The sequence below is a fragment of the Panthera onca genome, chromosome B1, assembly GCF_046562875.1.
Source record: "Panthera onca isolate mPanOnc1 chromosome B1, mPanOnc1 haplotype 2, whole genome shotgun sequence".
In the NCBI taxonomy this organism is placed as follows: domain Eukaryota; kingdom Metazoa; phylum Chordata; class Mammalia; order Carnivora; family Felidae; genus Panthera; species Panthera onca.
The window spans coordinates 56783866-56855954 of NC_138342.1; the positions used below are offsets into that span (position 1 = coordinate 56783866).

General features: G+C 37.6%; 2 protein-coding genes across 2 annotated transcripts; both read left to right on the forward strand.

The window, feature by feature from the left end:
- Nucleotides 1–2393: 2393 nt before the first annotated feature.
- On the forward strand, nt 2394–17469 carry AMTN (amelotin). The gene is made up of 9 exons (XM_060655970.3): nt 2394–2476; nt 2581–2649; nt 5750–5833; nt 6956–7021; nt 7945–8034; nt 12357–12392; nt 13512–13538; nt 16232–16496; nt 17200–17469. Exons 2-9 carry the CDS (start codon nt 2596–2598, stop codon nt 17208–17210), a joined length of 633 nt encoding a protein of 210 aa, XP_060511953.1. The 5' UTR covers nt 2394–2476; nt 2581–2595; the 3' UTR covers nt 17211–17469.
- A 28658-nt stretch (nt 17470–46127) lies between these two features.
- On the forward strand, nt 46128–67792 carry AMBN (ameloblastin). The gene is made up of 12 exons (XM_078445158.2): nt 46128–46250; nt 46371–46562; nt 56046–56114; nt 58644–58694; nt 60262–60309; nt 60810–60920; nt 62321–62557; nt 63686–63724; nt 64219–64278; nt 64374–64418; nt 64865–64909; nt 67139–67792. The coding sequence occupies exons 1-12, from the start codon at nt 46128–46130 to the stop codon at nt 67673–67675; spliced, it is 1557 nt and encodes a 518-aa protein (XP_078301284.2). The 3' UTR covers nt 67676–67792.
- Nucleotides 67793–72089: the final 4297 nt, after the last annotated feature.

The following is a 72089-nucleotide window of genomic DNA, read 5'->3' on the forward strand; positions in this document are numbered from 1 at the left end:
CAGGGATTTTTGTCCCTTGCATTCACTTTTATTTATGAAATGATGCTAGCAAAACACAGAGAAAATACAGGCTGAATTATGAGTTGGGAGAATGAGTTGACTGGACAACGGAATGAGTTGACTGTATCTATGAAAGCCTGTGAGAACATAAATAAAGTTGCCTCCCTTTCACATCTGTCAGCACTTATATTCTATTGCTCCTCTCAATCTCACCCCCTTTCCAGACTATTCTCTGTCTCACCAATTATATTTATTCTTCAAATCCATTTAAAACCCCATCTCTTCCCTGAAGTTTTCTTTCACCTCAACTTTGCTTCAAAGCCCTATAGCATATACATCTACCATTTATTCATTGACATATGGTGACCATCTGGTGCTTTGCAATGTCATTAACATAGAAGACACTAAACAAATGTAAGATAAGATCCTAAGACTCTCCATCCAATTCAAGAGAAACATATAATTGGGAAATAATGAAGGAGCCCAATAAGATAATGTCTAACCAAGGGCCAAAATGAGTAATAGAAGCAAACAAAATGCTACAGAAGATTACAATTAGGCGTCTATCCAACCTTGTCTTCCACTGCTACCCTCACTCCATTTTGTTCCAGTGCTAGGAAACAATAACATCATTCCTCCATATCTGGACACTTGGTCTGCCTTAGCTGTTCTGCTTGCGTTCTTAATGAATTTTTTTTTATCCTTCAAAACCCAGCTGAGCTGAGAGTCACCTCCTTATTAAGCTGGTTCTTCTTTTCTGTCCCCGACAAAATTAACCTTTCTGTCCTTCATACATGTGATTGTTCTTATTATTGCACTTACCATACATACAACTGCTAACTTTTGTGCTTCCCTCCCAGATAGTATTCCTATCCCTATCTGACAATAATAAAAATTAGTTGTGTAATGAATTGAATAGCTACAGAAAATCTCTTTGGAATGCCTCAGACAATTTTCCATTAACAGACACTTGGACCCTAAAACAAACCAAATCTAAGATGGCCTCCCATGTGAAATCTTGGCAAACACAGATTCATCACTGATTTGCACCTGGCGCCTGGGTGGCTCAGTCAGTTAAGCATCCAACTTTGACTCAGGACATGATCTCACTGCTCATGAGTTTGAGCCCCACATCAGGCTGACAGCTCAGAGACTGGACCCTGCTTTGGAATCTGTGTCTCCCACTCTCTGTCCCTCCCCCATTCACACTCAGTCTCTCTGTCTCTCAAAAATGAATAAGCTTAAAAAAAAACTTTAAAGAAAAGGCAGTTGTTGAATAGACCCAACCAACTTCCATAAAAATATTGTTAAAGAGGTGGCACATCTCAAAAAACTCCCAGTGTAGCCTGGGACCCTGAAAACCTATGATGAGTAGTTATTTATTTCTTTTTTTGTTAAACAAACCTCAGTGGACACCTGTGTTTTTGCTTAAGTTTCAGTGTCTTTCTCCTCATTTAAAATAAATCAGGCAATTGAACATTTCTGGATGACAATTTGGCCATATCTATTAACATTTAAAACATAGATATCTTTTAATTCAGCACTTCTGAGATTAAAACCTACAGAAATACTCCCACATGTGTGAGACAAGTTTTTTTTTTTTTAATTTTTTTTTTAACGTTTATTTATTTTTGAGACAGAGAGAGGCAGAGCATGAACAGGGGAGGGGCAGAGAGAGAGGGAGACACAGAATCTGAAATAGGCTCCAGGCTCTGAGCTATCAGCACAGAGCCCGATGTGGGGCTTGAATTCACGGACTGTGAGATCATGACCTGAGCCGAAGTCGGACGCTTAACCGACCGAGCCACCCAGGCGCCCCAAGACAAGTTTTATAAAGATATTCATTGTACCACTTTTATAATTACAAAATGCGATGGAAGTAGATTAAATGTCCATCAAAAAGAAATGTTACATAATATAACATAACCATTAAATAAATGAAATAAATCTAAACGTACTGACACCTGAAGTCATCCATTATTTAAGTAATAAAGTTACAAAGCAATATATAATAGGCCTCACTTTCTAACTGTATACAAAGCTGTACATTCTGATGTTTGATTTATATGTTCATATAACATTACAAACATGACAAAACATACATCTGGAAAGTCATTTGGGAGGGAGATGAAAGTGAAAGAGGATTGTAATTTTTTTTATTGTCTGCACTTTTTTTTAATTGCACAAGGTATGTCTTCCTGAAATACCCTCTATTCAAATGGTAGACATTGGGTAATATGATGTCTGCAGCTAATAACTCACTTAATGAAGTGTTGGGAAATGAGAGAAACCAAATGATTTCACGGACAGCTAAGTCCTGATTGGTGTCTCAGTTGCCAGCCTCCTGGAATGAGTTTAAATTCCTTCTACAATTTACAACTCATCCAAGGGTAAAATTATTCAACACAGAAACTGGAGAAATCAACTGGACTTTGGATATTGTTTCACCTGTACATTTTCCTGAGTGGAGAGAAAGGTAACATCAACTGATGATATTTCAAATAGAACTTTTTTTTTTAAATCTTCTCTGAAAAGGGGGAAAAAATAGAGTGAAAGAGTGACATCATTTTGTTATTATAGGCAGCATTTTGAAACATGAAGACTATGATTCTACTGCTTTATCTTCTAGGATCAACTCAGTCATTACCAGTAAGTGCAATATGTTTATTTTATTACCAACCAGCCTCAGCAGCACCCTCTGCTTGTGGACCTTTCTTCCTGCATTCCATCAAAACTGCTCTGTCCTGTAACCCATTCCCTTCGTTTTCTGTTTTTATTTTCCAAAGTGAAAAATGATAAACTAATACGGTTTAGTGCATATTTCAAATTCTTAGATTTTAAAAATGCATCCACTCTAACATAGAACTTTAATTATCTTGGCAGAACAATAGGGTAGAAACCAGGGGGAGAGGGGAGGAATGCTTAAATTATACCTACTCAAAGTAGATAATTATTTTACTTTCCAAAAATAATTTAAGACTTTCTTGGCGATCGATTATTTTCTCATGACTAAAGAGGTAGACTGTACTTTCTGACTTTCTTGATTGGAAGCATGAAGCATGTAGACTATATAAACTCTGTAAAGGCTACCAAATTATGCAAGTATATAAACTCTAAAAAGGTTATCAAATTGCACAATAGCAAGGGAATATTACAAAGTGGCTAACATTTTTTACTTAGAACATTTCACCGAAAAATACGTTCACATTTAACAACTTTTTGAAAGGAAGGAGCACCAGTGTTCTAACACATACTTCAATTGTCCTCCAATATTTTATAGACGTACATGTAGGTGGTTTGGATCTCTCGATGGACTTCCCTTTGACCATTTGAGCTGCTTGAGCATGTACACTGAGAAAAAATTAGAAGGAATTTTCTGTGAAATAGAAGAATCGAAAAAACCCATTTATAGGTGAACTCACTGGACATGTCTATAATCATCTATGCTATCAACAAATACTTAGTGAAAACTCTCTATGTACCCAATCCTGTGCTAGCTGTTGAAGACACAATAATGGAGGGCAGAGGGGAAGACATGACCCTTCATGGTGTTCACAAGGATTGTAGATATTAAATATTTTTTAAAGAAATGTTAAATTATAAATTATAACTATGATTACTTCTATGAAGAAGATGAACAGGGTGAATTTATGGATAGAGGATAGAACCAATCTCCTTATTTCACTCCATATATACCTACATCCCTCTTTAAAGAAGCTGTCCACAAAAAAAATAATTTGAATCAAGGTAAATTAGTAATTCTTTTACAAAACATGGATTTTTCACTTTAAACAAATTTACCAAAAAGTTTTTCTAGATAGGGTGTCTATGGAGTATTTAAATTACCATACTACTTGTAAAAACTCAAGATAAATAAAACTTTCCAGGAGCACAGCTATCATGCAAGGTTGACTCAGGAGTGGCATGCAGGTTAATGCAGATTGCTAACAGCCAATGACATGAGAGCAGGAGCAGTGTGAGTGGTACAGGGGATGTGGGGTGTGACACTGACATGTCTATAAGGTATAGTAGTGATATTTACCAAATGAAAAATCATGACACATAGACAAAGTATTTTTTATTATTTGTAGATGAATTTATTAAATTATCATAAAGCCATAAAAATGAATCAATTTTTAAATGTGGACATTTCAAACAGCCTAGGGATTGTTTTTAGTAGATCCAAAGCTTGGGAATAGGGTACACATTGGTGATGGGACAAGTTGCATATTTAGGAGAAAGGCCAGGGTAAGTGACCCTGACCAATAAAACAGTGCACTCAAGCACTGACTTGAAGCAGGTGAGGGAGTGAGCCAATGTCTAGGGTAAGAACATTGCAGAGAGAAGGAACAGGTAGAGGTGAGGTTTTAGGACAAGAATGAGCCTTATCTGTCCCAAAGACAGCAAACATCTGTCCCAAAGACAGCAGCAGAGTGAGCAAAAGGAAATGGGGTGGGATGGAAAGTTCAGAGAGACACTGGAGGCCCAGGGCATGAGGACTTTCAGATCATTGTAGGGTCTCTGATTTTTACTCTGAGTGAAAATAGAAGTCAATGCAGAGTTTGAGCAGAGAAGTGAAAGAACCAGACTATCGTTTGCAAAGAACCACTCTGGCTGCCATGCTGACAATAGATTGTAGGGGATGAAAAACACACTTACATAATCTTACAGCTTAAGGGGACCTCTAAGGACAATCTTACTTCTTACAACTGAAGGGGTAAGTCCAGAGTGAAACCAGTCAGTAGAAGCTTCAGGATATATCCAAGTTACCCAATGGCTGATGCAGCGCTGGAGGGCCATACCACGCTGCCCTCTGGGATGCAGCGGGGAGCATAGGCAAACTGGAGTCAACCTGGCCAGGGAGCTTCTACCTGAATGCAGAGAAGCTAATGAAAAAGGATTTATTTCTTCAAGGACTAAGAGAACTTGCAGGGATCCTGGTGGATGGCTCTGCCGTTCACTGTATCACCTTGGGCAGGTAACTTTGCTTCTGTGGACCTCAGTTTCCTCGTCTATAGAACAAAACCATACAACCAGATGATGTGGGTGTCAAGGACATTTCACCCCTACACGTTGGCTATTTTGTATGGTTTATTTATTTTTGAGAGAAAGAGAGAACAGAACAGTGGCAGAGAGAGGGAGACAGAGAGAATTCCAAGCAGGTTCGCCACTATCAGCATGAAGCCTGATGAGGAGCTCAAACCCCTGAACCGTGAGATCATGACCTGAGCCAAAACCAAGAGCCGGAAGCCCAACCTACTGAGCCATCCAGGTGCTGCAAAATGGTCATTCTTAATACACTAGGAGGCCAAGAAGGAGATTGAATCTCCATTACATGAAATGATTTGTCAGGCACAAGACAGAAGCAGGAAGCTTCATGAAAACGGAGTAGAAGTTATGGCAGCTTACCTTCAGACATTGGGAAAAAGCAAATGTTACAGAGTTAAGGTGCAGACTATGTATTTCATGTCCTGAAAAAAGGAGGAAGGCAGTTACAGAAAAGGAAGCCTAGGAACTACCATAAGAACTTATGTGCCCGACCCCACAGTAGACCCTTCCCCACCACACCTCTCTGGTCTCACATTTTTCGACTCTACAATTCCATCCCCTGTCACACACCAAACTTTCCAGGGAACTAAAACTTCTCCAGAGACATCTGTGCATTTGGGACAACTTGTAACATCCTGGAAATAAATGGATACAAAATCTCAGACACATTCCTGCCTCATCTAATATTTGTTAATTGCAGACACAGCTCAACCCTGCTTTGGGACTTCCAACAAAACTGGCTCTAGATCAGGCAACTCTTCTAAACCAACATCAGCTAAATCAGGTAAGAGTCCTACAATGCAGAACATTTGCAGCCAACAAAGGAAACATGTTAAGACTGGGGAATTTAAAATCAAGATTTACATAGTCTTATGCCCGAACAAGAGAGAAAGGCTTCCTTTTGGGAAGAAAAAACAAAAAGGACTAAACTTTTTGAAATTTTTGAGCAAGAAAAGCAAAATATCTTCATTCTTTTTCTTTTGTCTTATTGTTTAGCAACCAATAGTAAACTCTGTAAAAGCAATAGCTACACCTATTGACAAAGCGTGGTCATCAATGTCCTTGAAATACTGTGACATAGTTGTATGTGATATCTGCCAGAGCTAGCAGGGATTAAGAGGTCATCTATAAAAATAACTGCATATTTCCTTATAGTTTTCTTAAGTTCCATTGTTACTGATAAGCTTATATCACTGTAAAATCTGTTTCTTTAAAACATATTTAAATATTTTTGAAAACTACATCGTCTCTTGGCTTCCACCTTCTCAATCCAACCCTGGTTCTGCTCTAAAGGATCCCTCCTTACCTACCTCTAAATGTTGTGAAATAGTACTATAACAACAAAGTGCAAAGTCCTCTTTTTAGTCTGTGGACATTAGAGAACACTCAAGTCAGGAGCCCATCTCACTCCCTAAGGAACCTGAAGCTTATACAATTTGGGGATGCTGTTTAAGCAAAAGAAGACAAAATTAGCTATGTGAAATTAAGTACTAAAGTGTATAATTTACTATGAGATAAGAAATGAGAGTAAGTTACATATTTTTTAGTATTTATTTATTTTGAGAAAGAGAGTGCGAGAGCAAAAAGAGGCAGAGAGAGAGAGAATGCCAAGCAGGCTCTACACTGACAGCACAAAGCCTGAGACAGGGCTTTATCCAGAGAATCAAGAGTTGGGTGCTTAACCAACTGTGCCACCCAGGTGCACTGACACATTTTTAAACTCAACACATTGCTAGGGCACCTCTGAGGGCCATGGAAGGAGTCAAGCTTCACCTCCATTTACCTTCATCCTAAATCTACCTAAATCCACCTGTAATGGGAGTATAGGTACTTGAGGATATCCAGCACGGACAGCACGGTGGCAACAGACAAGCTCTGGTCTCACATCAGTTTCCATGCCCTGCAGGTCTTCCCCTCTTTAAGTCTAATACCGCTGACACAGATGATCACACTGGGCGCAGATCTGCAGCTGGTAAGACTCTTTTATATCATTTTAATATCCATTGTTAAATGCAATACGTAATGTTTAATGTCCATGTGTGTGTTCCCACAAATACACGCACACACACATTCATCGTAGATAAGTTGAAAGAGAACAAAAAAAAGTAGGAGCATTGGATGCTCTTCAGTACATCATTCAAAGTTTTACTTAGCAAGAGGGTTTCTAAAAGAATTAATCAAATTTTCGTGTCTTTGCTGCTTTTGTTCTTTTTAGCTCTCCTTCAAGCTCCTCTACACATTCCTCCAACATATTTTCCTCACTTCACCCTACAGTGTTCACACACCCACACAAACGCTATGACCACTAGACAAGAGAAAACTAGAGACAAGAGAAAACTAGAAGGGGTAGAAAGATCCTCACTCTTCTCATGGATTACCTGTATGGTTTACTCTGGGAGAGGAAACATAATAAATTCCTTTTTTGATTGTTAAGATCAGAAACATAGTATTAAACCACATTCAGACTAGATATTTCACTGTGACCTTCACAATTTTTATGGGGATACCTATAAAGGAATTAATGTCTTTATAAGAAAGCTATCAAAAAATCCCAGGAACCATTGTTATGGCCAAAAGGGAAAGTGAGGATAAAATCACGTAAGTAATCCTCAAGAAAATGGGTTAAATGCCAAAGGAAAACTTAATATGGGAAAAGTTAGTCCTGGACCTTATGGCTGTACTAGTACACTAAGTAAGTCTTTGAACTTCATCTCTATACCTAATTCCTAAGGCAATAGTATATTGCATACTAGTTTTCAGGTCTGCATACTAAACACATATATTTGCATAGCAAACCTGTCCTTTAAACATATTTTAACTTTGGTAAATACATTTTGGTTTCTTGAATGGCCAACCTGAAACAACACAATAACAATCTTTTTCATTGCCCTACAGCTAAATCCTCCTGCAGGGCTGGCGCCTGGTACCCAGACCCTCCCACTGACCCTGGGGGGATTGAATACACAACAGCCACTGCAAGCCCAAGTAAGTTCAAAACAGGAGTTCAGTTCAACAAGGGGGAGCATTTTCTATCAGGTGGAACCCTAAAGGGGAGGAAAGAATTTTTTTTAAGGTTCTCGAAAATTTCACCCAGAAATTTACAGAGGAATGTCCAATTGAACATAGAACATCTTTGGCAATTTGGTTCTTGATGAAAACACACAAGGAAAGCCAAGCACGCAACCCCATACCCTCTCTAGAATACATTTGTAGCGGGTAACAGGGAAATATGAAGAGCTGTAGAAGACTGAAAAGTCAAGAATATAAGGGGAGAAACTGAGAGGTAGCAGGATTCTTTTCTTGCTTGCTGTTTTCCATAGAGGACTTCCTGGGTGACCACAATCATCCCAAAGAGAAATCAAGAGATGGATAAAGTTTATTCCCAGCAAATCCAGTCTCCTGTTTATGCCCTTTTTTTCATGCCTCCTCTCAAGTGCTCAATGACTCTCTAGTTCCTTTTCCCCTCCCATCATTACTTGCTTTCAGGAAAAACCCTGAAAAACCCTCCCCCACTAAGATATAAATGACATACATGGGGCATCACTCCTGTCAAAAGTGTTGCATTTTACCTACAGACAAAGTCCAAGTTTTACCTTCTTAAAACTTCTCTAAAAAAGCTTGGTGACTCTGGAGAAAAACACAATGATCCCTCTACAGCTAGACTAAGTTGTTCATAGATAAACACATGAACTCAGCCCTTATCATTCCCACATAATGGTCTCATTTTTGTAGAAGATTTTTACGTATTACATATATAGTTGATGTAAGTTATATAGAATTATGAAAATATAGAAAGCAAAAAGAAAAAGAACATTCACTCATAATCCTATCAGCCAGAACTAAACACTGTCGGCATTCTATGGTATGACCTTCCAGTCCTTTTTCTACACATGTAAGTAGATTTTTTTAAGAAAATATGAGCATTGTACATTTTTCAAAGAAAATGCATATATATATATATATATATACACATATATATACATATATATACATATATATATACACATATATACATATATATATACATATATATATGCATATATGATAGAATTCTTTTTTTTAAGTTTATTCATCCATTCTGAGAGGGGGTGGCAGAGAGGGACAGAGAGAATCTTAAGCAGGCTCCATGCCCAGTGCAGAGCCCAACAGGGGGCTCGATCCCACAAACCCATGAGATCATGGAGCCAAAATCAAGTCAGACACTTAACCAATTAGCCACCTAGGCCCCCTTCACTTAATATATTTTTAATAGTCTTTGTATTTTGAAATATTCACTAATAAAATGGTTTTTAATGATTGCGTAGCATTCCATCATATTGTAAAAATTGTGGAGTTTTTTTCACCCAAATGTGTGCTTCTATAAACAATATTACAGTGAATATCCTTTAACTAAGTCTTTGATCATGTCAATGATTATTTTCTTATGACCAGTTCTTAGGAACAGAATTTTGGGATCGAAAGACATACAAATATGTAAGACTTTTAATACACATTCCCAAATTATGAAACATGAATACAACAATGGACCAATATATTCTAAAATCTTCCTATCACACACCTCCAGGTCTTAATAAGAGCGAGCTTAAATTAATGAGTAATTATAATCAAAGCTGAGTTTAACTGACAAAATAATTTTAAGCTGCTCAACTTAAGTTTTATGTCATATGCAACTAAGTACTTTCTCTGTACTTTCATTTACCCAAAATAACACAGGAAACTCTATACTGCTTCATTTATTCATATTTGTGAAATTCTGTGACATAACTAATTTTTACATTTCTTTTTTAATATTGAGATGTATCTTGTCTATCAGTCAGTGCTTATTTCTTACATACATATTAGAGAAAGACTAAAAAGACTAGAGACAGGCAAATAAAATGAGAATCTCCTTAACACATGCCCCTGATATAATCCATATGCTAACTCCCCAGCTTCAGTTTCAATTGTCACCCTGATTCAACCTTGAAGTCAAATTTAGTACATCTTCAAATTCACCAACAAACATCCACTGGAGTCAAAAGCATTAGTAGGCACCACAGAAGTTACTAAAGATTCAGTAGACTGGGTTTGACACTGCATGCTCCCAACATGCAATAATATAAATCAATCCCCATTCTCAGTAGGGATTCTTCAGTGTCTCCAGGATATGCCACCACCAAGGGTCCCCATACCTGACTTCCTGTGCTGCCCCAGCTCCTTGGAGCCTGCCTCTCCCTATGCAGAGTAACTTATATCCTCTGCCAGAAACCTGGGCACATGTCCACAGCTCTCATTTATCAACCCAAAGCCAACATGGTTAAGAATGCCAGGGGTGCCTGGGTGGCTTAGTCAGTTAAACATCTGACTCTTGATTTCGGCTCAGGTCATAATCTCAGGGTTCATGGGTTCTAACCTGATATCAGGCTTCATGCTGGCAGCACAGAACTTACTTGCGATTCTCTCTTTCCCTCCCCTGCTTGCATGCACACTCTTTCTTTCAAAATAAATAAGTAAACATTAAAAAAAAAAAAAAAAAAGAGTGAACTCCTGAACCATAAAACTTTGGTCAAATCCCAGCTCCCTAGTCACTACATGTATGGTCAAGTTACTTCACCACTCTGTGGCTCACTTTCCTCATGATTTAAAATAGGAATTAAAGTTGAACCTACCCCTAGGGCTATTATAAGAATTAAATGAGCAAATAAACATAAAACACTTAGAACAGTGTCTACCACACAGTAAACACTCAGAAGTGTTAGCTATTTTTATTTCAAACAATTTCTCTACCAAAAAACTTATAAAAATGTTTTCTCCTTATTGTTACACTGGTTAATAACTAAGTTATTTTTTATTAAACTTTTTATTTACACATCTGTGGTTTCCTGTTTGTATTTTTTCGTTCCTTCAAATTGGCCTTTAAAGAAGAAATTGTAATTATGCTTTTTTTCCAAATCCTGAGCACCCTTTCCCCTCAACCCACTTTCCCATTGCCATTCTGAAGATTACTCGGTTGTTTTGTCAGTAATCAAGAATCTGATTGACAGTAAAACTTTTTCTTAAATGTATATACTTAAATGCATGTACCTTTTGGCATTATGGATATTACTGTGCAAACTATCTTGGGAAATAACAAAGTTAAGAGTCCATTTCATAAGACTTTTGCATCTTTGGTGTGGTTAGTATTAAAATCCCCATTTTGATAACTTTCATGACACTATGTGAATTTCTATAGACATTAAAATAAACTTTAAAAGCCTAGTTCTCTTGGACAAACTCTAGGTTAACTCTTAGAGTACTAGAGAATGCCAACCCCCTCACCAAAATCTTTTCAACTAAAACTTCATAATGATGTGATTTGAAGTGGGGGTCTGAGAGTGAATGGCCAACAAAGAATTCTTGAGACATTTTTGGTGCAAAAAAGTGGTTATATTTAAAGCACCACACCGGGACACAGGACTGAGGGCAGAAAGGGCTGTCCTGGGGATTGTAAGAAGCTGTTGGTTTATATACTTTTAAGTTGGGAGGGGCAGAGAAAAAGAAAAGTTTGCAAGAGGTTTTCATATGTTAAAGAAGACTTATAGGATCCTGGAGGCCTAGCTATTGTCATGCTAAGGTTGTTTTTTCCTCTAGCAAAGCATTAACATTAAGATTGGGAGTTCCTATAGGAATGTCATACTCTGCCAGCCTCATGTATTTGTCAGTGGGCTGCAGGTTACGTGGAAATTTAATTTTATCTACATTTCTTTTGCCTTTGTTCTCCATATCAATAACATTCGTGTGATTATCAGTGACCAGTAAAGTATTTCTCACTCAGTTCTAAGAACTGCCAGTATCAAGATTATAGAACAACATCATCCATCATTTTCTACCAGTGCTCTATTTTAACAGCAAAATATCCAGGTAACCATTATGAGACTAAATATATTTGCTTCAATAAATCTTTGTATTTTAGAAATCTGTTTTTTAGTGTCTCTTCTGAGGTGCCATATAAAAGAAATACATGCATTTTATCCTCATGATTACTTGTAATAACTTTCAGTTTGGAGATAGCTTGAGACCAAAATTAGTTTTTCTCGTCCAATTTAGTAACTTCTACCTCCTTAATGTGCTGCCTTGGACTAGTTTCCAAATCCCTCTGGGTTGAATCTGCTTTTTACACATCAGATGAGTTCCAGTTCCCATCCAACTCTATGGGCCTCTATGATTGTAGCTGATACATTGGTAACAAATATTTGTTCAAGGCATATTGTATACTTTTAAGAAAGTCCCTATATTTATATCATCTGCTTTGAACATATTTTTTTATTGAATTTTTCACTCTTTTTCAGATGTTGCCAGTTATTGTAGCACACCTTGGAGCCCAGGTAAGATTGTTTTGCAATGTGATTTTTACTTTAAATCAGTTTAGTGTGAAATATGTCATTCTGCCTCAATTCACCAGATAGTTGCCAAGTTTCCTGTTTACTTTGCACTGTATGAACACTGATAATAATGAGCTAACACTTATTGAGCATTTACTACACACCAGGCACTGTTCTAGGCATCTGGTTATTTGTTATATACTATCTCAGTATTCAAAACAACCTTTTAACGACAATATTTTTTTTTGAGAGAGAGAGAGACAGGCAGAGCAGGAGCAGGGGAGGGGCAGGGAGAGAGAGGGAGACACAGAACCCAAAGCAGGCTCCAGGCTCTGAGCTGTCAGCACAGAACCCAATGCAGGGCTTGAACCTGTGAACCATGAGATCATGACATGAGATGATAGATGCTTAACCAAGCCCCTGGTTCATATCAATTCTTAATTCCACATCTAGGAACACATTCAAATGAAATAATCTGAAATACAGCAGAAGTTTATTTACAAACATATCCATCAAAATAATAATATTTGTAGTGGAGAAAAACATTGGATGCAATTTAAATTTAAACAAAAAGGAAATGTTTGAGTAAATGGTACAACATAGAGCAAATACTTTGTGACCATCCAAAAAGGATATTTATTTATTTGATTTTGTCACTAGTAAGGTTAAATGATTATTGATGTAGTATTAAAAGAAAAAGTAAGACCCAAATTATATAAATGACATAACTTCTATTATGGAAAAAAGACATGTGTGAAAAACATCTGGAAGAAAATCCATCCAACTCTGTACAATGGCATTATACTTTTTTTCTTTGTTGCTTTCTACATTTTCCAAGTTTCCTCCAATGTTCATGTATTACTTAATAATAGAAACATTTATAATTTTTTAAATGCAGAAGACTTCACATCATTCAGATAATAAGTGTTAGCAGTCCAATATCATGTGCCAGCTTGAATTATATGACACAAGTCACAGAGGCAATTAAAATATTGTTGAAATTTTTTAAATATCTCTTTACAAATTTTATAAGTATCTTAAGTTTTTAAGTTATGTTATACATATCTTGCTTCAAATATATTAAAATTTGTCTAATAACTTGTGTTATTATTGTCCTTTTAGGGTACCATCCTAAGCTCAGAAGAATTGGTAAAATATATACATATATACATATATATATATATACACACACACACACATATATAATTATATAAAATGTATATAAAAATATATATATATATATAAAATTACTAGCATTTCAAATTCTTTTCCCTGCTATCACAATCCTTCTTTCTGTCCCCACACAATCTCTTTTGACCACACCTGCTAACCCTTGTGCATGCTTCTATAAACCGAACATTTTTATAGGTCCTTGCATTAAGTTATCCTTTGTCTAGCTGAAGATTTCACTATCCTTCTCCAGATACTTTTCCATTCATTTGACTTAGCTTTTGTTTTCTCTATATTGATATCAAATTCAATTCTATCCAGAAATCCAATGCATATTTTTAAAATGCATAGATTAAAATCTAGGATTCTAAATTATCAAAAGTCATACAATGTATAATAATGTACATATTGATATTTATTGAAAGAAAGATTCATTTTCTTGGCTTAAATTTTTAATTTTATGAAAATATGTTTTTTTTCTAGCATCTTATAGTGATGGATGAACTCTTCCCTATCCACAGAAATAACTAGAGGGCTGAACCTAAATGAAACTCATCTTGCCATTATTAGACACTTCTATACATTTCCCCTTAAGTCATGTCAGAAAAAAAATGACTTGAATTAATGCGGTATCTAAACATGACACTGAAGTTAAGAGTTGAGGCAGTATCTTGGAAGACAGGTTTCTTTGAAATCTTTCTTTTATGAAAAAGGTAGAGATTTGCTAGATTGTTCACAAATAAAATAAAGTAATGGGGCTTTTCTGCAACAATAGAACATCCACATCTACCAGTCATTAAGCCAATTCTGTGTAACAGGTACCTTGGTAGATCTTTTACATACATTGCCTTTAATTCACACCAAGTGACAAAGTACAGATTTTTAAGTAAACTATGCCCAAAGTGGGGCTTGAACTCACAACCCCAAGATCAAGAGTTGCATGCTCTACGGACTGAGCCAGCCAGTCCACAAGAACACAAAGAACAGAGTTGTAACACAACTTTATAGGTAACAAGACTGAGGCTCAAAGAACCCAAGCACCTTAGGTCCCAAGGTCAAGAAACAGTATATTCGGATCAAAAGCCATTTTTCGATCCGTTATACCAGTGGTTTTCAAACTTTTTTTCAGTAAAACTCATGGTAACAGCTATATTTTTCATGCAGCTAACACAACACACATACACACATGCACACACACAGACACACTTCATGAAATAGTATTTACCCTTACTGTAGAGAATGCACTTGGTAATTTATAGTCTATTCTTTTTATCTTATTTTTTAATGATGGGCATTACTGCCTTCTTTATTTCAAATCTATGGAGGCCATGACCCCCAGCTTGAAAACATCTGTGTTCTATTTCTGTCTCTCATCTGCCATAAGTCTAATTCTGGTTTCAGTACCTGGTAAATCTAAGACAGTGTTTTCAAAAACTTTAGTGTTGGCTCGCAAATCAAACAACTCAGGGTGTTGATAAAAAAAAAATGCAGATTTCTGGATTCTTCCCTAAAATAGCTCAATCAGAATCTCTCTAACAATAAAGCCTAGGAACTACCTTTTAAATAAACTTCTCAGGCCATTCTTTTTTTTTTTTTTTTTTTAATGTTTGTTTATTTTTGAGAGGGAGAGAGACATAGTGTGAGTGGGGGAGGGGCAGAGATAGAGGGAGACAGAAAATCCAAAGCAGGCTCCAGGCTCTGAGCTGTCAGCCCATAGCCTGACGCAGGGCTCAAACTCATGAATTGTGAGATCATGACCTGAGCCGAAGTCAAATGCTTAACTGACTGAGCCACCCAGGCGCCCCCCTCAGGCCATTCTTATACAAACTTACAATTAAGAACTATGCTCAAAGAAAATGACCTGTATCTTAATTATGAGCCCTCAACCCTTCTTACTCAATGTCAACATTATCAGAGCTAAGGGGTTTCAGAGAACAAGTCCCGCCTGAATTCTCTCCAAATCCAGTTTATACTAAATTATTTTTTCTTAGGAGGAAATTCTTACAGTAATTTTTTCCAGGGGAAAAAAAATAAATGCAGGCAGCAACATTTATTTCCAGTGTGCAAATCATTGACAGACCTATCCATAGGAATTCTGTTGAGTAGCCTCAAGGAATAAAGAAGTGGTTGAAATGACAAGAGAAATATTTCTAACTGAATATTCCAATGCCTTTGAAAAATAAATCAAAAGAAACCTGAAGAGATGCCAACCATGAGATGAGGATTGATTGACTACTTGGATTAATTTTTCCATTAATGTTTAGTATCTTAAATTACTTTAAAAACTTTTGGGCAAAAGAAAGACTATAATTTAGGTTAATAGCAGAGAGAAAGCCCAGCATAATAGTATGGATTTTCTGCCTTAGTTCTATCTCCATGTACACCTGAGATGAACAAATTTTTCATTATTCCTTTTCCCATGACTGGCTTGATTCTGACGTGTCCTTTCAGATACAACATGGAATTGTAGTCACAAAACCAGCATCAGCCTTGCTCAAAAGAAGGAGGCATTTCCTCTAAGGAATGCCAAATCTTGATTATCTTGTCTGACTCTACCCTTCTGGTCCTGCATTTCCTACCTCAACTTGCTACCCTCAAAGGAGAAAAGACTGGTTGACCAGCATTAAAATGTGTCTTTTGACTTTGTTTGCATTTTCCCTTCCTCATTCCAGCCAATGGCCCCACAAATCTTCACAGGCCTCATTTTCCAGCCCCTGTTCCCAGGATCCATCCTGCCCAACAGTCAAGCTAATCCAGATGCCCAGAATGGAATCCTTCCTGCAGGGCAAGCAGGAATGAATCCTGCCATCCAGGGAACCTCAGAAGGCTTCTCTCCAACTCCTAGTGACACAGATGATGACTTTGAAGTGACGGCCCCTGCAGGCATCCGAAGGGGCATGCACACTACCCAGGAAACCACCACAGGGCCGCCAAATGGTAAATACTCTGAGCCAGGAAAATGCTTTGTGAAAGTCATCTGCAGGGTGGGAGCAGAGTTGTCTTGCCTCGACAAATACAGATCCTAATAAAACCAGGGATCCCCTGTACCTAACACTCACAGTTGGTTCCAGTACTGTGAGGGAGTATTTTTATTGGGCCACCAATTCTATTGTATCAACCCAGAAAGGAGACATTTAGTTGCTGGCATAACATACTTTCTATCTTAGGTCTGATCTGGGAGTATTTGGAAACAGACTGTCCTTTCCCTTTCTCACCTCCCTCTGACTCCCAAACACACTGCAGGCCTGCAGCAGTCACAGTTAATCAATCATGATACTTTTGTCCACTCACCCATCATAGATGAGACACAGAACCTTCTTAACCTAGTGTTGGAAGCAGTAATACTTCCTGTCTATAGTAATAGTCATAGTAATAGATAGGATTTAGCACAGTAGGTGAACATATGTGCCATTATCTTGAGATGGGACTTAAGAAATGTTGCAAAACTAAGCTCTTTAAGTACCAACAAGCAGAAATAATCATTTAACATGTACAGATCTCTGGAACCAAATGTCCTTGGAAAGAGCAAAACAATGATTTGAGATGGATACTCCTAGAAAAGAAATTTTGATCTCAAGTAAAAATGTTTCAATCCAATATGCTTTTACCTACATTTAAAAAGTGTTTTGTTTTCTTCCAGGAAATCAGTAAGCTGTTTCAATTTTTTTTCAACTAAGCCGCCTCAAATGCAAATCTTTTTCACTGATCATATCATGGAATAGATGGAGACACACTAGAGAGTATCAGAAGAAACTCTTAGTTTACCTAACTTTCTTGAAGTTTCAGAAAATATATTCTTCCTGGAGAATAATGACTTCTGAAAACAAATGGATAAATTTGTCTTTGAAATGTAACGTTATGCCACCTTGGACTTGGAAAGTATACGTATTAAATATATTTTGAAACTGAATTTTTTTCTTCTTTGGGGAGAGAAGAAAGTGGGACCCTTTCAGAAACTGCATTACATCAGGACTTAGATGATGTTCCAGATGGAGGGCTTTCTTTGGAGTAGGAGGCACTGCAGTCACGGAGTGGATATTGAGCAATGTAAAGATAATTTCTGATTTCCTCACAACCAACTTGTTACCCACTCTCTCCCATAAGAGCCACAGCTTTAATTTTCTACAAGCACTCCCAAAATATGAAGTGGAAACAAAGAATTGTAAATCACACTGCCTGTCCTCAAGTTGCTTAAATACAGAGTTAGGGATTTTGGCATTTAGTGCTTTATTTTGGTATATCTAAAAGTGAGAAATGACATGAAGTAATCACTAAAAGTGATTCTCTTGCTCCACACATCTAAAAGGTAGAAGTTAGTCTGAATGAGTTTATAACTCAGACCACCACAGTTCATTCAGAGTGGGAAGGAATGGAAAGGATTCACAGAAACCACAATAGAGCCCCACAAAGGGAAAACATGGATAGGTTTCATAGCATCTCTCACTATGCTTGACTCAGCCCCATCAGTGTGGAACAAATCCAAATATATATGCCATGATAAGCTTTTCAGGTGGTTAAAGATTTACTAATGGCTGACCATTTATTAGCCACAATGTTTCAGATTTGCAGAGTATGAATAATATACTTACAAACTGTCAAAGTGTTCATGGCCAAATTGAGTAAATCAAGACTGAATTTTCCAAAACTATTTTTCCATTAGTGCCATGTGATACTAATTAAAAGAGCTATCAAATGGTTTCCTGGATGACCCATTATCAAAAAAAAAAAAAAAAAAAAAAAAAAAAAGAACACATTCTCTCTTAGCCTCATTTTTCTCATCTGTAAAATGGGAGCAAAAAACCCTGCTATAAATGTCCCACAAGGTTTACACAAGTAGATAGTGCATAAAAGTGCTCTGCGAACTCTACACCACTATAAACTTTTAGTAGCCTTGTAACCAATTGAAATTATCTGTCCTTTGAGATCCACCCTTTGTCCCTATCCTTCCTCTCTGTGCTTTAATTATCAGTTTAGTTGTATGATTACCAGTTAGACAATCTAGACCGGGTGTCTTCCTGGAGCATGCTACTCCTGCAGGAACATGAAGACTTTCCAAGGGCTACAAACAGATGGTTTTGAGGGTGACATCTCCATTCTTAACCCCCACATGTGTGTTTTGCAAAGACTGACCTTGATCGAGAACATGTCTCCTCTTCCTTCTCTCCTTCTCTCCTTACATAGTCTCTTTCCCAACATTACCCAAAAAAGGACTGTCTCACCTACCACCAATCTCACTGTGGGAAATTGCTCTGTCATAGAACACCTCCAAGATACATAACAAAGAATTTCAAATATTGGTGCTGATGTTGAGAATGAAAATAACCTTTTGCAACTCAGTAGTTTCTTGTTCTTAGCTTTCAACAAAATTAAATGAGGACCTAATGGAATTATCATGTAATTGATCATTGAAAACTTTTTTTTTAAGTTTATTTATTTTGAGAGAGAGAGACAGAGACAGAGAGTGCACAAGCAGGGGAGAGGCAGAGAAAGAGGGAGAGAGAAAGAATCCCAAGCAGGCTCCACCCTGTCCCCACAGAGCCCAACGTGGGGCTCAAACTCACAAACTGAGTTTGTGACCTGAGCCGAAATTAAGAATCAGATGCTTAGTCAACTGAGCCACCCAGGCATCCCAGAGCCAGAATTTCTAGAGGATGGATTCCTGAAAGTGAATTACTGGATAAAAGGATATGCTTTTTAATATTTAAAATTTTGATATATATTGGCAAATTATTATCTAAAATGGCCATGTGGATGTACTTCTACCAATATTTCTCTACATCTTTTCTTTTTTTTCTATTTTTTTAAATATAATTTATTGTCAAGTTGGCTAACATACAGTGTATACAGTGTGCTCCTGACAATAGAGATTAAGAATATATGAAATTAAAAATGTTTAGTTATCCATTCACTTAAAGACATCAATAATAAATAAATTACATGTTGGTACAAATAACATATTTTTACATGAAAAATACTGTTTTTGGGGTGCCCAAAGCATCTGACTTTGGTTCAAGTCATGATCTCACAGTTCGTGAGTCTGAGCCCCACATCAGGCCCTGCACTGACAGTGAGGATGGGATTCTCTCTCTCCCCCCATCTCTCTGCCTCTCCCTCTCTCTTTCTCTCTCTCTCTCTCTCTCTCTCTCAAAATAAATAAACTTAAAAAAATAAAAATAATGAAAATACTGTTTTATTAATGAGAAAGCCTTATTTAATTAAGAAAATGTAGTGAGAAGAGTGGATTTATCTTTGAAATTTCTCTCATGTCTGACTTAACAAAAGATACAATTCTCGGAGCATCCGGCTGGCCCAGTCGGTAAAGCATCCGACTCTTGATTCCAGGGGTTGTGAGCTCAAGTCCCATGCTGGGTGTGGAGCCTACTTAAAAAAAAAAAAAAAAAAAAAAAGATAGGATTCTCATACCTACTTATGCATTCAATCTGTATGTATCTGTCGTAATATCACATACATAACTGCTCAAAATTCCACTGAATACTTTGAGAAAATGAGAATGGAAAGGCAAAATATAATCTGTGTATCACTACAAAAGTATTTTAACTCACTGATGTACCAAAAGGATACCAGGGACCCCCAAGGATCATCACCAAACTTTGAGAACAACTTTGAGCATTGTAGCATCCATTCTTTTTTAATCTTCTCCCTGGAATTATATTGAAAATATATGGTGACCTATCACAGGTGTGTGACTTCACACACAGGTCTTCTCATTCTTATTCTACAAACACAGTAGTTTTGATACAATCAGTTTCGTTCAATTCCCACCAAAAAAGAAAAAAAAAAAAACTATAGTAAATATGTAATTGTATGTGCTGCAGTATTAAATCTATTCTTGGCAATTGAGATCTTCCCATTCAACAAAGCACCAGTGAAAGCTGAAACCTGCTGTCAACTTTACAGTCTGATCGGTAAAATTTTCCGCAGACCAGTCTCTGTCTTTAAACATCATACAGAACTTTTTTTTTCTTCCCTTACCACATACTTCTGCTTCCAAGCACCACAAGACAAGTTCATACTGCCTTCACTTTGGTGTCCCAAAATTTGGTGGGTTGAGTCTCTGGGGCAGGGGTGGGGAGGACAGTTAGGAGTATTCCCAAGAGCCATGTGCGAAATGAAACAACCAGAGCAACTTAATTATTCACAACCCATATAAATATACCCCACTAAACCCAAATTCAATATGACCCTAAATCAACCTTCCTTAGGCCCGTCCCCAAAATCCCTGTGATCACCCCAATGCTATTTGACACAAGATAGAGTAAGATGAAAGGAAAGTCAAGGTGAGAGAGTCAAATGTTTTTCACTGGTTGTGGTTAAAATATCTATTTCAAGAGCTGCAAAACATAAGACTCTGTGAGCACATTATTAACCTCCTCTCCTCTCAGGGGCTGGGAAGGAACCCATACAAGTGAAGAGCACTGCAGCGTGAACTTGAATTTCATTAGCTTTATTATAAACCCACCTCTGTCTCCTAGATCTAGACATGTGCTTTGCCCTCCTTTCCTTGTGCTTTGTGTTATGTTTACATTAATCCTTTTTATGTCCTCATTAAAAGGCAAAATGTAATAATATCTACTTCATTCTAGATGACAAGGGGTGCCTGGGTGGCTCAGTTGTTAAGCGTCCGACTTCGGCTCAGGTCATGATCTCGCGGTTTGTGGGTTGGAGCCACGCATCGGGCTCTGTGCTGACAGCTGAGAGCCTGGATCCTGTTTCAGATTCTGTGTCTCCCTCTCTCTCTCTCTCTCTCTCTCTCTCTCTCTCTCTCTCTGACCTTCCCCTGTTCATGCTCTGTCTCTCTCTGTCTCAAAAATCAATAAACGTCAAAAAAATTTTTTTTTAGATGACAAATTCTTCTTGGAGCCCAAAGAAGAGGGAAATAATATATACTTAGGGCATTCTATTTAGGAAGTACAAAACAGAATATTTTTAGAAAACTGAATTCTAATTTACTCTTGACATGATAATGGATACCAAAGTCTAAAGAAATGCCATCCAGCAAAAATATTAAATGAGCCATATAGGTCACTTTGAATTTTCTAGTAACCACATAAAAGAGGTAAAAAGAAGTAGGTAAAATTAATTTTGATAATGCATTTTGGGGCACCTGGATGGCTCAGTCGGTTAAGCACCTGACTTCAGCTCAGGTCATGATTTCAGGGTTTGTGAGTTTGAGCCCCCTGTTGGGCTCTGCGCCGACAGCTCAGAGCCTGGAGTCTGCTTCTGATTCGGTGTCTCCCTGTCTCTCGCCCCTCCCCTGCTCATGCTTTGTCTCTCTGTCTCTCTCTCTCTCAAAAATAAATAAAACATTAAAAAAAATAAAATTTAAAAATTTTAAAAATTTTTGATAATGCATTTTATTTAACACAACATATATATGTAATAGCATATTTTGACATATATGCAACATAAAAAATTAATAGTCTATCTTAGACTCAAACAAAAATCTCTTCGGTTTTGTTTTTGTTTTTGCTTTTGGTTTGCTTTGGTTTGCTTTGGTTTGGTTTTGGTTTTGGTTTTGGTTTTTTGGGTTTTTTTTTTTTTTTTGGTTTCTAAATCTTTGGAATCAAATGAGAATTTACATTTACATCTCAATTTAAACTAGTTACACTTCAAGGGCTCAATAGCCTCAGGTGATGAGTAGCTACCACATTGGACAGTGCAAGTCTAGATTTAAGAAGAGCCACCCGTTTTAAAGTAAAATTCCTTTTAACCTATGGGAAATCTAAAGCTTAGTATAAGTCACATGTCCAAGGTCACAGAGAACCTAGATTTGAACTTGGGTTTGCATAAGTTATAAAGTTGGAAGAAACTTTTTTAAATTTCCAAAGATAAAATTTTCTCAATAATGCTACAGGAAAGACCAAATCATCTTTCTATTCTTTTCTATCTTTTTATTCTCTATACATTAAAAAAAAGATACTATAAAATCATTGTCATATAAGATACAAAAAATGTCAGAAATAAGGAAGGATGATCCTCTCAACAAATGGTGCTGGAAAAACTAGACATTCATATGCAAAAAATAAATAAATAAAACAAAATAGAAAAGAAAAGGAAAACAAATCTAGACCCTGATCTTACAACTTTCACAAAAGTTAACTCAAAATGACTTATATACCTAAATTTACCCAGAATATAACAGAGCATAAAATCTAGGTGACCTTGGGTATAGGGATGATTTTTTAGATACAACACCAAACAAACAAAAAAAAAAAAAAAAAAAAAAAAAAAGAAGAAGAAGAAAACCCAAAGTCCATTAAATTTAAAATTAAAATTAAAATTAAAATTAAAGGGGTCCCTGGGTGGTTCAGTTGGTTAAGCATCTTACTTCAACTCAGGACATGATCTCATGGTTCATGGGTTCAAGCCCTGCATCAGGCTCTATGCTGACAGCTCAGAGCCTGAAATCTGCTTCAAATTCTACGTCTCACTCTCTCTCTGCCCGCTCCCTGTTCCCTCTCTCCCTCTCAAAAATAAATAAACATTAACAATTTTTTAATTAAAATTAAAATTAAAAATTTCTGCTCTGCAAAGATAATGTTAGAAAAATGAAAAAAAAAAGCCACAGACTGGGAGAAAATAGTAGCAAAATTGATAAAGCATTATTATCCAAAATATACAAACTACTTATATAATTCAACAATAAGACAACAATACAATTTTTTTTCATGGACAAAAATATGAACAGACATCTCACCAAAGAAGATATATAGATGGCAAATAAATATATTAAAAAGATAAAAAGTTCAACATCATATGCATGAAATTACAAATTTAAGAAAAAACTAAATACCTCTACATGCCTATTAGAAAGGCTAAAATCCACAACACTGATAACACCAAATGCTGGGGAGTATGTGAAGCAACAGGAACTCTTATTTGTTGCTGGTGGGAGTGCAAAATGGTATCGCCAACTTTGGAAGACAGGTTTGTGGTTTCTTCCAAAACTTAACATACTCTTAAATAAATGATCCAGCAATTGTACTTCTTGGTATTTACCTAAATGAGTTGAAAACTGAAGAATCGTCATACAAATGTTTATAGCAGCTTTATTCATTATTGCTAAATTTGGAAGCATCCAAGATGTCCTTCAGTAGAAGACTGATTAACAAACTATGGGACATCCAAACAGTGAAGTATTATTCAGCTATCAAGCCATGAAAAATCCACCTTTTGAAGGAAACTTAAGTGCGTATTGCAAAGTGAAAGAAGCCTATCTGTGCATAATACATACTATATGATTCCTGCCAGATGACATTTTGAAATAGGCAAAACCATGAGATAGTAAAAAGATCAGGGTGGCCAGACGTTCGGAGGGAGGGAGGGATTACTAGGTGGAGCACAGAGGGTCAATGAAACTATCCTGTATCATACTGAGATGATAGATAACATGTCATTAGACATTTGTTCATCAAAACTCATGGAATCTACAACATAAAAAGTGAACCCTAATGTAAACTATGGAAAACTGTTAATAAAAATATATCAGTATTGGATCAATTGTAACAAATGCACCACAGCAATGTAAGATATTAGTAATGAGATCAATGGTTGGGGTGGGAAAGAGGACAAAGGGGAAATTTCCTTACTTTCTGTTCAATTTTTCTTTAAACCTAAGACCTTTTTTTTAAGGGTCTATCAATTTTTTTTAAAGATTCCTAAACATTTGTTGGTATTTTAAAATATTAGCCCAGGGCTACCTGGGTAGTTCACTAAGTTAAGCTTCTGACTCTTGATTTCTCCTTAGGTCATGATCCCAGGGTCATGAAATCAAGCCCCATGTAAGGCTTTGCACTGGGCGTGGAGTCTGCTTAAGATTCTCTCCCTCTGCCTCTCTGCCCCACTCTCACTCTTTCCATCTCTCTCAAAAAAATAAAAAATAAAAAATTATTAGCCCACAATATTTGCAATTGATATGATTTGCTAGAAATTATCAGGCCAAAGGATAGAAAATACCTCCCCCTGGTGGTCCAGAGACCGAAAAACCAGAAGTGTAGTGAACCAACTCAAGCCAAGGAAAAGAGAGCAATAGCTGTTTCAGGGGAACAGGGCACTTTTAGAAACAAATTTAGTCTCAAATCTGATAGCTATTCATAAAATCCAAGTTAGAACCCATGAACTCAGGAAGAAGGTTGAGGAAGGACAACACTTAAGGAAAATCAGAGAACGTATGAGCGAAATAAATAAGTGATTGATACCTTCTACAATGGGAGTGATTTGGAAAGGAGGAAACAATATTCCATAACTCCTCCAACTAAGTATCCCTTGGGTAGGAAGACCTCTGCAGGTCAGGAAAAGAAATCATCCTAAAAGAGCTGTAAAAATGCAGACTCATTCTCCCAGTGAGATATTGACAGACCTCACCAGTAAACATCTAACCTAAGACATTAGGAGCCACATTCAAGAAACTCAATGGAACTAAGGAAACAGAAGTTGAAATTTTATTATTATTAACATAATTAAAACTTTAAATTTGTAAAACTAAAATCACATACCTAGCATGAAACGACTGTGTGACAGATGTTAGACCAACACATAGGACAAATAATTGCAAGAAGTATTCATTTCAGAGTAAAACTTGAGAGAAGCAAACCAAGAAACAGACCCTTAACTATAGAGAACAAACTAATGGTTACCAGAGGGGAGGTAGGTGGGGGCACCGGTTAAACAGGCGATAAGGATGAAGGAGTGCACTTGTAATGAGCACTGGGTGTTATATGGAAGGGTTGATCACTATTTTGTACACTAATTATTATTACCTGCATGGTAACTAACTGGAATTTAAATAAAAACTTTAAAAAAAAATTTTTTAACTTTAAAAAGAAAGAAAAGAACAACTAGTTTGAATTAAACTTCCCTTAAATTTATAACCACAAGAAAACATCACATATAAGAACATCTCAACAAGTAGTATACTTATGTCCTTTCCAGAATCTATTAAACATTTTTAGAACCCAAAGAGCCTACCAGTCTATTGTAGTGTCCTTGTGCATCTGAGAATAGAACAATGTGAAAAGTCATAGAAGGCAATCATGGAAAGAATGGAAGTTAGCACACTTTCTGTGTGCTAACACACATCACCTTCTGCACAGATAATCCTGCTCCTTCCCCACTACCATTCAAGGTGGATAGCCATCACTGGTTTGGGTGGACACATTCATGTTACAAATTGTATCCTCAATACCCTGGGGGTAACCTCTGAATGTCAATATGTATTTCTTTAATTTTTTTAAATTTTTTTTGAAATTTATTTATTTTTTACAGACACACACACACACACACACACACACACACAAGTGTGAGTGGGAGAGGGGCAGAAAGAGAGGGAGACACAGAATCCGAAGCAGGCTCCAGGCTCTGAGCTGTTAGCACAGAGCCTGACACAGGGCTTGAACTCACAAGGCATGAGATCATGACCTGAGCTGAAGTCAGACACTTCAGCCAACCAACTGAGCTGGCTCAACCAACTGAGCCACCCAGGTGCCCCTGTCAATATGTATTTCTAAAAACCTTCATTGTCACCCTACATTCTAACCTTCTGACCTATGTTTCACTTATTAGGTTGCTGTGGGTTTTTTTACAGCTGTAGCTAATCTGCAGTTAAACCCATCTATTGTTTTATAATTTTGTTGACTGACATTTTCAATTCCAAATTTCTGTTTGGCTCTTTTTGAAATCTGCTATACCATACTTATAGTTTCTTGTTTCCTGATAAGTTTTTTGAGCTTTGGTTTTTTCAAAGCAAAGTATAATCCTAGTAATCTTGTTTCAACTTTGATCTCTCCTATTTGGTTTTTCTTCTCTTTCTTACTCATGAGGTCTTGCCCCCTATTGAATCAAGTTATCTTGGATAGCACATCAGATGTTGTTTCTAAAAATTTGTGCAGAAACAATTAAGGTCAGAGAGCATTTTTGTTTGCCTCTGCCAGGAGCCCAGGGGAACGTCAATTTGGATCATCTTAACCCAATTTTAGAGTTTGAGATTTTTCTGGTCTACTCAGATAATGGAAAGTTGGGCTTCAATTTCTCCAGAACTGACTTCCTTCTGGCTCACCCTTACTGGGCCCTAACAATAGCAGATGGTAGCTCTCTAGGGCTCCCACTTTTGGTGGGCCCTAGACTCTGACTGTTGCCCCTCAAACCTAGCAGCCCTATTGAACGTGCAGGTTGGTCACTTCCAGATTAGCCACCAGCTCCAGCGCAAAAATGATTCCAAATGTTGGACTCTCCTCTCTAGATTTCCAATCCCCTTCTGGATCTTGGCCTAGTAATTCCTCACTAGGACATTAACTCTTTGATGGTTTAAACTTTTTTCAATGTATCATTCACATGTTCTGTTTTCTCCAGCAGACAGAATCTGTCCAAACGACTTAATCTATCATTATGGAAACCAGAAATCCATTTCTGGTGTTTATTCCTAACCCACTCCACAGTATCTTTGGCAGGGAGGGCAGGGAGGGAGATCTACTAACAATCAAAAGGTGTAGAGTGCTCAAGGAAGCAGCTAGTCCTGGTACCTGATGGTTCCTGGAAACGAAGAATGTGAATGCTCAGCCCCTGTTCTTCTAATCTGAGGCTCAGTTGCTAATTCTGATCAAGTGGGAACAATTCCACACGGTACCTCATCCAATATCAAATGAGAAGTGATTATTCATTAGAAATATGACACATCTGGTATCTCAAATATTAAGCATTAATGGTCCCTTCTGGTCCTCAATCAGAAAAAAACTAACAAGACTTTGATAAGGAGGGTGTGTGAATTTGTATATGTACAAAATGAACTCTAAATATTACAGTAGTTATTCTGTGTACTTTGAATGTGTACATTAGTTTTCATTTTAAAAGTAAACAAAATCATGCCAGGACTGACTGTCAAAATATCCACTGTAATTTGGAGCTTGTGCACTTTCCAATAAAGAGATTTTCAGCCAGTCACCAGCTGATTCTTGTGACTTTATCTTAGAGAAGAAGCAAACAGAAAATTTTCTAAACGCAGAAAATTCTAGGAAAATCAGTCACCCAAATTTTACCATTTATGTAATACTACCATTAACACTTTCATGAATATTTTCTAGTCGCTTTTTTCTGTACATATTTTGTGTATTTTTTTCACAAAGCTGAATTATCTCCACAGTAACATATTGTATGATATAACATGCTTTTTCCCCTTAACTATATATCATAAATATTTCCCTGTCATTATTTTGCCAAAAACTCCATATTTTTAATGTCTAAATTGTATTCCACCTTACCAATTAACCATAACTTATGTAATCAATCCTTTAACATTCTTAAAGGGATTTTGCACCTTAACAAAATCTTTAATTATCTCTGTTACCACTATAAAAAGTGAAAATAGAATTCCCTATCACTGTGACCTTCTTTTCCTCCTTCTCCCCACCTGAAAACTGGTATCAGTGGGATGATATTTGGCCTTTTTTTCCTTCCTTCCTCCCCATGTCTGTGACATGATATATACCAAGGGTAACAGAAGAGGGATTTGGTAAGAGAAGGAAGGAAACAGAGGAGAGAGTTTTTAGGAATAATGTCAACTGAAAGACTAAGGTGTGGTCCTTTTTGACAGTGTGAAAGGTCTAGCTGGCTCATAGACCCTCACCATGAGATGAAACCCTCCTCAGTTAGCCCCATCCAGTGGGGAATCAGGTGGAACTAACAACTGGCTCTGGAAACTTAGAACAAAAAAAAAAAAGTGGAACCCTAGACTAAAGGAACCTGAAGGCCATAGAATATATTTAAGTCCAAGTAGGTTTTTCTCCTAGTATAAAGCAATATGGAATCATAAACGGTTATTTCCATGAGAGATGGAGGGACTCTTATCTGTGAGTAACAGACAGGGTTGACTGTACCCATGGCCCTTGTTGTAGGACTTGACTCTGACCTGAAGGACTGTTCTGTACATTCTTGTGGGTATTGTGTATGTGCTTCATCAGCTAACGTAAGATTGCTCAGTAACATACTATCTCTCCCCACCCTCTCCCACTCTGAGGGATGTAGTTGTGGGGTTACAGAGAGAGAAAACTCATATTCTGTAATAACTATAGGCATGTTTCTTTATCATTGTTCAAATCAGACTTTGTGTCAGCAAGCTTCTCCTAGTTAATTATCAATCATTTACCCCCTCCACGCCCCGTCTGCCCCACACACTGTAATTGCAGTCTGATTTGCTTTTCAAAGGAATGTCTCCCCACGCTAATTGAAGCTAGTTGCACCAATGCAATCCTCAGAAACATGCTTAGGGAAGATTTCACACCATGCCAGGCAAGTGGCTATTAGATGGATCTGCTGAAAGTTATGAGTTTACATTCTCTTGTCTAATCAAATCTCAGTCTCTGTTCCATTACAATAGCATGCACATGTAAATTTTTTAAATCATAACAAATTATTCTAAGTACTTTAAAGAAGTCAAGTAAGGGGCACACTGTAAGTTCAGAGTATACACGTGGCATATACAAAAAAAAGAAGTCATCTTACTTCATATTCTTCTTTCTGCACCCTGTTTTTGTTAATGGTACCACCATATTCCATATTGCCAAAGCTTATAACCATCATGACCCTTTATGTTTCCCTCTTCTCCTGCTAATCATATCCAATCAGATGCCAATCACCTCCACATCTGCTTCCACCTGCTTGTAAAATCATAAAGAAAATTGCATGAGATTATCTATTTAAAAACATTCGGCAAACCCTCTAGCATATTGTAAGAATGCAATAAAGGCTGGATATTATTATTAACTATTAATTATTAATTATTATTATTACATAAGGATTACCCTGTTTTCTGACCTGCAAGGGAAAGAGAATTTGACTGTCCACTTTCACTTTCAGAGAGAATAGGAAAGTTTCAGGAAGGTGGAAAAGAGTGCCAGCCAATAATTAACTGTGGCCTTAGAATTTGGTGAACATCCTACAGCCTGTATTTTGAAATCTATAAAACAGGGATGCCAGTTATGATTGCCCTATCACTTACAGCTGGTGTGCATTAAGTGAGATATAAATATAAAACTGCTTTTAAAAGTATAAAGTAACATATAAACATGTAGTATTATTTCCATCCTAACTATGAAATGAAAATAAGCAGGCTGGACTAGCTGATATCCAAGATGAAACTCTATTGATTGTGAAAAGATGTTCCAGAAATGCTTATGCCAAGAGAGATTCAGTATATTGCACAATTTTCATTTCACAGGAACAATGCTTTGCAGACCTGACAATGAAGGAGTGACTATAAACAGCCAAGAACTCTGTTCCATAGTAGAAATGATCACTCTTTACAAAAGGAAAACCTAATCACATTTATTTTTTTCATTTCCTCTTTTTTGTAAAGAAGGTTTTGGTTGCAGCCATATGTTGAGAACTGAATCAAGATGAAGAGGGAGAATTAAACTTTTTCTTTTTCAGTATAAACAGGTTTTTTTATGTTTTAAAATTTTTTGGAAAAAATTTTAGACTTAGAGAAGAATCACAGAGTGAGTTTCCATATATTCTTCAACCAGGTTCATATAACATCTTACACACCTATGGTATGATTTTAAAACTAAGAAATTAACATTACTACAATATTATTAACTGAACTACAGACTTTATTTGGATTTTATCAGTTTTTCCACTACTGTTCTTCTTCTGTTCCAAGATCTAATTCAAATCCCACATTTCATTTTGTTGTCATGTTTCCTTAGCTTCTTCCTATAGGGGCAATTCCTTAGGCTCTCCTTGTCTTTAATAACCCTTTGAAGTGTATTGGTAGGTATTTTGTAGACTATCCCTCAACTGGGTTTTTTCTGACGTTTTCTTGTGATTAGATTGAGGTTATAATTTTTTTAATTTATTTTTTAATTCCAGTATAATTAACGTACAGCTTTATATTAGTTTTAGGTATTCAATACAGTGATTCAACAATTTCTATACAATCAGTGCTCATCACTGTAAATGTACTCTTAGTCCCCTTCACCTATTTTACCCATCCCCCAACCCACTTTGCCTCTGGTAGGTGCCAGTTTGTCCTCTATATTTAAGAGTCTGTTGTTCTGTTTGCCCCCTTTTTTTCTTTGTTCATTTATTTTGTTTCTTAAACTCCACACATGAGTGAAATCATATGGCATTTGTCTTTCTCTGAATCACTTATTTCACTTGGCATTACACCTTCTAGCTTCATCCATATTGCTGCAATTGGTAAGATTTCATTCTTTTTATGGCTGAATAATATCCCATTATATATATCATATATATATATATATATATATGATATATATATCGCATCTTTTTTATCCATTCATCTATTGATGGACACCTGGTTTGCTTCCATAATTTGGCTATTGCAAATAATGCTGCAATAAACATAGGGGTGCATGTATCTTTTCAAATTAGTGTTTTTGTATTCTTTGGGTAAATACACAGTAGTGAAATCACTGGATCATATGGTAATTCTATTTTTTAATTTTTAAGGAATCAGATTGAGGTTATAATTTTGAGGAAGAATACCACAGAAGTGATATGCCCTTCTCAGTGCATCTTTCAGGGGATAAATGGAATTAGTATGTCTTATGTAATGTTGAACTGGTGTCTGTTAGGTTTCTCCACCATAAATATACTACTTTTCCCTTACTAAATATTTGGGGGAGATGATTTTAGGCTATCCAAATATCATCTTTTTCTGTAAAAGTTTGACCCACTAATTTTAACATTTATCTGTGGATCTCTCCTACAGTAACAATTACTGTGGGATTCTAATGGAGAATTTCTATTTCCCTCATTTCTTCTCCATTTTTTAATTGGAATTCTTACATAATTCTTTTCTCCCCCAAATAAACTTTATTTGCTATGTCACCAATAGCAATCATTCTTCAACTTTTCACATGGTTTATGATCCAAATATCCTGACCATGTTATGGAGTTATCATGAGAATTGAGTAAGATAGAACATATACAGGATAAGACTCAATGGATATGAGTTCCTTCTCTTCCACTACCCATTGCTTAATTCCTAGATGACTCCAATATCTTAGCCATCCAGTTAACACTCAGTCAGCCATAATAAACTAAACTTTTTATTATTAATTAACTTTGCATACATGTAACCAGACCAAATAGACTATAAGGCCCCAAGATGAGCAAATAGATTTCCACATGGTCACACAGACTCACAGCACTAGTACCGTATACCGTATAAAGACAATCTAAAAATGTATTAAATGAATGGATGATTGGGTATTTGATGAATGCTAAGAGGAGAGATACAAATGTTAAGGGCCTTAAATGAGAATCAGTTTAAATATTCTTCCCTAGTTCAGGACATTCTTCCCTATCTCTCTCTTGTGTCTTTTGCTTCTAGATAGATTTAAATTTCAATGCCAATAGATTTCTACTTCATAATTCATTCATGTCCCTTGTTAAGCCATCAGAGCTTCTTCATATATCCAAACATCTGAGAAAATCACCCTAATTTTAAAACAGGTGAAGGATGAAAATGGGCAATTTAAAAAGATAAGCCAGAAACAGACAATAAATGCATGAAAGAGAAAGTTTAACCTCAAAAATTGAACTTCAGCAGGTTCAAATAAAAACAAGCTACTGTTTTTGCCTTATCAGATTAAGAAAAGACATTATATCAGTGCATCTCAAGCTTTAATGTGTGTTCAAATGACCAGAAGATCTTGTTAAAGCTTAGATCCTGATTCACTAGGGCACAAAAAGAGTCAGAGAGGCTACATTTCTTATTATCTCCAAGTGATGCCAGTGTTGCTGAAGCTGGGGACCACACAATCTCCAACCATAATGATAAGTATTGGTGAAAATATCTGGTGCTACGTGTAACATTCTGCTGTAAATCAGTGCAACCTTTTTGGAAAGTAGTCTGGCTATGTAACTTGCATCTATGCTGGCCCTGGCTGTATATTAAAATTTCCTAGTGAACTTTACAAGCTATCTATGCCCAGATCCCATTCCAGCCTAATTAAATCAACATCTCTGGGAGTGGGGCCTAGTAGTATTTTCACTCAAAGGAAAATGAATATTTTACTGAATAGATAAAATTGTGATTATGTGGATATTTAATGAAATAATGAAATATAAAAGGAAATGTTAAAAATACAATGTAAGAAAATGCTTACAATATAATACTGAATTTTTTTTCATCTTTATGGAGGTTAATTAACCTATAGAATTGTAAGATATTTAGAGTATACACTGGTAATTTAGTAGACATATACATTTTAAAAGAATTCCCCCCATCTAGTTAATTACATCCTTTACCTCACATATGTATCTTTTTCTTTCTTTCTTTCTTTCCTGCCTTCTTTCTTTCTTTCTTGAGAATGGTTAAGTTTTACTCTCTTAGCAAATTTCAACTATATAATATAGTGTTGTTAACTACAATCACCATGTTTTACATTAGTTGATCAGACCTTATCCATTTTTATAGCTGAAAATTAGAACACTTTTACTAAACTATCTTATTTTCCCCAACCCCCAGGCCCTGGCAACTACTTTTCTACTCTCTATGAGTTTGACTTTTTTTTAAACTCCACATGTAAGTGATACCATGCAGGATTTGTCTTTCTCTGTCTGACTTATTTCACTTAGCATAATGCCATCCTGTTCATCCATGTTGCCAGTGGAAGGAGAGAAGGATTTCTTTATTTCTCATGGCTGAATAATAGTCGTGTGTGTGTGTGTGTGTGTATGTGTGTGTAGCTCACATATTCTTTATTCATCCATCCATTGATAGACAATATAATGCTAAATGACACAAACTGTATGGTAGTATAATTTTAATTATTGATTAACTAATTCAACAGCTTCATTATTTAATGCCTATATGTGCCAGGTGCTATTCTTTTTTTTTAATTAAGGGCTTTTTTTAATGTTTGTTTATTTATTTTGAGAGAGAGAGGGAATGGAAAAGTGAGGGCAGAAGAGACAGAGAAAGAGGAAGAGAGAGAATCCCAAGCAGACTCAGCACTGTCAGCACAGAGCCCTGATGGGGGGCTCAGTCCCACGGACTGTGAGATCATGACCTGAGCCAAAATCAAGAGCCGGATGCTTAACTGACTGAGCCACCCAGGTGCCCCATAGCAGGTACTTGGAATAATCTGGTAAATAATACAAAAATCCTTTTCCTTAAGAATCCTACATTCTATGTATTATGTATACAAAGATAAAAGTAGAGACAGTGAAATGTGAGTAAAAATTAGTTGTAAACAATCTTTTTCTCCTTTAAACATTCTGGAAGCTTCATGTTTCAAATCAGATAAAAATAGACATTTCCCTCTAATATATTATCCACATGAGATCAAGATTATTTAGCATTCTAAGAGTAACAGTTTATTGAAAGAGTTAAATTAAACCTTCTTGACGATTTCAAACTCATGCTTCCTTTTTTTGATGATTGCTTTTCTATGTCTAGAAATTTTCTCATTTCCCTAGTTTATTCTGATACTGACATGGATCTTGGACTCCCTCTGCTGACCAAATGGTATTAGAGAAGAAGACTGAATGGAGAACAATCCTGGAAAATCACAAAGGGCAGTAACCTCTGTATGCACTTCTCCCTCATTCACTCAATCCAAGCACACTTACTGAATGCCTATTATGTACTGGCTAGGTACTGGAAAAAACAAAAGAAATAAGATACTATACCTGTCCTTGAAATTCTCCTATACTTTTCTTCAGGAAATTACCAATCCCAGATTTCTTGGACAAGGCTCAAGAAAAAGCATCCACTCTCTGCCTAGAAAGATGATTGGTATGTATTCATGCTGGGCTATGACAATAACTTACATCTTTGTGAAAATCAGAAAATCCTTCCACAATACCCTCTAGAAGATACTGAAATATTTATGCTTCAATTTCCCTAAATAATGGCAGTCAGCATGAAGTAAGAGACCTAGACACTAGAGGAGAAAAGTCAAACAAAGCCATGAGAAGTTTGGGGTAAAAATGTGGTCGGTTGTCCCAAGAAAAACTTGGGTACATTCTTTTTTTCTTAACTTAGACACAAAGATTTGCATCGTTGCAAGACTAAAAAATTTCACAAAATGAAAATTCCTACCCCCTTCATTACATGACCACTAGTTACTGATTTGAAGTTTGGGGTGCGCAGACATGATATTCCAGGAATGACATTCCTGAAATGAACATTCCTTACAATTGACATTTTAGCCACAAATGCCCACAGCAAACTCTGCTTAAACACCTACTAGTGAGTGAATACAAGTTGCAAACTCACTGTTTTTTATCCAAGGAGTTTGACCCTTTAGAGCTGTGATAGTATAACAATTACAAAAACATGAAAAACTACAGATGAATGAATTTTAAACTAAAGGTATTAAAACATTTCAATAACAATGAGTACTTGGTGTTATATGTGATGACTCAATAAATTCTACTCCTGGAACAATGATTACACTATATGTAACTAACTTGGATTTAAATAAAATAAATTAAAAATAAAAAAAATAAAAGAGATGAGTGCTCTTATGAATGGGATGAGTGCTCTTATAAAAGAGGTCCCAGAGAGTTCCCTACCCCTCCCACCTGTGAGCACACAATGAGAAGATGCCAGCTGTGAACCAGGAAGAGGGCCCTTATCAGAAAAGGCAGCCATGCTGGCCCCATGATCTCAGATTTCCCAGCCTCCAGAACTGTGAGAACTAAATTTCTGGTGTTTTTATTTAAAAAAAAAAAACTCCAACTGGGGCACCTGGGTGGCTCAGTAGGTTAAGCCTCTGACTTCGGCTCAGGTCATGATCTCACACCTCGTGAGTTCGAGCCCCGCATCAGGCTCTGTGCTGACAGCTCAGGGCCTGGAGCCTGCTTTGGATTCTGTGTCTCCCTCTCTCTCTGCCCTTGCGCCACTCACACTCTGTCTCTCTCTGTCTCTGAAAAATACATAAACATTACAAAAAAAAAAAAGTTTAAAAAAACTCCAGTAACTTGTCACAACTTTTTTTTTTAACGTTTATTTATTTTTGAGACAGGGAGAGACAGCATGAACAGGGGAGGGTCAGAGAGAGAGGGAGACACAGAATCTGAAACAGGCTCCAGGCTCTGAGCCATCAGCACAGAGCCTGACGCCAGGCTCGAACTCACGGACTGCGAGATCATGACCTGAGCCGAAGTCGGATGCTTAACTGACTGAGCCACCCAGGCGCCCTGTCACGACTTTTTGAATAAAATCTTTGGCCTTGGATTTAAAAGTCTCTACTAGGCCACCTGGGTGGCTCAGTTAGCTGAGCATCTGACTTCAGCTCAGGTCATGATCTCATGGTTCATGAACTCGAGCCCCACATCAGGCTCGCTGCTGTTAGTGTGTCAGTACAGAGCCTGCTTAGAATCCTCTGTCCTCCTCTCTCTGCCCACCCCCAGTTTGCTCTCTCCCAGAAACAATTTTTTTTTAAAGTCTCTGCTAATTGGTTCTGCCCAAAAGAAGGCCTCATTCTCCTTCAAACCCACTGTACTGCATTAGTTTTAAGTATAACTTTACTTGGCCTAAGCCTTTTTGTTCTTGTTGCATGGTAACAGCATCTTGTAATGGAGATGGGAAAACCCTATGGGGGTATTTTGGCAATTTTTTTCAGGCATTTTTAACTGTCATATGATTGAAACTGCTATTGATGTGTAGTGTCAAGGGACAGTCCTGCTAAATGTTGTGCAACACATGAGCATGTGCCAAACAAGGAAGATTGGGCTCACATCCTACATGACTTCCAAACATCCCACCAGATTTTCACGGAAGTAAATAAAATAATTTGTATATCTGAGCCTAGGATTCAACTCTTTTTGATATATAACACAACGTGGTTTTTGCACAATGTTAATATACACAGAATATTTTAGGCCAGCACCTTCCTCTTAATCATGAAAATATCATGCTTTAAAGAAAATAGTATGCTTTGGTTTTGTTCAAATTTTTTCAAAAGTTGCTAACCATTGTAGAAAATCTTGTCTCGAAATGCAAGCATGCAAACCCATGTTCCACACTTGTACCATCTGCATTTGTAGCTGCAAATATTTGGTGCTTACAAATATTTTACAGTGAAGATTTGAGACAAATATTAATATTAATTGATATACATGAAATGTAAACATCTCATCACATTGTATTAATAATCATATTACTTTAATTTTGTGGTGTAATGGTTTCTTGTTATGTATGTTATGAAAATTAAACTTGAAACTTTTTCTTGAAACTGCTTGCTATTCTTCAATCTCACTTTCTTTCCAACCCTTCATCCCCCAGAGATTTGCCACAAAACTTCTGTATTGTCCCTTGAATTGCTATTTCTTTTTTTCAATAGATCTCTAATTTCCTGTTGATTATCAAAGCAGATGGTCTCTGTAGTCCCTGGGGATATTCAAGACACAATGTACACCTCAACTTGTGGTTTCAAGATAGAATTTATTTACTGCAATATTCTGTCTCGTCCATCCCAGGCAACACAGGGAATTACCTTGACACACACTGATAGATAAGATCCAGCTCATTTGCAAGAATACCATACTTCCTCATTTTCTCACATCAACAATCTATAATTTGTCTGCCATGTTATCTGTGCTGCAATTAAGGTGATTTCCCTCCTTCTCTCATCACATATAGACAGGTCTAGTCTGCCATTACTCACCCTAGCACTAGTTTTTATTCTATGTTCACTGTACCTCTGCTCTTTCATTTTCCTCTACTTCTTGTTCAACGTGGCTTCTAATCTTACTTCCTTGAACTTCTGTCTTAGTTATTACAAGTGGTTAAACATCTGACTACTTCATTTTGGCTACTTGTGTAGTCGTGCTGAAGGATTATGTATTGAAATGCACTGTTTATTATATCTTTCTTTCTCCTTTAAATTATGGTAAGCACGTTATATTTATATTTAAAGTAATTTCATTTTTAAATTGCTTGTGCATGTACATTATGGAATGAATTTAATTTCAGAAAAGGAAATATTTGTTATAAGAAGAGGGCTTCAGGTCTGAAAAGAACAACAGGTTTACACTGGTCGCCACTGCCGACCCTTATTAGACACCTATCCCTCCTCTCTGTCCTGTGGTCCCATCTGCCCTTCAGAGCTCATTCAAGGGGATTTGAAATTCGGTTTTTGAAACTTCTCTTGCCTGTGAAGATCTCTTCTCTGAAATACTATGGCTCTATTTACTATAAATAGTTGGATTTTAATCTCATACTGTCTTGAACCACCACTGCTGATCGTTGGTGTGTGTACATGTGTGCATTATTCTCTCCAACTAGACTCTTAGCTTCTAGAAGGCAAAATTATTTGTCATGCCCTACACCCCCCTAGCACTATATTTAGCACAGAGTTGGAACTCAATAAATTCTGGTATAATAAATAAATCAACTTCTAAACTGTACATGGTAGCATAGCTCTTGGCATATCCCTCTGCTATAACACTTATAAAACCAAATTAGTTCTTGATGTTTGACTCTCTCACAAACCGTTAGCTCCTTGCAGAAAGGGACTGTGATTAGCCAGCTTCATAATCTCAGCATCAGAACACACTGACTAGTTCACAGAAACCATCCAGTGAGCGTTTGTGAATGACCAGATGATGCTTTAATTGAATCCATGAAACGGATTCTGGTGTAACTAACTGTAGATTATGTGGAAACAACTGAATGATAATGAATGCAATTAAGGTGACTGCCATAAAGGAAATCCTAGAATGGAGCTTCCCAGAATTTTATCTTCAGATTCACAGTACCATTTTGTCAAGATATCATGTCTAGTTTTCAATCCTTTCCTCAGCAGGAGTTTTCTCTACAAGGGAATTCTTTGAAAGAAATCCAAAAGAAAAGAGAGGTAAAGAAAAGGATAAAGCCCATCCCCAGGTTGGAAAGCTTTTCTCCTCATTTGAATATGAGAGGAATTGTATTTTGTAGAGTTTTGGTGGGACTAAATTTTGTAGTGTTAAAAATAATCCTAAATGTCTGAACAAGTTTATTCTGACAGTCATAACCCCTTCTGGGAGCTTCAAAATGCCTGCCAGGCCTATATCCCCTTCCAAAGTCTTCTTTAATCATGCTTTACTCCTTTCACCTTGCTTCCTTCCCTGGACACCACTTATTGGACTAGGGGTGGGTTCTTTTTCTGGCCAGAGTCTGTGAAAGTGACTTGAGTCAAAAGCTCTGCCCAATGAAGACCTCCTATATGCAGAGATGACTAGTTGAATCAGGTCCTCCCAGGAAATCTACCCTGGACACTTAGGAGACGCAGTTAGTAACAGCTGAATCATTCAGCGCAGCACAGGCAATAGCTGTGTCTCCCTACAGGTGACTGCCACTAAAAGAGAGAGCTAGAGTGCCCTAAAAGTCTTGAAACTGCCAGCAGATGCCAGAGCAATTACAAGGTACAGGATGACATCCCATCTCCATGAGCCCTGAAAATGCATCTGTTCCTCTTTTGCTTTCATTGATTAAAAAGCATATTTCATTCTTATGGTTTATAACAGTGAGAGCCACAGACTTTACACTGTAGTAAGCTCTGGGACAGAGCAGAAAGACAATTCAGCCACTTATCCAACACACTACAGTAAAACGCTCTTAAGAGTTAGAGCAGGCATCAAAGGCCACAAGGCCTACCCAAGCAAGGCAGATAACATACACTAGGGAAGACAGCCAGGTATAGACGATAAGGAGATGCTTGCTCTGTTGCACCCCAGTTTTGGTCATTGTTATCATTTGGAAGGATAGATGCTATTTGCTAGAACTTCCAACAATGCATGTCCACCTAGCACATCTCAAGAGCCCATTAATATTCATTATTATTGGTTTATATCATTTATAATCATTATCAACAGTCAACTTCCACAGACATCATCTGGAGAAATGAAACCACGTGGCAACTTTACATTTTCTAATTCCTTAATATATATTTATCTAACAAATATTTTTTAGGTCATGCTCTTTAAAACTCAATGCCAGTTTTAATTAAATCACAAGAACCCTAAAATTTAAGGTACGCTGACTCTACTGGTTTACTTTCTGTTAATGCTCATTTCTTTGGTTTTTGGGGAAAGATGGCCTACCCATTTCTTGGTTTTTCTAGCCTATATTTTCCCTGGGTAATTACCCCCAGAGACATCTTCAGAAATTGCCTATCAGACACAAATGTGGATTGAACATAATGTGATTTTCTCTGAGTCTTTAATCAGAGACTGCCAGTCTAACCAGCCCTTCCAAAACAAATCAGTAAGTTTTGTTGCCTTGAAGGATTGGAAAAATAATGTAGTTCAGCTAAGAAATGAGTGAGAAGACCATACTGAAAAAAGCAGTTTGGCAACACAACACACACATGTGCAGAACACTTACACCAATACTTACAACTCCACACTTTAGTGCAGTAGAAACTGTCTTGTTTTGTTCTGTTTTCTCAAAAAATTGTAGAGGAACCCATTACCAAAATCAAAGTAATTAAGGCAAGGGTCTAGGCTTCCTTATGTTTTAACAACTACTATGAATTAATACTGTGAATTAATATTATGAATCAACATCCAAAGCACATTAAAATGTCAAAGTAACTAATGCTGTATTAATATAACCCATTCAGGCCCAATTTCCTGTGGAGAAGCAGTGTGATAATAGCATGTATGAATTTGGGAATCAGACTGACCTGGATTCAAATTCTGACATGCTTTTCAGATACGTATCTTTGGAAAGTTCCTTAGCCTTTCCGAGCCTGTGTTATCATTTCTAAAGATGGTGACAATAACGCTTACTTTATAAAGCTGATATGAGTATTACATGAAATAACATAGAAAAGTGTCTGTCCATTGTCTATCGTTTAGCAGACATTTAATAAAAGGTTACTTTCTTGTTTCCACCCCATCTTCTCCTAGGGGGATGGAAGGATCAATCTGGTTTCACATAGATATGAGAAGATACAAGGAGAGGTGACTCGAATGTACTTAGACACAATACTGAGGACGAAGGATCTTTGCCCTATGCCTTGAGTAAATGCAGGTCTATCCTTTCCCTTCATCTCAGACAGATCTGTCTGCAGTGGCCAGAGTGGCTAGATATTAGTTCATTTATTCAAAAAGTGATTTTTTTAACAAATATTGAGGCAAACCCTATTAAGTCAAGCTACAGTGGGAGAGCTGTGGGCTTTGGACCCAGACTAAACTGGAAATTTGATTCTACAATTTACCTGCATGGCCATGAGCTCCTTGATGCTTATTTCTATATCCAAACAACAGGGATCATAACAATACCTGCTTTCTCGGGTTCTTGCGAAGAATAAATATAGTAATATGGAAAAGTACAAGGCATAGAGTAAAAGTAGAATCTAATAGATAGTTGTCCCCTGCCCCCCTCATTCTGTGCTAGATTTTATTACGTCCTGGAAAGCACAGCACAACCAGTCAAGGATAAATACATCCTGCTGGTTTGAGGAGCAAATAACCTGTGATTCATCATGTGTACTTCCTCTATTATTTTTGCATGCAGTTATGTATCTCTTTGCACTTCTGTGTTTCAGCCAGAAATGCTGAGACAACAGAAGGAGAGCAACAGGATCTTTGTCTTGTCTGAATAAGGAATCCTGGCTGCTTTCTGGAAAAAGTCATTCTTACACTTGCAGATCAGTCGGTTTAGAGGCCAACATCAACCAAACATTACCTTGATCCATATAAAACTCAGTAAAATTCTCCAAACTCTTCATCCCTATGAAGACTCCTATGGTCAGGAAACTTTTGAAAAAATTTTAATTATGTGACCCAACATTTTCATACACCCTGTGAAACACAGTGTCTCAGTGTCACAGTAAGATTCCTTAATTCCTGCTGTAATCCACATCTGCCTAGAAACAGTTGAAATCACTTCTCAGAAATTTACTTCTCTGTAACCCAAATTAAAATTAAAACTGAAATAAGTAGTTGTGTGCGCCATAAGTCTTCATATCCATTATATAACCCATAATGCTCCATTCCTTGGGCTTATGAGAGAATGAGCTCCTCCACATAAGTGAATTTTCAGGTGGATCCACTTCCTGCTCTACTCACCTCAACTAATTGAGAAATGAGTTTTGGAAAATGGAGAAATGTGAAGAAGGGGCAAAGTTCCACCTTTCAAATTCAAAGCAGTGTGGATAGGCTTTTGAGCTAGAAATTTTTGTGGCTTATATTAGTCTATAGTTATTGACCTAAAACTGAAAGATTTGAAAGAATTTGGTCTTAGGAGTCTCCGGGGCATGTGTGAGCCTTTAGAATGAGCTAATAAGATAGTACACCTGGGTGACTCAGTTGAGCACCCAGGTCTTGATTTTGGCTCAGGTCATGATCCCAGAGTCATGGGATCAAGCCCAATGTCGGGCTCTGAGCTGAGCATGGAGCCTGCTTCAGGTTCTCTCTCTCCCTCTCTCTCCTTCTGCCCTCTCCTCTGCTTGTGTTCACTCTCCTCTCTAAAACAAATTAAAAAAATAAAAAAATAAAATATAAAATAAAATAAAATAAATAAAATAAAATAAAATAAAAAATAGAATGCATCAGTAAGGGACTCAGAACAAAGAAAGCAGGGAATTTGCTGACATACTTGCTCTAGGTTCCAATTTTAAAGGAAGGGGAAGTAAAAAAAGGCCTCATCATTTTCTTCTGGTTTGTTAAGCCAGCTCTGCAGGGAAGGAAAGGAGATCATAATTCAAGCCCAGAGCTCTTTTTATCTACCAGAATATTGCTGTGCGTGCCCTCGAAAGTGATAAGGATAAAGAACCCCAACACATTCCATTATTTTAGAGGCAAAACATCTGTAATTTGACCTCTCTAGATGAAAAGATAAAAACATTACCTGACCTAATTATAACGGTACAATGACCATTACAAATGTGCATTCCTATTTTAACAGCAGCTTCTCAAGCATTATGAAATATTAGGTTCTGTGTCCTCAGGCTATGTTTTTTATGTTTTGGCTTTGTTTGTATTTTATCTTTGTTCTTGGTCTCAGCTATTATTTCTGGTCACTATAAGGGTTTCTAAAACTGGAAATAATCTCTCCATTCCTTCTGAATTTCTTATGATCTAAAAATGATAAAATGATGATGTTTATTTGAACTGTAACTCAAATTAGAATAAAAAGGAACTAAAAATATCTCTTGGAAGGACATGGGCTTTAGCACTATGTGCTGTCTGTTTGGGTGGCTTTGAAGAATTTTTTGCTTATTTCTGAGTTCTTGAATATGCTATAAATAGCTGCATTTAAAGATAATGACACTTAGGGTGCCTGGGTGGCTAAGTCAGTTAAGCAATTAAGCGTCTGACTTCAGCTCGGGTCATGATATCACGGCTTATGAGTTGGAGCCCCACATCGGGCCCTGCACTGACTGCTCAGAGCCTGGAGCCTGCTTCAGATTCTGTGTCTCCCTCTCTCTCTGCCCCTCCCCTGCTCACACTCTCTCAAAATTAAATAAACGCTAAAAAAGTTTTTAATAAATAAATAAAGATAAATGACACTTGAACTAGTAAGGTATAAATCCACTGGATAAATATTATGCTACCCTTTGCTTGATCCCTTTAATTCTCTCACATCCTACATCTACTCTGTAAATTCTATAAGGTTTACCTCGAAAAATATCCAGAGTCTAGCCATGTTTCACCGCTTTCACTGCTACTATTATGATCCAAGACACCACCATCTCTTGCCTGGATTACTGCAGTCTCTCCTAACTTGTCTCTGTACTCCTGCCTTTGGCCCCTTTCAGTCTCTTGAACCTGGCCAGAATTGTCCCATTACAAGATCAGATCACGCCCCTCCTCTGCTCAAAACCTCTCCCTGGTTTCCTACTTCACTTGGAGTAAAAGCCAAAGCCCTGACCGTGACCTATGAGATCCTACCTGATTTCATCTCTCACAACTCTGTCATTCAGCCCTCACTGGGCTCATTCACCAATCTTTACACACATCTGGAACATTCTGTCTGTGCACAGGCTGTTCCTCTGCCTAGAATGGACTTCTCCCTCATTTCTTTCTCATGTGGTCTCTTCACAATGAGTCCTTCCATGGCCACCCTACCTAAAGTTTCAACACACACTCCTAACAATTTCTATGCCCCTTTCCTGCTTAATTCTTTCTCCTTGGCACTTACCAGACTACACATGCTATCTATCCACCTTGTTTACTGACTCTCTCCCCCACTAGTAGGTGAGCTCCATGAGGGGGTTTTGTCAGATTTGGTCACTTTGGTACCTCAGTGCCTAGAACAGTGCCTGGTACACATTAGATGCTCAACTGTTGAATGCATGAGCAATTTCAACCTCTCATTTAGGCTGCAATGAAATTCAAACATCCAGTTAATAATAATTCATTTTTTATGTTCGGCTCCTTTTCATTGAGAAATGTTAAATGTTTGGTATAATTTGGCTCCAGCTTCAGACAGATCAGCATTAAATCCAGATTTCCACTTACTAGCTGTGTGACTTTGGGCAAATTACTCAATCCCACTGAACTTAGTTTCTTCATCTATAAAATGTTGACAATAATAGTATCTGCCTTATGGAGTTGTTATAAGTAAAAATGAAATAAACGTCCAGGGCCTTGAACATAGAAAAGACTTAATAAATATAATCTATTCTTCTCATATACATTACTTTTTTAATGTATGTATCCAAGTATCAGATTTTTACACCTTCGAGAACAAAAAAGATTCAAAAGCTAGGATAAAAGTTTTCATTTTCATGGTATCAGCCTTTGGCTATAAGTAACTTATATGCAAACAAAAAAAAAAAGAAAGAAAGAAAAAAGAAAAAGAAAGGGAGCTAATTTGCCTCACTGTTCTCCTAGGCAGTTATTACCTTATTCATTTTCTTAAAGGAAAAACCAAGATTCAGTATGTTTGGCATCATGATCATATCACATCCTATCAACTGGATACATTTTTCACTAGATTCCCGAGTATCACTTAACTTCTGCCAATCTGCTTGTCTCTCACCTTCAATGCAACCAGTTCATTTCTTTTCATTGGTCATTCCTTCAATATGGAAAGGTCTTTCACCTTATTAATGTCAGTCTGTATTCTTTATCGGCAATCTTAGAGGTTTTTTAATGTTTATTTATTTTTGAGGGGGGGAGGGGCAGAGAGAGAAGAAGACAGAGAAGCCCAAGCAGGCTCCCCACCATCAGTGCAGAGCCCCCAACACATGAACTGTGAGATCATGACCTGAGCTGAAACCCAGAGTCAGATGCTTAACAGACTGAGCCACCCAGGTACCCCTGCAATCCTAGTTTTAAAACTCACTTTCTGCAAGACTGCTTCTATAATTCTCTCCCATTCTAATAACCTCCTTATATGACATCCCTTTAACATTTATGCTACATCAATAATTTGCATTATTTGCATGCTTGCAATGTACCAGACACTGTTCATTTACTCCTATGTAGATTCCTTTATTGGAATTGCCCAAGACACACAGCTACAGAATTATGAATCTCTATCCCAGCCTGACCACGCTGACCCCAGAGCCCATGTTGTTAGCAATTAAGCACTCTGTACCTTATCTTCTTTCACATGATAAGCCTTTTCATAATAAGGCTAATTCATGTATCAGTGTCAAGTATGGTGTCTTTAACTAGACTATGACATTTTTGAGGAACAAGAGCTTGGGTATCTCTTTATTGTCATTAAATTTAATATGATATTCTGTTTGTAGTAAGCCTTTAATAAATCTTCTTCAACAAACTGAGCAAATGACTAGCACAGGATATGTTTCCTGACTTGCTTTCTAATTATATACACCAAAGACTTCTTCTGAGCAGGGGGAAAAATTGCCATTTCTACAGTAAAACTGACTCTGATGTCATCACATAAGGTCAATGTGTGAAGACCTGAAGTCATTCTGTATTGACTTGTGGTCAACTCTCCCATTCTTCCAAAAGTCCCTGTGAAGTGGGTTTATAATGGCTATCACCTGGCAGGTAATAATCCAGAAGAGAAACAAATGAATCATCATTTTCATATATAAAGCAAGCAGGTGTTACTTGGCAAGCTGCCAAGAACTGCTGTATCTGTTGCACATACTTCTGCTATAAACTCCCTTGTTTGCAAAGGATCAATGCAAATTGATTCACAGTCAGTCCAGGTATGTGACTTTGGAGTCCACCATGCAGAGAAGGCAAAAGGGATAGAAAATGAGCTCAGCGTGATTCTACGTGTATACAAAGTATAACAGCAAGAAATCACTGTGAAATATAAAGCCTTTATATGAAAGACATATTAACTTACATATGTTTTAATGTCTATCAAAAAAATTTACATCAAACATGGCAAGAAGTTAATCTGTATGCTATATAAAGTGTTGTATAATAAATGCTCCTTGCACTGGGTGTTGTATGGAAGCCAATTTGACGATAAATTATGTTACAAAATTAAAAAAATAATTAAAGAAATAAATGTTTCTTGATCTATAGAAACACAAGTTAATAAGAACATCAATTTCCTGTGGCTAATAAGCAAAAACATGAATACAAAAAGTGGAAATACGGTGGTAAATAAATAGGTGAGGAAAATATTTAAACTTGATAGTGATCAAAGAAATGCAAATTAAAACACCCCTGCGAACAGGGGGAGCGGTGCTGGGCATGCAAGCCCAAGCCTGCCTCCCGGGCGCAGCATCCGCACCACCACACCCCTTCTTGCCCTGGCCCTGGGGGCTGAGGGTCAGGGCTTCCTGAGGACGCTGCAAGCTCTGCTCTCCCCGCGTAAATTGACAGACAGACATGAATGGATAACAACAGAAAAATGGTATCAGAACAGTGGGAATCAGCAATTTTGCACAGGAAGCTTTGGGAGATGTTGTTTACTGTAGCCTGCCTGAAGCTGGGACCACACTGAACGAACAAGATGAGTGTGGTGCATTGGAATGTGTGAAAGCTGCTAGTGAACTCTATTCTCCTCCATCAGAAGTAACTGAAATTAATGAAGCTCTTGAGGAAAATCCAGCACTTGTCAACAAATTTTGCTATCAAGATGTCTGACTGATCAAGATAACACTCAGTAATCCTTCAGAACTGGTGAGACACATGTAAAATCTATTGAGTAGTGAAAATGGAACCCCTAAATAAACTAGTATCAAACAACTTAATCTAGCATAGTTGTTTTAAATTAGTGGTGCATAGAGGATTTAAAATAGCAATTTTTAGCAGTACCAGTGGAAAAAGAAACTACTTGCAACAACTTATGATTGCAGATAAACATAATATGCATCTTTTTTGCAACACCCTATGATTTTTAGGCTAGGCTCCAGTTACAATATTCAGAATCCTGAAATTGCCTGTGGTCAAAAACTAGTTATAAAAATTATGTAATTCAAAAAATAAAAAGAATAAAAATTTTGTAATTCAAGGATGACTTTTAAGCCTTAGGGAATATTGTAACTTGCTTACATCTAACCTTGGATTAGGGTCAAAATGCTTAAATGACCAGTCCATTGGAAGTAACTGGCAGTGGAGAAAGGTTTGTTAGTTGTATAGTATCAGATAAAGAATGATACTATCTTAACTGTGCAATATACTGTCCTTGCTGGTGCTATTTTTTTTTAATTTTTTTTTAACGTTTATTTATTTTTGAGACAGAGAGAGACAGAGCATGAATGGGGGAGGGTCAGAGAGAGGGAGACACAGAATCCGAAACAGGCTCCAGGCTCTGAGCCATCAGCACAGAGCCCGACGCGGGGCTCGAACCCAAGGACCGCGAGATCATGACCTGAGCGAAGTCGGCCGCTTAACCGACTGAGCCACCCAGGCGCCCCGGTGTTATTTTTATATGGTGAAGCAACAGTCTTGCAGGAAGATAAATAGTTTAATAATAAAACATTCAACTTCTTTGTTAAAAAAAGAAAGCACCAAGTTATCATCACAAGAAAAAAATGTAACTATGGTGACAGGTATTAACTAAATTTCTCATGGTGATCATTTGCAATATATGCAAATGTCAAATCATTACATTGTATACCTGAAACTAATATAATGTCTCATGTCAATTATACTTCAATCAATAAAAATATAAAGCAAAAACAACAACAAAACCCACCACAAAACACTGTATTACACCCATTAAATGATGGGAAAATATTAATTAGGTGAACAAATTCTGACAAGTGAGTTGCTATACATACGTTGCTGGTAGCATATCAACTTAGATAATTCAGCAATACTTATCAAGAGTCAAGGGGTGCCTGGGTGGCTCAGTCAGTTAAGCGGCAGACTTCGGCTCAGGTCATGATCTCACATCTCTGTGGGTTCAAGCCCGGCATCAGGCTCTGTGTTGACAGCTCAGAGCCTGGAGCCTGCTTCGGATTCTGTGTCTCCCTCTCTCTGTGCCTCCCCTACTCATGCTGGCTGTCTCTCGCTCTCTCTCTCTCTCTCTCTCTCTCTCAAAAATAAACATTAAAAATAAAATTTTAAAAAAGTCATACAATTACGCATGCTTTGAACAAGGAATCATATTCATGGTAAATTATACTAAGAAAATAATTCAAAATATAATTTTTTAAAATATTTACTAACCAAAATATCTATGGTGAAAAATTAGAAACAATCAAAGATCAAAAAATTAGAGTCTTGGAGCACCTGGGTGGCTCAGTCAGTTAAGCGTGCAACTTCAGCTCAGGTCATGATCTTGTGGTTCATGAGTTCAAGCCCCACATGGGGCTCTGTGCTGACAGCTCAGAACCTGGAGCCTGCTTCAGATTCTGTGTCTCCCTCTCTCTGCCCCTCCCCTGCTCATACTTACTCACTCACTCTCTCTCTCTCTCTCAAAAATAAACATTTTTTAAAAATCTTAAAAAAAAAATAAGAATCTTGAGACACCTGGGTGGCTTAGTAGGTTAAGCATCTGACTCTTGATCTCAGCTCAGGTATTGATCTCAGGGTTATGAATTCAAGTTTGGGTTCTGTGCTAGGCATGAAGTTTACATGGAAAAAAATTAAAAAAATAAAAAGGAGTCTTGAGCATCAGTCTGAGGAGCTGTTACTCACATAATTTAAAATATAAGATTTATCCCTGTAGCTAATTAATACTTATAGAGCCTAAAGCCTAATATAAAATTATACCTACACTATCATCATAACTATGCTGAATATGAATCCAACGTATGTAAGTACTGTCAGAGAAAAAAATGAAATCATTTGATAAGGTAGTAAAATCCTATCTAATATGTCTTTCTTTTATATTCATATAATTATTACCATCACCATGTTATTTTTCTGGTTATTGCTCTTGATTATGAAACAAATAGAAGCCAATAAAAATACTAATTTCTGATACTGTCTGCAGTTTTCAAAATAACTTTGACTATATTATTAGAGGGAAATAATTCAAATTTGATTCTAATGCTATAAGACTATATGGTAACAAGTATTAATAGATTTCACAAAAATTTATTTTCCATATTTTGTAACATTAAAAATCAGACCTGGGAATGCAAGCTGGTGCAGCCACTCTGGAAAACAGTATGGAGGTTCCTCAAAAAACTAAAAATAGAACTACCCTACGACCCAGCAATTGCACTACTAGGCATTTATCCAAGGGATACAGGTATGCTCTTTTGAAGGGACACATGCACCCCAATGTTTATAGCAGCACCATCAACAATAGCCAAAGTATGGAAAGAGCCCAAATGTCCATCGATGGATGAATGGATAAAGAAGATGTGGCATATATATATACAATGGAGTATTACATGGCAATCAAAAAGAATGAAATCTTGCCATTTGCAATTACATGGATGGAACTGGAGGATATTATGCTAAGTGAAATTAGTCAGTCAGAGAAAGACAAAAATCATATGACTTCACTTATATGAGTATTTTAAGAGACAAAACAGATGAACATAAGGGAAGGGAAACAAAAATCATATAAACACAAGGAGGGGGACAAAACAGAAGAGACTCATAAATATGGAGAGCAAACTGAGAGTTATGGGAGGGGTTGTGGGAGGGGATATGGACTAAATGGGTCATGGGCACTAAGCAATCTACTCCTGAAATCATTGTTGCACTATATGCTAACTAATTTGTATGTAAATTTTAAAAAATAAAAAATTAAATTAAAAAAATCAGATATAAACATTATCCCAAACCAACATGATAATGGGCTCTATAAAACCCTAAATAATAACAGTCAATGTGGTGGCCTAGCAGTCAAGAATATGGTCTTTGGAGATTGACTCCTGAAGGACATTCTATCCTTTCTAAATCCCAGTCATCACAGTATTTATCTCATGATAAAATGAAGTGCATCATGAAGATGAACTAAGAAAAAATGTAAAGCACAGCATGTGGTACATGTTAAGTGGTCAATAAAATAACCTATTAATATTATATACAGTAGACATTAGTGTAAGATCCATGAAAATTTTATTATTCCTTTTATTATGCCAACATACAAAATCAACTTTAAAACTTGGCCTTCCTTGACATGACCATACTCTCCACTCTTCTTCCATTCCAGCTTAATGTATGACACTCCATCAGATTCTTTCCCTGGAAAACTTAATACTTATCAATTGATTCAGACATCAGCTACTGATTGGGTATTTTGACAAATAGCCTTCAAGGCTCAGCATGAACCTATCCTCCTCATACCTGACCCCAAAGCCTCAAAGGATTTCTCCAACCTCAAAAAGTTTAGAGCATTCTTCTATTAGCAGTTTCCCAACCTCACAACTATTGACATCTCAAGCTGGATACTTGTTTTTGTGAGGGGCTTTCCTGTACATTTTAGGATGTTTAGCAGCATCTCTGGTCTCTACTCACTAGATGCCACTAACAAATTCCACCCCCCCTTCCCTGCCAGCAAACTGTAACCACCAGAAGTAGCCTCTTGTCCCCCAGACATGTTCTGTGTTGGGGCAAAATCATCCCTAATTGAGAATCACTGTTCTATAGCATTATTATTTTAGCAGTTAATCCATGTGGGACCATCCTTTTTGATATTATATAGGCTTTTTAATTAAATTATTGTTGGTTTGCTATATGTCTCATTAACTATTTTTGTGTATTTCTCTTCTTTTAGTTATTTGCTGATAAATTTCTGACAAGTAGGTGTACTGTATTATACTCCTTTGTATCTAGCAATGATTGATTGATCAATGTCATCTACTATTGAATGACTCATTCATTCTGGCATGGTTCATAAGAGCAAGATGCCTGTGTCTAAATTCTGGTCCCACCGCTCACTGTCATTTTGGGTAATTTAGTTCACCTCTCTGTAGATCAGTTTTCTCTTTGTATAAAAAGGGGAGAATAGTATCTTCTTCAAAAAGTCATTTGGAGGATTAAATAAATTAATATATGTAGAACACTAAAATAATGCCTGCCCATAGTAAATACTATCCAAATATTACCAATTATAATGTGAATATAATGTCAAAGGATACAACTTAGTGGAATGAGTGATTTCTGTTCCCACAGGAATATTTTATGTGTTTGAAAAAATATGATAATCTATCCAAAAAATTAGAAGATCATGTAAAAAGTAAAACGTGAAGATCTATAACAAGCAATTTGTCACAATGTAGTGTATGAATGGTTGTCGAATGACTGACAAATATTTGGAGTCAGAGAAGAGAACATCACAGTGGAGTAGAAAGTGGGGGAAAGAGTCACCAAAGAGGTAAAAATGGACTGGAACTTTGAAAACAAGCTGTGAAGAGATAAGAAAAGAGGTTAGGCAGAGAGAAAGGTTCAATAAAAGCCTCAAGAAGAGACAAACCATGGCACATTCTGGAGAGACTGAGTAAACAAGTCTGGCTGGAGTAGAAGGTTGAAAGGGACCATGTGTGAGAACAAAGCAAAAATCAAAGTCCATGTTTTGTCCCATGCAATCAACATGCTCATTAGCAATTAAAATCATAAGAATGATACATTTTAGTTCATTGTTATAACTAACATAACTGCCTTTGGTGGCTAGAATAGTCACAGCCAAGGCCCATAGTCCAATATGAAGTAGATATGCACCATAGATTTCTTTATTTCAACAAGAACAATAACTCATGATCACTGAATATTTTCTGCATACCAAATAGTGTGCTGAGCACGTAATATTCATTAATATGCTTAACGTAAATAAATTAAATTAAATTAATGCCATCCTATGGTAGACCACATTTCACAGATTAAATAATTATACAAAAATACTGTATATATTCAAGTTGAGTGGCTCACCCAGTATCACATGGTTAATGTCATGGAAGGGTTTTCAAAAGCTGTGCTCCAGCTACTGTACTGACATTTTCCACAGGATCTTCTTTATCTAGCTTTTTCTTTATAAGTTTTTCTGTACATGTCCCCTCATGTATCTCAGATCTTCTGCCATTCTGAGCTTTTTTATTTTTGCTATACTCCGGACACAGCATTTTTTTTAATTTGTTACTCTCATTTTTTTGAAGTAAAGGTATGGTCTTGATCAACATGACATAGTAGCCATCAGCTGTAGTACTTCCTTAATGTCTATCATCACTGCTACACATTGATATCCTCATGCTAATTTACAGATTTCTTTGTAATTAAATTCCTTTTAATTAGGATGTATTAGGATTATGTTTGCTAACTTTCCCAGTAACATAAATCAAAAATAAAAAGCTGTTGACTTGGGGCGCCTGGGTGACTCTGTCAGTTAAGGGTCCGACTTTGGCTCAGGTCATGATCTCGCCATCCATGAGTTTGAGCCCTGCATGTCAGCTGTGCTGACAGCTCAGAGCCTGGAGCCTGCTTCTGATTCTCTCTCTCTCTCTGCCCGCCCCCCTCCGCTCTCATTCTGTCTCTCTCTTCTCTCTCAAAAATAAGCATTAAAAGATTTTTTTAAAAAGCTGTTGACCAGATGCAAAATGTTTACTTCAACTGATTACAACAATCATGATTACTATCCCAATGTACAGTCTTGCATAAAATGGGAGATGAAATTGGAAAGGTGAATGGACATGTTAATTTGACTGTCTAGTTATAGAGGGTGAAATTTACATTATAGCTTTAGGGGTCCTTAAAAAGTTTTTGAGTGGAGCTGTGAAATGCTGAAACCAATATTTTAGGAAGATAAATTGATGTGGGTATGCAGGAAAGTGGAGGAGAAAGAAACTAACGCAAACATCTGGAAAACAGTAATCCAGGATTGAGTGTGAAGGTCATTTTTAAAGGGTAGAAGCAACATCATTTATAGTATATTAAGTATTTAGCTTAAGAGAAAGGCAGAATATATGAATTCTATGAAAACATCATCATTAGCCTATCATGATCATGCTCATAAACTGTAAAAGACATATTCACACACATCCCATTTTCCTGGTTAACAGTCAACTAGGAAGCTTAATCCCATGGATTCAGCATCAGTTTCTATGCAGACGAAATGCCTTCCATCAAGTCCCTTCTCTACCCTCTTTGGAACTCATACACCTAACTGCCACTGCTCCTCTTTTTTAACACACACACACACACACAGACACACACACACACACACACACACACACACACAGACACACACACACACACGCACACAGTGTCTCTGTGGTGTTTCATGTAGCTTCTCCCAGTCAAAGAACAAATCACCCACTTACTGAACACCCACTATATGGCAGCCCCTGTATCTTTATCATCTCACCAAATCTTCAAAACAAACCTATGGTCGTAAATGATCATCCTTATATAACAAAGGAAGGAACTAGGGCTCAGAGAGATTAGAGGACTTGATCAAGCACCAGAACTAGAATAGAGACAAATGGGAAAGGTGGGGTCAAAAATAATACTTTTTTTGCAAAAACATTTTACTATTTACAAAACATATTTACATTTCTTATTTCTTTACATCCTAAAAATAATTCTGTTATCAATAGGAAATGGGTTTTATCAGGAACAATTTCTTGGATATCATTATTTGAAGATGTTAAGCCTACACTTAGGTATGAAGACATCTTTTCTCCAAAATACCAGCTTCCTCGGTGTTCCCTGTAATTGGTAAGATCCCTATTCCCCTAAAAAGTATACTGACTCATCCCTTCTTAGGAAACCAATCTTAAATTCTTACCCCTACCACATCTGAAATCACACCTTTGGAAAGATAAGGAGGGGCAGAGAAATAACAAAAGCAGTTAAAGTCCAATCCACATCCAAGACATCTTTACCTGTTCCTGGAGAAAAACCCATCCATGTTGACATTAGCCTTTTAAGTGACACAGATATGACTAACCTGGCTTGGTACTAAATGCCTGAAAATAAGTCTATCTAAAGATTGAGATAAGGGTGCCTGAGTGGCTCAATCTGTTAAGCATCTGACTTCAGCTCAGGTCATGATCTCACAGTTCATGAGTTTGACCCCTGCATCAGGCTCTCTGCTGTCAGTACAGAGTCCACTTTAGATCCTGTGCTCCTCTCTCTCAATCTCTCTCTCTCTCTCTCTGCCCTTCCTCCTCTCTCTCTCTCTCAAAAATAAATAAGCATCTTTTTAATCTTAAAAAAAAATAAAATAAAGAGTGAAATGAAACTAGTGCCCATTGACCTGATTGGTTCACGGAGAATGTTTTGACTTATGTCCCTCTTTCCCCAAAGAACATGCACCAAAGATTTACCTGAAGTTATTCTCTCAGAGGGTCCAATTAAAGTTTCTTAACAAAAGCTTGCCTAACTCTAGTCTATTATCTTCAGATAAAAAACTATCTAGGAAATTCTGAGGAAAACATTATAATGTACTCATTATCCATCTAATATTTCCATTTTCTCTTTCAATCTCAGAACATTATGTTATGCTTCCTTCTAGAGTGTTGGGGTAAGGGAGGGAAGATACATTTACTATAACAAGTATGAGGGTGAAAATCTTGAGAATGTTGGCACTGGGTCACTAGCTTTATCTGCAGATAAAAACCTGAACAAAATAGATAATGGTTAATTTTGCACCTATTTTACATATATTTCCTTCAGCTCACCAAAATGATTGTCTTCAGAGCTTATGTCCATTATTCCTTTACTGTCCTCCCTGCAATTGAGTTCTCTGAATAAATACAAGGGTTGGTTTACAATTAAAAATAATGAGACTCTACTGGGCCAATGTCCTTGCATGCAATAAAAGGGTGTGGGCTAAATTACAGGAGCGGAGTTTGGTTTTTTTCCCCGTTTTGCTTCACTTTGATTGGTGGATTGGCGCTTTAAATAAAGGTTTCTGGTCTTCCCTGAATGAGAGATACAGAGCGAGTCCTAGGCACAGACCAGAAAAAATTTTAATCTTCTTTTCTTAGAACTGTCTTGGTTGGCATCACCAGGCCCTGAGAACACAGTGCATGTCAACATTGAAGGTAAAATGTGATTTTATGATTTCCATGTGATTCCTGTAAGTTCTTTTTTCCTATCTCCAAGTAGCTTTTATACAGAGGATTTTTGTTTGTCACCAGAAGCTGAATAATAGCTTATTGTAAACCATTAGCATGTTCCAGAGAAGACATGCCTAATATCTTACCAGCTAAGAAAAAAGACTAATCTATAGACTTTTTTTTCTTTTTCTTTTTTTTTCTTTTCTTTTTTTTTCTTTTTTACTATTTGTGATTATTAGTGACAGCGCCTAATTTAGAAAGGCATTAGAAGACAAGCAAATTTCTTGGGTAGGTAGATTTCTGTTCATATAAGAGTAAAGAGGCTTTTCAACTTCTAGAATAAACTTAAAGAGATAATTCATTTTAGAAAAAGGAAAACTCAGTTTTGAGACATATTTCCCACTAATATCAAAGGCATTTAAAATATTCAGTTCATTCTTACTTTTTTAATATTTATTTATTTGGGGGGAGAGCACAAGTGGGGGAGGAGCAGAGAAAAGGGGGACAGAGGATCTGAAGCAGACTCTTCACTGACAGCAGTGAGCCTGATGTGGGGCTTCACCTGGAAGATCATGACCTGAGCCGAAGTCAGACACTCAACCAACTAAGCCACCCAGGCATCCCTCATTCTTGTTTTTTAAAAGATAAGTTTTGTTATGTTTATCTGGATAACTGAAACATAGAGTGATACATTCTAATATATCTGCAAATAAAGGTTTGCTATAAAATAATCATTGTATTATATTTCAAATGCATTTCAAAATGTACTCTGGAGAGAAAGTATAACATCCTGTGAATGATACTTAATAGACCAAAATTTCACATAATGGGACGGATTTTCAAATTCATAATTCATTTTATGAAATGAAACACAGCATTTAAAGAACACAGCACAAAGGTTGTTCCTATATGTTCATTTAGGTTGTAACTCCATAAAAAAAATCACTTAGATATTTTTTAATTGATTGTCAATTCATTCCAAAAACTAGTAAGCATAAATAAGCTTAGAAACATTTAATTGTGTTTTATTTTTATTTTTGTTTTCTTGAAACTGATTGTTTTGGAAGAACAGAGATGTGGCTCATTTGAAATATTGCCTTTTAACCATTCTGAAATAAAAATTCATCTGATTTAATTCTCCAACCCAATTCTGTTTCAGATCCCACTTTCCAAAATGAAGGACCTAATACTGATCTTTTGCCTCCTGGAAATGAGTTCCGCAGTGCCGGTAAGTCATAGGTTTCTAGATTTTCTAGATTCTTGGATGCTAAACAGTACTGAAGGACATGGTCTGAAGTTCGTGCATGGACTCATTTGAATTAATCCAGTGGTAGAATTCCTACTGAGTCAAAGGTCATAGGTGTCCAGACATCAGCTTACCATCTGAAAGCAGTAGGTCAATGTAATATTTTTATTCAAAAAGATATTAAAATATTCTGAAGAAAATTTTGAAGTCTTATTCCATTCATTCAAATATAAAAGACTTATGTAGCCTCTGCAATGCCATGGCACAATTTTATTATAACCACTTGCTGCCGTTGTGCAATTGAAATGGAGAAGAAATTTCTCCAAAAAAGTAAAGTCCATTTTCTTCATTTTTAAAAGAATAATATTAGCCAAATTATGATGGTTACAAAACAGAGCTAAGTAATTCCATTTGAAGCTAGTAATTAAGTAATTAACCAACAGATTTGCCTCATGGGGGAGATATTATATGACTGAGAGTTGAAGTTTCTTAAATCAAAACATGCTATGGCAATGGGGCTAATTGTATGTTATAGTCCTATACCTGGCTCATTCTAACATATGTTGATATGATCTCATGAATACAATCCTCTGGGTACTGAACTCTACCAGCCAATAGTATGTGTTTCTATTTTCATGAAGACTTTGTTCTGCTGCCATATGCATTTGGCAAATATTGACTGAACACGTGACATGTATCCAGCAATGTGCTGGGCATTGGAGCCACAAAGGTAAGTTTGACATGATCTCTTGTCTTGAGGAACTCATAGTTGGACTTAAATAAACTTTCAAATATTTCAGTTCCCTGACACAAAAAAAAGATTAGCTACTTGGGTTTCTTAAAGTTAAATGTTTGGGAGAAAGGGGATAAAAACTGGCTACAAGGATGAAAGCCTCAACTCTGCGAATAAAAAGAGTTTCTATTCCATTACTCAACATGAACTTTAAGTGAAAGAAAAAGTGAAGCTGCCACCCTAGCTTACCTTTGTATAATACTGACCCTGGGGTCAGCCTCAGCCATCCACTGTCTAATACCTTGACACTCCTGGAACTTATGCTGGCCCACACCTGTGTCAATCAGGTCCACCCTGAGGGACATGACAATTGTTTAGGATTGCCGACTGACTGCCTGTCAAGTTAGATGTTCTACTTTTACTCCCTCCTTGGAAATGTACCCTCTGTCCACTTACATTCATGTAAATTTGTTGTTAATTCATGACTTGGAGTAAATGGAAAGGAAAGTATACTTTGTAGTTGAATCTGTCCAAGATACCTTATTTGTGTACTGGCCACTGGGAGGAAGGAAGGCTTTACTCTCACAGTCCCCCAAAATGCTGAACAATCTGCTCACTACACACACACACACACACACACACACACACACACACACACACACATCAGTCTTCCTGTCTACACAACTGATCTTTTTCTCTGCTTAGAGTATTTGCTACACATTTATAACTCTTTTTCTGCTATCCATTTCCAAAACTGAATTATTTGGAGCAATTTGCACCATGACTAAGAGGGCAAGATTTTACTTGTATAAAAAAGCAGAAAGTGGAAGGTAGATAACACACTCAGGAAACTATTCCTCAACTTCTTACTCATGAAAAAAAAATCCCAATATATTTAGTGGGCGCTCCATAAATATTTGTGTATAAATGAAGGAAAGAAGGCATTGAGAACCTGGGACCCTGGAAAGTAAGGATTTCCAAAGAACCAAAGACCCTCAAAATCCAAAGTACTCTAATTCTTACTCTTCCATTCTCCATTTTTTTTTCTACTGGTATTTATGCATATTAACAAAGATTGCTTTAGAAAGAAAAATATCTTACACTTTAAAAATCTAGTTGTAAAAAAAAAAAATCTAGTTGTAAGTATAACTATATTTTTAACAACTTTTAAATGAACACATTAAGTATAATAAAACTTGACTTTTTTTAAAGTGTACATTTTGAATATGATCAAAAAATATAAACACAGATCAATAGATTTATACATAAAATAATTTTTCATGAATGACGGAGCATTTGTTGAAACCCCTTGAATGGATGGCAAGTTAGGTTTTGCATGTGCTCTTTGCTGAATGCCATGATTCCATGCCACATTCCATGAACCAGAAGCACGTAAGCTTGGCAAAACCACAAGAAAACTGACCTTAAGTTTGTCCCTTTTGCTTACCTATAGGATAATTTCTTTAAGAATACAAAGTATTCTTGGTTTTCTATTTTGTAGCTTTATCCTACACTGTATTTGTGCTCAATGTAATCTCAAAGTTAAAACAAAAATTTCTGCATTAAGATACAAAGGGTAGATGATTCACGTGGGAGCAAAGCCATTAAATATGATGTTAATTCTCCCAATTATTTTAAATTTTTCTTTATTCTGCTTAAAAACTCAAGTCAAAATCCCTCAGCTGGCCTTTATGCACTGGGCTAGGCTTTCTATTTCCAGTATGCATTTAGGGAAGGTTCTCACCAGATATCTCAAAATTATTCTTATTTCCGTCTAGATGTTTCCTCAGCAACCTGGAACACCAGGCATGGCTAGTTTGAGCCTGGAGGTATGTATCGTCAGAGTATTTACATGCAGTCTTTACATTTGTATGGTCTTGGTAAGAGAGAAACACCATGGGCAGGTTCTGTTTTCCTACTCAGAAGTCAGTGGCTTTCTAGAGAAGTTCCAGAGAAGCGTATGACATTTATTAGAACCTCATCTTCTCATTTTACTGCAATTTTAAACTCTCAGATATTTTACTCTTCAGAGTGTCATCTGTGTGTGAATCAGATCAATACTAATATTTAATACCTAATATATATTACATATACATTATATAATTACTATATTAATATAATTACTACATTAATTAAAACACATTGCTCTGACGCCACAAATGGTTTACATTTAATTCCATCACCTTATAGTATTTTATATGACAATGTTCCCCTGAAGAGAATTTACCCCACAAAATGTGGTTGTTTATAAGAACTCCTGTAAATAACATTAACCTGGTTTTGTGGCACCTGCTTCATAGCCTATGTTTGTCTTGCTGAAGTTCTCATAACTAATAATACTCTGTTTAGAAAATCTCAGCACACTGGAAACATTTGACCATGTCAAAAGAAAATATTAACAGTTATGAATAAAAAAACATTTATGAGATTATAAATTTTTCATAAGACCTTGCAAAGTTTATTCATATCATGATAATCTGGGGGCAATTAATATATACATAGGCTAGAAGTTTATTTCAAACGGAAGCTAATTTCACAGAGTTACTTTTTTCTCACTTTCTAGCTTAAAAACAACTCAAAGCACTCTAAACCTCTTCCCATTAAATTGAAATTGACTTTCTGTTGAATTGGCAGCATTCTTGACCACCTATCCAGATACTCACCATTTTCCCCAGTGTGTTTTACATTTATTATTTTGAGGCCTTTTTTATTTGGGAAGGGGGTAAGGGTGCTTTGTTTTGTCTTGTTTTTGTTTTGTTTGCCTGTTTGGGGATGGATTTATAAAAGGCAAAGTAAATTAAATGGGGAACGGAGGAACGCGTCAATGAAACAATGTTCTCATGATTAAGTTTCTATTTCAATTGAATGAGCTATTTTCCAATGTTTTAATGTGACCTTTACTTAAATGATACCTTTTTCTCTTATTTGATTAATGATAAAAAGCAAACTCACTATTTTAATTTTTTTTTTTTAATTTTTTTTTCAACGTTTTTTTTAATTTATTTTTGGGACAGAGAGAGACAGAGCATGAACGGGGGAGGGGCAGAGAGAGAGGGAGACACAGAATCGGAAGCAGGCTCCAGGCTCCGAGCCATCAGCCCAGAGCCTGACGCGGGGCTCGAACTCACCGACCGCGAGATCGTGACCTGGCTGAAGTCGGACGCTTAACCGACTGCGCCACCCAGGCGCCCCGCAAACTCACTATTTTAATAGCAATAACAACAATGGCACAACCACATTTAACATTTCCACTCTTCAATGATGATTTGTTTCTATTTTATTTTATTCAGCTGACCCACTGCAAACTTTGTGCTAATACCATATATTGAGAAAATGGTTGTACCATATGAAAAGGAATATATGTGGCAAACACTAACCCATCTTTTTTCTTGATAGACAATGAGACAGTTGGGAAGTTTGCAGGGATTAAATATGCTTTCTCAGGTAACCTTATTTTCGAATATTTCTTATTGCAAGAATTAATGGTGGTGGTGGTAGTGATATTATTAATAGCAACATTGTAATTCATAAAATTTGTGAATAGATATTATCCTAAGTATTGAAAGAACAAATGAGTAATTGAGATAACCTAAAACAAAACAAGACCCTTGGATGGGATGGTAGGTAAAACAATATTTAATGTTCTTGAGTAAGAAAAAAATCCTTTCTAGTACTTCAATTTTATTGAACAGCCCAAAATATGAGTGCTTAAAAAGCTAAATCTCAAGTAAGTTTATGGGAATCTTGCAGTCTGTCTTAGGATGGAAAGTAAGTCTATTGGAAGAGAGCATTTACCTGTCCACATTAAATTCACCGATGTCACACTTACTTTGGCTGTCTCCACACTTTCTATGGATTTTGTAGAAAATGAAAACCAAGTTTAAACCACTACTGAAATAAAAGCATGTGTTTTTTTCTTTTTTTTCCCCCCTGCATATCTTTAGTATTCAAGATTTGGTTTTGGAAAGTCATTTAATTCTTTGTGGATGCATGGTCTCCTGCCACCACATTCTTCTTTCCCATGGATGAGACCAAGGGAGCATGAAACTCAACAGGTAGGTTAATTGCATCAATGTGCTTGAAACTTCATGCTTAACAATATTTGCCTTCTCTAACTTATCATATACTAGCTACAGACAGATAATAATAATGAATAAAAAAGTATTCAAGTATTAACAAGTCAAAACTTATAATTGTTTTTAGTACTTAGGAAAAATTAAAATAAAGTGGTCCAAACTTTCAACTTATTTGTATATTTATTTCAAATAGGAAGATATGGCCTCCAAAATATAAGAGGCCTATGTTAATGACATGAGCCATAACAAGAGAGAAACTATCTTCAAGATGTAAGCAGGCTATATCCTGGACAACTCTCATCTTAGTCAAGAGTCCCAAATAATTATTCAAAGTCACATTTAAAATGATGCCAAAGTCCTGGTTAAAATATCATGAACCCTACAGTAATCAATAAATACATCAATCAGTTAACCATTATTTTTTTGGTGCCTAATAAATGCATAAGCCAAATTATAGATTGGGAGTGAAAATGAAAACATTTAAGAATGGCTCCAAGGTTCATGAAGTTTCAGATCTGATTGGGAGATAAGATAAGACAGTGTATTACAAGGTGCTAAATTATGAGGTATCGGTAATAAAAAGCCATAGAGTTTAGAGATGGGCAGTAGTTGAAGAGGCAAAGCAGAGCCAGATTGTTGTGAGATTTCCATACCACTTTGAGGAGCTTGCAAATGATTTAAAAATAACAGGAAGCCATCCACCACAGTTAATTTCAAAAAGGAGCAAATAAACATGGTTGTTTTAATAGCAACTTTTGATTCCAGTGTTCACAAGTAACATTATTCACCAAGCCACATTTAGTGGGACAATAAATAATGTTAGTAGTGACTGTTTCTCCACTGATTATTTCCAAAATGGACTCCATGATGCAGGAATTTGATTGGTATTTTACTTAATTATCACTTCTCTCCTTTCATTAACTCAAAACATATTATTTATCAAGTGCCAGGCACGTGTTAGGAACCATGTTAAGTGTTAGGGCTATAAAGTCAAAGAAGACATAGTATTGTCTCTCAGTTGACGGTGGGCAAAGATGTCATTGTAATCCAGTGAAAAAGTGGTAAAAGAGACATACCTAGAGGCAGCTTTGGGAACTCCGAGGAGGAAACAATCATTCTACCAGGAAGTCCAATAGTTTTCCATATTCTTCAGCACAGATAGTCCCAAAGGAAGTGGAGGAGACAGCCACACAAAAGACCGCCCCAATAACATTGACTTTACATAAATTGGTGCTTCCTAAATGAACATAAGCTTCAGGCCAATTCCCCGGACTCTCTTGCAAGTAGAAAGCTTCCCAAGCCCTTTTGTTTTAGAAATTCTAGACACCACAGTTCAGTGAGCTATCGCTTCCTGACACTCCTTTCAAATTTCTCTGCAGTATGAATATTCTTTGCCTGTACATCCCCCACCTCTCCCATCGCAGCCATCCCTGCAGCCTCAACAGCCAGGACAGAAACCTTTCCTCCAGCCTACTATTGTAACCGCCATCCAGGACGCAGCCCAGAAGGGAGGACCTCAGCCTCCAGTTTACCAGGGACAACCGCCCTTGCAGCAAGCAGAGGGGCCAATGCTTGAACAGCAGGTGGCACCATCAGAGAAGCCACCAAAAGCCGAGGTAATTCTTTCTCAAAAGTCCAATCAGGATTGCGCACTAACTCGAAGGAAAACTGATTTGCAGAGCATATTTAAATAATCGGAATTTTCAGGCATAATTTATGACAATACAAATATGTTTTTAAGCAGTTGACATATCTGTCCTTTGCCATTAGAAACAAGGCATGGATTCTAAAAAGATCCTGTGCCTCTTAGTTTCTTAGTCACATAAGATGAAAGCTTTCAGGGGAAATAGGACAGCCCAGAGAATTCTATGCTTCCTATCATCAGGATCTTTTTCAGCGTTGGAAGGACTGAGAAGACTGATTATCCCACAGCATTGCATGTAGTATTTTGGATTATTATTTCTCTATCTGGTGGAGAAAAAACAATCATGCAATAATGTAGAGAAAAGAGCAGTAGAAAGAAAAGGAAGCTACCATGTAACTAAGTATGCTGCAGGCATTTGACATTCCCCCATGTCACCCTGATTAAAATCCTATAAAGATAGATATTATCATCCTTTTTAAGAAGAAGACAGACTGGGGCTCCTGGGTGGCTCATTCAGTTAAGCATCCAACTTCAGCTCAGGCCATGATCTTGCAGCTCGTGAGTTCGAGCCCCGCATCAGGCTCTGTGCTGACAGGTCAGAGCCTGGAGCCTGCTTCAGATTCTGTGTCTCCCTCTCTCTGCCCCTCCCATGCTCATGCTCTGTCCTTCTCTGTCTCTCAATAATAAATAAATGTTAAAAAAAATTAAAAAGAGAAGACAGACTTTGTGCCCTGCCTGACTAAATGAAGGTGAAAATCAGGAAATTCATTTTAGATTGCTTATTATAGTCATAAATAAGTTAAGAGTATGTCCAGTTCTGAGGCGCCTGGGTGGCTCAGTCGGTTAAGCTTCCGACTTCAGCTCAGGTCATGATCTCACGGTCCGTGAATTCGAGCCCCGCGTCTGGCTCTGTGCTGACAGCTCAGAGCCTGGAGCCTGCTTCAGATTCTGTGTCTCCCTCTCTCTCTGACCCTCCCCCATTCATGCTCTGTCTCTCTCTGTCTCAAAGATAAATAAACATTAAAAAAAATTTTAAAAAAAGAGTATGTCCAGTTCTACTTTTATAGTTTAGTAATTTTAATATTCATCTATGATGCAGCTACCAGGAATGGATTTTGCTGATCCACAAGGACCATCAGTAAGTACAGATCTCAATGAGATACTTTATTAAGAAAAATATCTATACTTCAAGAAAGAAGAGGGGTGCCTGGGTGGCTCAGTCGGTTAAGCATCCGACTTCAGCTCAGGTCATGATCTCATGGTTTGTGGGTTCAAGCCCTGCGTCAGGCTCTGTGCTGACAGCTCAGAGCCTGGAGCTTGCTTCAGATTCTGTGTCTCCCTCTCTCTCCCTGGCCCTTCCCCACTCGCACTCTGTCTCTCTCTCTCTCTCTTAAAAATAAATAAACATTTTAAAAATAAAAAAAAAGAAGAGTGAAAATGTTTAATTGCCCCATTCATTCATGAATATGAAGTATAATGGGTTCCTTTGTTTTCTTAAATATTAAATACTTATTTGTTAGACTAATCCACCTGAAAATGCATTTCATATAACACTTAGAAATGGCTGTAATGGGAGGTTTGCCTGTATTATAGCAAAAATGAATTACTAATTCTGTTTTCTACCACTTAAAGGTGTTCCAAATAGCTCGTTTGATATCCCGGGGACCAATGCCACAAAATAAACCTTCTCCAGTAAGCTTTTTAAAAAATATGCCTCTGCTTATAATTTACTTGAACATTTTTCCTTGGAAAATGCATTTTATGATGATTATTGTATTTATATTTAGCTTTATCCAGGAATATTTTACATGTCCTATGGAGCAAATCAATTGGTAAGTCTGTAACCTACAAAAAATATCATTTTAAATTAAATATTATCTTAAGAGCTATAGTTATAAAAGTCTAGGCTTCACACAAAAGATTCCATATTCTCTGAGTGCCTAATAGCAACTGAAATGTCAAGGAGGCACACTTTCTATTTGAGTAACTCTAGCCAGATACACACACACACACACACACACACACACACACACACACACACACATATATATACAACAGCATTTAGGAAAGGTAAATTTTCTATCTGAATTATCCAACTTGGCTCCATGCATTTAATAATGACACCTCTACACTTTACCCTGCCGTTGGACACGGCATTAACTTTAAGGTTTAAGGAAAGGTTAACTTTTTACTTTACTTTTAACTTTGTCTTGAGTAGCTAATGGGATAATAGGAACCTACTGACTGGTAATAAGATGCACTGTTTCTTTTTGAACAGAATGCTCCTGCCAGACTTGGCATCATGAGCTCAGAAGAAATGGCGGTGAGTAATGTCCTCAAACTGTTATGAAAATAGTGGTCAGGGCAGAACAGTCACAAAAGACTTGCTGCAAGAGGCATTGGCCATAAATGTCACTGAATATACAGCACAGGACTCAGATTGTTCCACTCAGAAACCAAAACCTTGATTCTTAGGCAACATGCAAAGATTTCGCCACGTTTCCATCTAGTCACTTCTGAGTCACGACCATTCTAGAACATAAGATTTTGCCCTGTTTCTTGAATATGAGCAGAGGAGAAACCTTTACTGAAAGGCCATTATCATTGAATGGCATATGCTTCAAACCAAAAAAAAGACACGCATGATTTGTACAGAGTTCCCATTTCTTCTCGGACCAAATAAATTCAAAAGAACAAATTCAACAGCTTTGCAAACAACTTAGACCTCGACATTGAGAGATAAAAGAGAAAAAGAAAACAACTCTATGTATTATGTTATCCTCACCCCAAGTGTAGCCACCATCTGTCACCACACAACACTGTTACAATGTTGTATACATGAACCTAACGTGACGTTGTGTGTCAACTATATTCAGATAAGAAAAAGAAAACTAACCAAGTTTAAAAGGTGATTAGTGTAAAATTCAAAGTGCGTTAATAAGTTAATTTGAGCATATTCTTTTTCTATTATCCATGCATATGACAACTTTAAATTTTGAGACCAGTAGACTTGCACAATTTCATATTTTCCCCCAGAAATTTCTACCTGTTACCTCTGTTAGAGGACAAAACAAAAGAAAACAAATACCATACTAAATTAAATTGTTATCAACTATAGATCCTATCAAATGAATAAATACCATAAATATGCTATCACCGAAAGAAAGCTCTCATCCCAACATTCTTTTTTTTTTTTTAATGTTTATCTATTTTTGAGGGAAAAAGAGAGGCAGAGTGAGAGCAGGGGAGGGGCAGAGAGAGAAAGACACAGAATCCAAAGCAGGCTCCAGGCTGTGAGCTGTCAGCACAGAGCCAGACGGGGGGCTCAAGCTCACAAACTTCGAGATCATGGCCTGAGTCAAAGTCAGATGTTTAACTGACTGAGCCACCCAGGTGCCTTTCTCATCCCAACATTCTTGAGTGCCTTGTATGAACTAGATGCATAGGAAGACACTATAGAGGCAAGATAAATTAGATAAGATTTCTGTTCTCAAGGAGTTTACTCTCTAATCAATGGGAAAGTTAGATACAAGGGCAGATAGTGTCAAAATGTTGTGATAAGGGCAAACAGACCTATAAGAGAGGTAAAGGGGAGAGGCAGGTAGCCCAGGCAAAGGGTTCACAGTGCCATCCCTCAAGGAGATGATGTGAGAAGCTGAGATTTAGAGAGTGGAGAGCCAAGAGAAGGTAGGAGAAAAGAATGCGGTATCCACATACTACCAACACAACTGGCTGAAAATTCAAGTAAGCGTTAATTATCATCTTATCATTTTATTTATTTATATTCTGCCTCATGCGTAGCTTATGAAAAGCCCCCAGTAAAGGTCACCAAAAAATTGAAGATAGAATTTAAAATGAGTAAGCGATTAATTAAATGAGATTACAAACATGCAAATTACAAAGCCCTACACAATCATTGTAAGTAGCCCAAAATTGGAGGCTGGATATTTTGGGGCAGCAAAGGCAGAAAAAAAGAGACCTGGTAAGTTCTACAATTCTAACCGTCCACAGGAAGAAAATATTTCAGTTCCTCCAGAGAGATCAAGCTTCTTTTTCTGATACATGTTCTAAAAATAAAAAGAAAAGGAAAATCTTAGAGAGGGCTTTGTTCATTTGAGAAATGATGTTGAGGTGGTTTTCTAAAATACCCCTCAACAAACTCAGCAATGGGCCAGTTTTTGTTTGTTTGTTCATTTGTTTTACGATGGCATTGCCTATTTTGGCTGCTTATTGTTTTCTTAACATTAACTTTGAACTTCCGTTTGCCTGTAGACTTGGTTCTGCCCTGCTTCCCCACTTCTCTCCTTCCTGCTTTCATTCAGACTTGGCAAAGGGTCTCCACCTGCCTTCCACCTTTCCAGAAAAGTGCAGAATCCTCTCCTTTATATTTCAAAGCCAGTTTAGTGAGAAATGTGCTTACCCAAAGCTGTCAACTCACTCTTTGTTCCCTAACAGTTTTTTATGATTTCTAGGTGAATCTGACCAATTGTGATTGCGTGGTATACTTAATAGTAGGTGATAACGGTACCTTTGGTAAATGGTTTATTTCCAGGGAGGCAGAGGAGGCCCCATGGCCTATGGAGCCATGTTCCCAGGATTTGGAGGCATGAGGCCTAACCTTGGCGGGATACCCCACAATCCAGCCATGGGTGGGGATTTTACTCTGGAATTTGACACCCCAGTCGCCGGAACCAAAGGCCCTGAGAAGGGCGAAGGAGGTGCACAAGGCTCCCCCAGGCCGGATGTCAACCCGGCCGATCCGGAAAACCCAGCTCTCCTTCCAGAGGTAGCACCTGGTGCCCTGGGAGGGCTTCTTGCTCACCCAAAGGGCAACGACCCCAGCCTGGCAAGAGGTCCTGCAGGGCAGAGTGCCGGACCCCCCAGGGTCACCCCAGCAGAAGCTGACCCACTGATGACCCCTGGATTAGCAGATATTTATGAGACCTATGGTGCCGACGTGACCACACCCCTGGAAGAAACGCCCACAGATACCACAGCCATCCCAGACACTCAGCAAACATCCATGCCAGAAAACAAGGCCCAGCAGCCCCAGATCATGCATGATGTGTGGCATTTCCAAGAGCCCTGAGAGCTTTGAGATTATCAGCTACTTTCTGTATGCACAAGCTCCCCAGCTTTGTCCCTATAGTATATCTCTTTACTGAAACACTTACTACCCTGCCGCAGCAAAGGCGTTAAAAATGCTGAGCATATATTAATAAATACAAGTGGCTAGAAATAGTGTAGGTCCCCTTCTTGCTTTCATTCTCTTATTGAAATAAAATGTGTTGGCTTTCTCTGTGATTTAGAAATACTCTTAATGACATCAGAGCAAGTTTAAGGGTCTCTGCATGTGAAAATCGCTGTTTCTTAGCTGTCTTGGGCACTATAGAATTTCTCTCTCCAGCATGACACCGTCATATCCAGGAAATGCAACATTGCTTTGGAAATTTTTCTCCAAGCAAAGGCACACATTCTCAGAATTATGAGAGACACCATTCAAACATTATTAAACAGGGATGGGTGAACAATCCCTGACTGGTATTACTGGGTTTGGTAATATTGGATTTAAAATTCTCATTGTAGAGTATTTTATTTAATCTAGTAAAAACACTTAGCTTATTTTAAATAAAGAATTTTTCTCGTTGAAAATATCAGGAATTATATGTTTATTATTTACATATATTCAAATGGTTAAGAAAGGCATGCTCATTCCCTACCTTTGCTATTCTTTAACCCATTTTATTTAATTTGTTCATTCTTTCATTGAAAGTTTATTGAGTATCTACCAATGTCCTAGGCACTGTGCTAGGCAATGGGCACACAGTCCCTTCCCTCACAGCTTACACTGGGCATGACTGACAAGAAGACAGACAACCACAGTTTTTGTTTTTATGACAAAAACAGCCATTCTGAACCAACTCAAGTATTTTACATACATTATCTCACAACAATACTGCAAAACCCACAACATACGTGAAAAGTGCTATGAAAATGCCAAGCACGGAGGGGGGGGGGGGGGGAGAGAAAAAAAAAAAAAGAAAGAAAATACCAAGCACAGGGTGCCGCCAAAGCCACAGAGGAGACAGCCTCACCCAGCCGGAGAGGCATTGGAGGGGCTGGGAGGGATCAGACAAGTTTTCTCAGAACTGTTTGCAGAATAAGGCCTCCAAGAGGAAGAAACACAAGAAGAGTCATGTGGGTGCCACGTGAGATTTAGCTCATTCCTGTGAAGCACACTGGTAAAAAAGGGAATCAGCAAATGATTGCTACTTGTCACCAAAGCTAGATATTCAGTCAGGGCTATTTGCCTAACTTGACAGGTTCCGAGGCCAGTTCTGGTCACCTGTGAAAAGTAGCCTCCCACCCCATTCTGTCCACCCCCTCCCAGGTGGCCCAGCCAGGCCTTACCCTCTCCAGGATCTAGATTCCCGTCCCTCCCCTGTGGAGATTCTGGGGATACAGCCCAGGAGATGAGCTCTGATGCCTCCGGACCTGGGATACTTCGGCAACCACAGCAGGACCGTGCAGCCATCCCTAACGTCTCCCCCTTTTCAGGCAGAGCTCCGCTCACCCCTACCCTATGACTAGAGCCCGAGGAGACCTGCAGGAGATTAAAACTGTGTCCTGTAGCGGCTCTGGCAAAGGTGCAAAGGTTGGAAAATGAGCCCCACCGTAGCCAGCAGGTGCCCACTGAGTCCCACCTTAGCAAGCCAGACAGTCTCCTAAAAAGCAGGATAGTAAAAGATGTCCAGACAGACACCACATGTTGTCATCTTTGAGTCTTTGGGAATGAGACCCAATCTCCCCGATCCTCTATTTTCATCTCCATCATGGAGCTACAAGCCAATTCACCCCACATGGTTGTTGTGAGGTCTACATGAGATGGATAGCGCTGGGATAAAATCGCTAAGTCATAGCGGTTTCCACCTTTTCCTGCTGATCCTTTCCAGAAAGAGAACCCTGCAAAACAATCAGTAAGAATAGAATGGAATTGTTCCCATCATCTGAATGTGTGCTTTTCCATTCACACTCCACAGCTAGCCTTTTGACTTCTTCCTTATAATTCATAGCATGCATTTATTTGTTTTTATTTTTTTAATGTTTTTTTTTTTATTTTTGAGAGAGACCAGCATGAGTGGGGGAGGAGCAGAGAGAGAGGGAGACAGAATTCAAAGCAGGCTCCAGGCTCTGAGCTGTCAGCACAGAGCCCGACTTGGGGCTTGAACTCACAAACTGTGAGACCGTGACTTGAGCTGAAGTTAGACGCTTAACCAACCGACTGAGCCACCCAGGTGTCCCCAGAGCATGCATTTGTGACATCACATATGCTGGTTTCCCTGGTGAATCATATCAAGGGCTCAGAGGTGGCCTCTCCATTGGTAGGCTGGGCACTGAACAGTGTTAATAGTTAGATCAGTTTGACAAGGCAGGGATACAGTGTTGTTGAGCCCTTGAATAACCTCTTTCCCTGCCACCATATCCACTTCAAACACTGGTCCAGTGAGCAAGCACCAAAGTGGCCAGAGAAAGAGGATAATGTCACCCACAGGAAGAACCATCTTCATTATTGAGAATTTCCTCCACCGTGGCTTCCCTCTATCGGGCATTTACATGAGAAACAAGTGTGTTCATACTATAGCCCATCCTGAGAGTCCTATCCAAACAGCCTGCCTTCTAGACCTCCTTAATACTAATTTTCCAATTTTATTATCTTTAAGTCCCTGACCAGCTGACCAATCTGGTGCTGTGCTGAGTCAGTGTAAATCTGTAACTCGAGCCATCTCCCCTTCCAAACAAAATAGACGACCAGACACACCTCTTAAGGTCCTGCCCACTGAGTGGCATTGTGGTGCACTAACCGTGCACTTCCAGCGGATGCTGGAATACAGTACAGAAATGCACGAACCAGCAAACATTCTTTAATCTCCATTAATTGATCATAGATGGGTGGTCACAGGACTGATTCCCCAAACTGGGACACTTTTGACAACGAAAAGTGGTGTCATGAATGATAAATGAATGTTCACAACAGGTATAAGCCAGTACTAGCTGGGGCAAACCTGGATATCTGGTTTTGGGGTTTTTTTTCATTTTGTTTTTGGCTTTTGGTCATATGGAACTCCCCATGAGGCTAACTGTGTGGATTGAGGAAAGGCATCAAAGTCATAAAGAGAAAGTACGTGGAAGCCTGAACCAATCACTTGTGCAAGTTACTTGAGCCCTCCAGACCCGCTGAAACCTGGCGTCATATATATCGTTTCCACTTACAGTGGAATGCTGCTGTTTATACTCAGTTTTATGGTTTCAGTGGATCCTATACCACCTAGTTCAAGATAGGCAACTCAGCATAATCACTTGGCTCGCATAGCCCGGCATGCTGTCTCTACCAGGGTCCAGTAGCAAGGCAAGAACTTCTTTTCACAAAGAAAACCCTAAAGCTCTGTGCTGTTATTCTGCCAGCACTTGCCAGAGGTTCCCTGCAGCCACAGATACTTCCCATCCATTTGAGTCCCTGCGTCATAATGCACAAGTGACAGGGAAGCTTCTGTTACTGAATAGACACCTTTCTTGCCCTATGTTTCACTTAACATTGACAGTGTTATCAAGTGATAACAGTTTGTGCTACATGTTACCTTCAAAACACAAAGAAGCCCCGCATGCATTTTGCTTTTCTCTTCTTGTGGGGTACTGGGAGCTGCCACAGTTTGCCTTTCACTTTAGCTATCCTGACATGCCCAGGACTACCAAATGTCTAGAAATGTCAGCAGCCCTGTGGACTTTTGCAGTATTTATCTTCCACCTCCTGGCTTGCTATATGCATGCTAATCAAAACCTGTTGCACTGTGTCTTCAGCGTAATGGACTGGCATGGTTTCTTATGGGATATGAAGGTGATCCAGCACCCTTAGGACTGTATTATGACAGTAGGAAAATTGACACAGCCCTGGGGAAAGACAGTTGAGGTTTGTAGTGTCCCTGTCTTTTAAAAGCAAACTGCTTCTGGTTTTTCTTACTGCTTAGAATAGGATACGAGTATATGGTGGATCAATAACTACATAATAGGCGCCAGGAGTTATGCTGATTGGTTCCAATAAAGGCACCACACCTAGAACTACAGCTACAACTCACATCATCAGCTGACTGAGTTTGCAGTAATCTACCATGATTTCCCAGGACCCATCCAGCTTTTGCATCAGCCAAACAAGTGAGTTAAATGAGGATGTGGAAAGACACCTTCCCTGTATCCCTCAAGACTTCAGTGGTGACACTAATCTCCGCAATTCCCCCTACAAGACTTACCATCTGGTGGGGGGAGGGGGGAGGGGAGGGGAGGGGAGAAGGAATTGTAAGAAGAGACACAGTTCCAGGAGCTTCCTTCCTACCGTTACAGCTTGTGTTCCATTGGTGTAGGAATCTATGTGGGATTCTGCCAGTTATAAGATACATCTATTCTCACTATACATTCTGTGACTGGAAAATGACTTACTAGATAAATCCATT

Coding starts and splice junctions, on each gene's coding strand:
- AMTN (XM_060655970.3), top strand. CDS start 2,596: ATGAAGACTATGATTCTACTGCTTTATCTTCTAGGATCAACTCAGTCA. Junction 5,834..6,955: donor ACCAACATCAGCTAAATCAG/GTAAGAGTCCTA, acceptor CATGCCCTGCAG/GTCTTCCCCTCTTTAAGTCT. Junction 12,393..13,511: donor TAGCACACCTTGGAGCCCAG/GTAAGATTGTTT, acceptor TTGTCCTTTTAG/GGTACCATCCTAAGCTCAGA.
- AMBN (XM_078445158.2), top strand. CDS start 46,128: ATGCAAATTAAAACACCCCTGCGAACAGGGGGAGCGGTGCTGGGCATG. Junction 46,563..56,045: donor ACAAATTTTGCTATCAAGAT/GTCTGACTGATC, acceptor ATTCTGTTTCAG/ATCCCACTTTCCAAAATGAA. Junction 62,558..63,685: donor AGAAGCCACCAAAAGCCGAG/GTAATTCTTTCT, acceptor TCTATGATGCAG/CTACCAGGAATGGATTTTGC.